Below are 72089 nucleotides of genomic sequence, written 5' to 3' on the forward strand. Positions count from 1 at the left end.
AGCAGTGTGAATAAGTTTCATAACATTTGGTTGAGGCAAACTTAAGTTAGAGAACGGAAACTAAACATTTTGCAATTTTTCCATTTATATAGGGGCATAACTCTAGAACGGTTAAAGTGACGCCATCAAAATTCAAACTTGATCTGTGTTTTGTAGTAATAAGCATTGTGTATAAGTTTCATAACATTTTGTTGAGGCAAACTTAAGTTAGAGAACGGAAACTAAACATTTTGCAATTTTTCCATTTATAAAGGGGCATAACTCTAGAACGGTTAAAGTGACTCATTCAAAATTCAAACTTGATCTGTGTTTTGTGGTAATAAGCATTGTGTATAACATTTGGTTGAGGCAAACTCAAGTTAGAGAAGGGAAACCAATTTTGGGACGTACGTACGTACGGACGGACAAGGGTAAAACTTAATGCCCCCACCGCTACGGCGGGGGCATAAAAATCATTAAAAGGGAGTAACATATTAAAAGCTGATAAGTTACAGGTATCAATCGAGCTTGGAAGCGGGTACATTCGCGCTGACGGGTTAATTTTACCTCCTCGAACCAATATCTAACCTCATAGTAAAGAAAAGAAAAGTAAGAAAGTATTAAAAGGGGGCAACATATAAAAAAGCTAATAAGGAACGAATTAGGAATAAGTAACGAATAAGGAATAAGGAATAAGTAACGAATAGGAAACGAATAAGGAATAAGGAATAAGTAACGAATAGGAAACGAATAAGGAATAAGTAACAAATAACGAATAAGGAATACGTAACGAATAGCTAACGAATAAGGAATAAGGAATAAGTAACGAATAGGTAACGAATAAGGAATAAGTAACGAATAAGGAATAAGTAACCAACTTGACGACCCTCTGTTAGTGGGTATGTGAAGTTTCAACATATGTTCTTGTAGATGTATTTTTGTATTTAAGGGGACAACCGTTTAACTATCAAAGAACGTAGAAGTCCGAGTGAAAAAGTGCATTTTTATACCTGCGATTTCGTTCTTGAGACGTTTCAACAAAATATTGAATCATGCCAGTTGTTGATTTAATATTGTAAATTTGACTGAATTATACCTTATACGGTTTAATGTTATTTAATTTGTGTTTCTTTTTGAAAGAGGTCAAGTTGTTCTTGTTGAAGTTGTTCATTAATAAAATCTTCGTTCATTCATAAAATTGTCGTAAAATCACTACGCACGTTATAGTAATGTAACCTTGTCTCACATTATTTGTTTTAAATTAAAAATTAAAAGGAGCACAGTTTATGCGTTTTGATTACACTTACCGTTTTTTTTAATACTTCCTTGAAATTACGGGCCCTGTTATTTATTATGGGTTTCCTTAATTGCTGATTGATACTGATAAACTCCACTCTGTAAACAAATGATCTCGAGACAGTGTCAAATGTCATAATGACCCTATACAGTGCGTGATCATCGTCTTTTCATTGGATGGTTTAAAATAGATCTTTTTAGCATTGACCGCGTGTACCACATAGCCAGAAATTAGTAGTACTTTTGCTAACTAATATTCATGATATGTAAATGAGAATTGTACCACGTGATAATAGTTTGAACTGGACTGGCTTGATATCATTAAAATCTTCAAAACACGGATATTATAAGTTGCCCGTCACAGAGTCCTTGTTTATAATCACTCTGATATTTCCGTAAAGTTGTCAGGCGGTCAAAATCAAAACAATGAACGCGAATTTAGTGAATTTTTCGTGTTTTCGTGAGTTTATTCTTCTTGAAATAGGGGCATTTTAACTTTACGTTGGAACCTAGAGTTCAACGACTACACATACAAGGTTTGGACTTGCTTATTCTTTGGACATTCAAGTTTCAAGTTTCATCCCGGCAACCTGTTTTTGTAATGACCTTGTTAGCCAATTTTCAACACGAAGTTTGCAAATTTGACGTTTCAGCCATTTTAGCCTGTATTTTATACTGCAATGTTAAAAGCCTCTCGCTTCGATTTTTAAAATAGCTCAGGAACCTTGACTTTTGCAACGACAGTCATTATGTTTCGTTTAAATGGTGTATATTGTTGTGTATATTTATTATCTGTCCCGGCAACCTGTCTATCACTTAAATTAAAGTTAAAACAGACATTTTTTTCAAAATTCCCTATCATATCCGATTTCTTTAGTATAATATTCAAATAAGCAAAGTGGCGTTGATTTCTGGATATGAGTATGATCGTTTTAACATGGCGGTCCGCAGGCCTTTCCCGACTGACACCCTGTGCCCTTTTTATGATTCCCTGTGCCCTTTTAAGACGCCCTGCCCGATTTTGTGAATATGTACACGAAAAAAATATTAATTCTGATTTTGAACTTTTCCCCAGGTAGACAATCATGATTAGCAAATCAAAATCGTTGTTTCTCGTGATAATTGGGCTGTATTGCAAACATGCTAAATTTTAAATTTGTTTGGAACATTAGAGTTGTATGTCGGAATTGTACAAATCGTGATCATGGCAGATGAATTTTCATCTGGAAGAAGGTTCTCACACAGCCTAAGAAGAAAAGCATGGCTGATTTACAAAATTCAAAGATGCAGTACTACCATAATACTTTTGTCTTATTTCTATCACAATGCCCAAGCGGGAAAGACGTTTGAAAGAAGAATAAGAAAAAGTTAAGAAACAAACAGGAGTTTGAAAGACTTCTTTTGTACTACATGAGTCTTTTAAAAATATTTGATTTACAATCCTATGCAGAAAATCGTCAAGCGTATTGACGATGACTTCATGAAACTTTTAACTGAAAATTAATTTCTTTGTTTTAAAATCTGTTGCATTATTTTTTTTTCATTAGTAAAGTAAGTTGTTAAGCCTTAGCCAGTTCCCAAGTTAATCGACAGTTAACGTGCATTTCGTGAAAATTTCAGAAGTCGGTCCCATCTTCAAATCTTTAATCGGTATGTATGAATGCATGATTCTTATTATAAAAAAAAACTATAGTTCGGTAGAACACTCAAGTCAGGAAAGTTGAAATCATCAACTGAATGGTTAAATTTAAACCAATTATGATATACTTAAAATTAAGATAGACGCAATACAGATAATGAAGCCAGGTGCATAGATTGTCTTGTTAATTATTGCCCAGTAATAAACACTCTACAAGAGGGTAATCTATTATGATTTTTTCGGGAGTTATACATTTCCACAAATTTTTTTAGCCTCCACCTCATGCTGGGTAAACCTGTCGTCCCCCTGGGAAATGTAAAACATTGTAAAAATGACTTTCTGCTGGATAAGTCTTTTATTGATATAGAATGTAGAAAGAGTTATAGAACGTGTCAAGAAATTTAAATTACTTAGTGGGAATATTCCTCTTTTATCAATATTGTCACCAATAGCTGATCAGATGGTTTTTGTGGCATCCTGCCTTGTCAATTTTCAGGAACCACATGTTAAACAATTTGTAAACATTTATATTTACATGTACGTGTATATATTATACTTACTACGCGGTCATTCATACATACAAAAATGTACTCTACAATAAAATTGTGTCCATGTACAAATATATATCTTTTTTCTGCCAAACTATTAAAGACTGGAATAAATTACCTGAACCAATAGCCTGCAGCACCACTACTGAGTGCTTCAAGGTGAAACTCACCAGAGAAATTCTCCTTGACACTTACAAATACTTACATGCATAATCTGTATCTTGTTTTGATCTTATACCAAAAATCAAAAATAAAAATTGAAAAATATTACTTACATATATAAAAATTGAAAAATTATTATGAAATAAGAAAAATAGATTTTTGATTATTAACAATACTGTACATGTTAAACCAGGCATGCGCCAGAAAGTAATCATCAACCAGTTGATGTTTTTTCTGTATATAAAGAAGAAGATACCTGTTTAGTTAAAAAAAATACTCCTGATATATTCAAACATAAACATGTACACAAAATGTACTATAGTCAGTTTGGTGGTGATCCCAATCGGCATGTGTACATGCACAAATGATATTCAAGAAATATATTACAGATTTACACTTTTATTTGTGTATATTTCTTAAGCTTGTCTGTGCTTTTTATTTTTATTGGCAATTAATTGTGTTAATTTAACTTTTCAATCATTCACATTTGGTCGAAAATGTATATAAAAAATGTTCCATTGATTTGAAATTTAGATTTGTATATTTTTGTACATGTATACATTTATGTTTAAATACATGTACAGAAATATATAAAATCACTCCATTTTCAAAACTATGGAACATATTTTGGTATACATGTATAACCGAGTGTCCATGATTGATTGATTGTAGTTTGCTTAACTCCCGGTTGCAAATATTTCATGGATATTCAGGACTACCATACTTGCTTAAATCCCAGTGGCAAATATTTCGTGGATATTAAAGACGATCGTATCTGCTTAACTCAAGTGACAAATATTTTATGGATATTCCGGACTACCATACTTGCTTAAATCCCAGTGGCAAATATTTCATGGATATTAAGGACGATCAAATTTTAAGGGAAATTTATACACTGTACATGTACATCGAGTGATTATCAAGAGGACACAGTATGATGTACATTTTGACATGTATAATGTGGAAAATCACGTACATGTATAATCTGATAATCAAAATTCAGAAGTAGAAAAACTGTATAAAGTATACAATTGTTATTTATTGTTTCTAAAGAATTGGATTGAGATTTCTTTGAACGCGCATCTCAAAAATTTCTGGTGCAATAACTTCATACCATGGTGTAGTGTTGTGACATTTCCCAACATAGATTTTATCAATTGCTCATCACGTCTGATTCTTTCTACGTTTGGACGTCAAACAGGTGACCACAATACAAAGTCACACCAGTTGCGTCCAGTTATAGCCATCTGAAATTGGATCTGAAAGTAGTAGATATAAAGAAGAAGATGTAGTATGAGTGCCAATGAGACAACTCTCAATCCAAGTCACAATGTGTAAAAAGTAAACAATTATAGATAAAAGTACGGCCTTCAACACGGAGCCTTGGCTCATACCGAACAGCAAGCTATTAAGGGCCCCAAAATAACTAGTGTAAAACAATTCAAAACAGGGAAACCAACGGTCTAATCTATAAAAAAAAAACGAGAAACGAGAAACACTTATGAACCACACCAACAAACGACAACCACAAGTAAACATACACTGAACGAATAAGTTTGATCTATGACACAATATAAATACAATATTAATAAAAAAAAGATGTAGAACAATGTCAAAAAGACAACTTTAACCTGGGACAAAATGGCGTTAAATAAAGTAACGTACACAGGTAAATTTAAATATAATAATTTTGTTGTAAGGAGTACGGAAACATTTTCTACAAAATAAATAAATTTGTTGTTCACAGTACGAGTACAGAAGTGAAAATGTATCGTCATGTTAAATACTTATCACAGGTGGTACATATTAAAAATAGTGAGACGAGATATAGCACAAAATAAGTAAACATTGAATAACAGAAATGCATTACAAATTGTGTCAACAGGTCAAATTAACACGAAAGTACGATTTGAGAGTACTCGCAGTTACTGAAAGCTACTTAAAAGCCAAAAACAATTGATAATAAAAAAATCATGCATCAGAGACTAAAATCAATTAAACACATCCCAGGGATTTAGTGTTTTAACGCCATGGACAGTCAAAGAAGACATGACTTGTGCAATGCCAAAATAAAAGTAGGCAGTAGGATAGTTAGGATTTAACCTTATAATAAATATGTATCATGTTATATATAATAGATAAAGCAATGAAATCTTTTGTCGATATGGCTTGTTTTCAGTTCGAGTGTAGTATTGTCACTTTCTTTGAGGAATGCCAAAACAAGAACTGTACAGACCACTTCTTTTTATTTCCTTTTTGTTAAGTTTCCCGAACAAGTCCTTATGTGTTACTTCTCTAAATATTTTGAGGAGAAAAGTTATGAACTGAGAAGAAAAAGCTTGTATATATTTTTACATAAATAAAAACAAATAAGAAACCCATCTGATCTGCTGTCATTAACAATATAAAAATAAGAAGATGTGGTATCATTGCCAACGAGACAACTCACCACCAGAGACCAAAATGACATAGAAATTAACAACTATAAATAATGTACGGCCTTCAACAATGAGCAAAACCCATATGTCATAGTAAGCTATATGTGGCCCAGAAATGACAAGAAACTAATTGCCACCTTTATATACAAAAACAGTAAACAAACAAAAAATAAGACAAACAGCAACCAATGACTAGGGCTATCACATGCAGAATGTGGCAGGGTTAAACATGTTTTCTGGTGCCAAATGCTCCCCCTAACATGGAACAGTGCTGTAACAGTACAACATCAGATCAAACTATACAAATCAGTTGAAAAACATATCCAGATGTATACAATATGTATCTTAATAAACACAAATACCTCGATAAGACAAGAAAGACCGTGTGATAAAAAACCTAAAAAATGAACATACATAGTATAGATCAACAATTTTAAACAAACAATATTTCCATATAACTTGCATAGTACACAAATCTATAGCATGTATATTGAGTACTATAATATGCAGCAGACTAAAACATTTAGCTGATAAAGTACGATAAACTTTTTTGTGGCTTTCATTGACCTAAAAAAATGCTTCGATTTTGTTGACAGAGAAATGATGCTTTATAAACTGTTAGTTAATAATATAGATGGTAAAATTTACAACTCTATAAAGAGCATTTACAACAGTTCCGAATCTTGTGTTAAACTGAATGGAAAGTTAACTGACTGGTTCCCCTGTACAACTGGTGTAAAACAAGGAGACAATTGATCCCCTACATTATTTTCAATTTTCATAAATGACCTAATAGATGAACTGAATGAATTGAATATTGGCATTGACATCTCGGACAGGAAATTATCGGCGTTACTTTATGCAGACGATATTGCTTTATTGGCTAAAAGCGAAGACGATCTACAATTGTTGTTAAATAAGCTCGGGGACTGGTGTAAACGCTGGAGGGTCTTAATCAACACCAATAAATCAAAATGTGTTCACTTCAAGAAGTCAAAATGTAAGCAGACTGATTACAATTTCATGATCGGAAGAAATCAACTCGAAGTTGTTGACCAATACAAATACTTAGGTGTTATATTCACATTTAACGGAAATTTTACCACAACCGCCGAAGCACTGTCAACAGGGGCTGGTAGAGCACTTGGAAAAATAATTTCTAACATTCACTCATTTAAAGAGATTGGAATAAAGTCATTTGGGGGAGCCGAAAGTTTCAAGCCATAGAAAACGCCCAGAACCGATCTATACGTTACTTTTTAGGAGTTCATCGTTTTGCCGCACTTCTTGGTATTTATGGGGATATCGGATGAATCCCGTGCCACTACAGACATTGGACTAATATTGTGCATCTCTGGAAAAGACTTGTTCAATTTGATGACAATCGCATTACAAAACAAGCTTTCAATCATGACTATAAAAGATGTAGAAATAATTGGTGTTCTGATTTCAAACACATACATAAGAATATTTTGAGCGCAAGGACGTTATAAGTATGACTTTGTTCGAATCCATCTTGAAGGAATACTATAACTGTTTATGGAAAAATTACATTGTGAAAACCCCAAAGTTGAGAACTTATGTAAAGCTAAAGGCAAATTTTGGAATAGAAACTTATGTTAACTTAAATTTGAACAAAACTGAACGATCTTTCCTAACACAACTGAGATGTGGAATTCTTCCTTTGAGGCTAGAGACGGGTAGATATAACGGCGAGCAACCAAATGAACGCTTATGTAAGTTTTGTAACAGCAACTCCACGGAGGATGAGTGTCACTTTATTCTCCACTGCTCCTTATATAAATGACTTGAGAGAAAGTACTTTTAATAATATCTGTTCTGGCAATGAATTACTAAATATGACCAACGATGAAAAGATTTTCTTTTTAATGACAAACTATCCTAGAAAGCTGGCTAAGTATACAGTGAAAGCGTTCCGGCATAGACGTGTAGTGTTATATACATGAAAAGCTTGATAAACAGTATATTGCAATTTCAATTTTGATCATGTAGTTGACAGTAATGAGTGTAGTTGACTGTAATATTAAAATGTAAAATTGTTACTATGTTCCGTTTCTTTATTATAAATATTAATTTATTATTCATTTAACTGGAAATTTACTAAGTCGATCTTTTAATTATTTCATTTTTATTTAATTTTCAATTCTTCATTATGAATTAATTATTTTGAATTTAGCTTAATCTTTTTTCATTATTTTGTTTGAAATCCGTGATAAAAGAAATACGTTTTATGATTTTGAAAGTGACTTATAGACCCAATGGGTCGGGTGTATTTTATTGTTTATGTAATATATTTGTATTTTGTTAAACTGTTATTACACATGTCACTATAATAAAAATTTACTTACTTACTTACTTACTTACTATAGAAATATGGCTTCCTGCACAACTCCAGCTCATTAGAAAAACGAATAATTGCAGGAGGGTGCCTGCTATCCTCATACAATACACTATCATTAGAATAGAATGTGGACATTCAATGAAAGAACATTTGCCTATTAGGTTATCAAGATGATGGTTATCAAGATGATATGTTACACCACTTTCAGATTATAATGATAGTCAGATGACGTATATAAGTGAATAAACACAACAGTACAGTCCGTATTGCAGCGAGATTAAAATCCCTATCATTTATTCCTCAACCAACAGATCTTGAGGTCATCCGAGTAGACAGTACTTCAGTACCTGATTTGCATATGGTATCGAACAATTATTACGCTTCTGAAATTCATTCTGTTTAATCGAACACTTTTTATTGTAGAGTTATCTCCCCTAACACTATTTTTCTTGTTTGCGCATCTCCTTTTCCAACCGTACGAGAAATCGACAAATTTATTTTTCCAAATTGCTCGTTAAATCTTCAGGATGCTTCAGTCAATTTTAACCGAAGCGATAATGGGACTCCATATGATAGTTATTTCCCATTTTGTATTTGACATAAGTGATATATAAAAATCACTCATGAAACGTAACTTAGGAAACCTGGGGTATCTTGATTTGAGGTTCATTGTCCACCAAAGGTCAAGGTCATGTTCTATATTTTACTCTTTGCTTGTGTGTGCATATGATCTCAAACAATAAAAGGAAGTTACAAAAGAAATGATGCAATATGTTTTGGTTATTGAGAGGAAGAAATGGTACATTCGGTTCAAAGCTCTATAATGACATCTGATAGGAGTAATTGCCCTTGACTTTATTTTTATTTCATATAGGGTACATAATAAAGTCATGGGGTCTTTTAGAAGGTTTGAGTGACATATGACTTTGAAAAATATCAAACCGAAAGTAACCAAGTGCAAACTTGAACTACATGTAGCCATCTTCTGCACTTTTTCAAGAGAAAAGTATTTAAAAACCATCTATATTTAGATTCAGCATACAGTCACCCTTTGTAAACCGGAAGTAGCTAACTATATCCATTATTTGAAAGAAAAGTATATAGAACCACATATTTTATACGCGAAATTTTGTTTTTGTTTTTCGACGCTAGCAATCAAATTATTTTTTCAAAATTTAACACTATAAGGTATAGGGAAAATCTGGATTCAGTCACCTGCTTGACCACAATATATTTTTTCATCAAATTGGGGATCAGAATATTTTTTTATGAAAAAACCATAACCCCCCCTCACCCCCCCCCCCCCCCCCACCCCCCCCCCCCCCCTTATGGCACCATATATGATCTGTCGCTAAGCATGCTTTTTTCAGCTCTTACCAGGCGACCATATTCATATTCAAATCCTCCTGTCCACCCCCATTCCCCCAAAAAAAATGGTTTTCCCCTTATTTACATAGAAAAATTGCAACATATGTTTTCATATGTTTAACATATGTTTTTCATACGTTTGAAAACATATGGAAACATATGTTTAGGCCCGATATGAAAACATATGTTTTTGAACATACGAAAAACATATGGAAAACATATGGAAAACATGTGTTTTTCATATGATTTTTACAAACATATGTTTTTCATATGATTTTCATTTGACCCTAAACATATGTTTTCATATGTTTTTATCTTGGTCCTAAATACATGTATATATTTTTTATATGTTTTTTTATTGTTCAAGTGCATTTATTTTCTAATAGATCCTAAACATGGTTATTATATGTATTATTTTTGCTTTAGGTTTTTTAGGATTACTTTTTGATTTTATAATATGTTTTTTGCATGTTTTTCTTTTAAAAGTAAATAAACCAAAATACCAAACACCACAGAAAGTCTTTAAACATGGCGAAATCAAAATCTCAAACAGACACAACAAACAAATAAAAAACAGCTGAATAGAGGCATTCCCTTGTGCAGAAAAAATAATTTACACAGTGCTCTATATTTTTTATATCAAGTAGTTATGTTATTTTATTAAGTTGTTGTCTCTTTGACATTCCCCATTTCTATTGTTTATATTCTATTTTCATATGTTTGTCTCTTTGACATTCCCCATTTCTATTGTTTATATTCTATTTTCATATGTTTGTCTCTTTGACATTCCCCATTTCTATTGTTTATATTCTATTTTCATATGTTTGTCTCTTTGACATTCCCCATTTCTATTGTTTATATTCTATTTTCATATGTTTGTCTCTTTGACATACCCCATTTCTATTGTTTATATTCTATTTTCATATGTTTGTCTCTTTGACATTCCCCATTTCTATTGTTTATATTCTATTTTCATATGTTTGTCTCTTTGACATACCCCATTTCTATTGTTTATATTCTATTTTCATATGTTTGTCTCTTTGACATACCCCATTTCTATTGTTTATATTCTATTTTCATATGTTTGTCTCTTTGACATTCCCCATTTCTATTGTTTATATTCTATTTTCATATGTTTGTCTCTTTGACATTCCCCATTTCTATTGTTTATATTCTATTTTCATATGTTTGTCTCTTTGACATTCCCCATTTCTATTGTTTATATTCTATTTTCATATGTTTGTCTCTTTGACATACCCCATTTCTATTGTTTATATTCTATTTTCATATGTTTGTCTCTTTGACATACCCCATTTCTATTGTTTATATTCTATTTTCATATGTTTGTCTCTTTGACATTCCCCATTTCTATTGTTTATATTCTATTTTCATATGTTTGTCTCTTTGACATTCCCCATTTCTATTGTTTATATTCTATTTTCATATGTTTGTCTCTTTGACATTCCCCATTTCTATTGTTTATATTCTATTTTCATATGTTTGTCTCTTTGACATTCCCCATTTCTATTGTTTATATTCTATTTTCATATGTTTGTCTCTTTGACATACCCCATTTCTATTGTTTATATTCTATTTTCATATGTTTGTCTCTTTGACATACCCCATTTCTATTGTTTATATTCTATTTTCATATGTTTGTCTCTTTGACATTCCCCATTTCTATTGTTTATATTCTATTTTCATATGTTTGTCTCTTTGACATTCCCCATTTCTATTGTTTATATTCTATTTTCATATGTTTGTCTCTTTGACATTCCCCATTTCTATTGTTTATATTCTATTTTCATATGTTTGTCTCTTTGACATTCCCCATTTCTATTGTTTATATTCTATTTTCATATGTTTGTCTCTTTGACATTCCCCATTTCTATTGTCTATATTCTATTTTCATATGTTTGTCTCTTTGACATTCCCCATTTCTATTGTCTATATTCTATTATCATATGTTTGTCTCTTTGACATTCCCCATTTATATTGTCTATATTCTATTTTCATATGTTAAGTAATTACTATTAGTATTGTGGGTAATCTACAATTGGGGAGGGTTGAGATCTCACTAAACATGTTTAACCCCGCCGCATTTTTGCGCCTGTCCCAAGTCAGAAGCCTCTGACCTTTGATAGTCTTGTATGATTTTAAATTTTAGTTAATTTATATGTTTTGGAGTTAAGTATGACGTCCATTTCCACTGAACTAGTACACATTTTTGTTAAGGGGCCTGCTGAAGTCCGACTCCGGGTGCGGGATTTTCTCGCTGTGTTGAAGACCCATTGGTGGACTTCGGCTGTTTTCTGCTTTTTGGTCGGGTTGATGTCTCTTTGACACATTCCCCATTTCCATTCTTAATTTTAATGATGTACAATGATGTATGTGATATTTCTATTGCTATATCACCATACACAGATATGTAATTGTCTACGTACACTGCTGGCTATTACTGGTGCATGTGTATGCAGCTGCTTTTTGGAAATAACATGTATGATTAAGAAAAACAACTAGATTGACTTTTGCGTTCAATATTATATTAATTTAAAATTAATGTTCTTTGATTCTTTGGTTCTGTTTCTTTACTTTTTAGTTCCTGGAAGTAAAAATAAAAGAACAGAGTTCCAATGTCCCCCGCGTTGCACATATTTTATATATCCAGGGGCAATAACTAAAAACAAAAACCTTTTTTTTTTTGTTGTTCTTGAAAACAATTTATAAATAAAAAGCGTGCTTGGGACAAAAAAGTTCTTTTTATTGTATACTATATATTTCAAACAGACCTTCAAGGGCATTACTTATAGTATACTATAAGTTTTATAAATAATTGTACCCTTGAGAGCGCTTACGAGGCCATTTTCCATAAATTTAATATTTCCAAGGGTCATAAATCTTTTAAAAAAGTCGATCGTCCACCATTATAGAACCTTGTCCGAGATATTGCTGATATTGACCTATAGAATAAGTTTTATAAAAATCTGGCAAGAATTGTACCCGTGAGAGCGCTAACGAGGCCATTTTCCATAAATTTAATATTTCCAAGGGGCATAACTCTTTTAAAAAAAGTCAATCGGCCACCATTATAGAATTTGTCCTAGATATTGCTGATATTAACCTATAGTATAAGTTTTATAAAAATCTGGCAAGAATTGTACCTGCAAGACAAATATAAACATCTGACAATCATTCCATAAACCTAATAGAATAGGTCAAGGTCAGGTGATTACTGTCAGATAGATGAGTACACCTTACAAACATTCTATACACCAAATGTAATTGACTGAATGCTTATAGTATCCAAGAAATAGACCAAAACACAAAAACATAACATTATTTAGAAACCGACATTAGGCAAAGAAAAATGGTCAACAAAATTCAATTTTCTGCAATCTCTCCTTGGAGTACTTTTTGTGGGAATAAGTGAAAACTGCATAGTCTAAAGAATAAGTTCAAGCAATGTTAATAAGAAAAAAACCAGTTATATTCAGTAACTGACTATTATCATTGGAACGAATTGACATAACGAAATTCACAATACATAAGGTTGATTTCTTTATACAAGACAGCAAGCTCCCTCTAAAAGTGAGTCAGCAGACGTCAAATACTTTTTAAAAACTGTTTACAAATCTAAACGACAAGATGTCGTTACATCGCATGGCGTGGCGTTTATATATCTCAGTTGATATTTATTACGCTCGTGCATGTTCACACTATATGGATTTCATTATTAGGTGTGTGTTCCTTACACAAAAACTGCTCCAACAGATTTATTAGAAAGAACGACTGAAATCGACACTTCATGGGTTTTACGGTCACCATCACAAATTGAATGTGTCTGTGTCTTTAATCGTTAGCGACATGTTTTTGCAGTTTAGATATTAAGATACAAGAATATTCTTTTAATGATTATGTCCTATTCTCGATTGTGACATTTTGACTAGCAGGGGACGCTAATCTGTCGACTCTCACGGTCTTGTTGTTTTTGTAGTACATGTTTTAATTGTTACCTTGTCGTTTTAATCGATTTTTGATATTTGAACATCGGGTAACTTGTATTGCCTAGATATAGGTTATCTCTCATAAAGTAGTAGTGCAAAACGTAAAACAAAGTTTTCAGGTTAATTGAAAATTGTATTGATTGATTTTTAAATAGAATTTTATAGTCTTTCAGAATCCCGATCTGGTTGATAGTGTATGGGAAAATCACCCAACCACAATATTAAGGATACAAAATATGCTTGAAACTCCAATCAAGCAGATCATGCATTTCTTTAACAATAACTTCTTCCTTTCATTGCTAAATGGCTATAAGAAATATCAGGAAATTTTTCAATTTAAAGGTAAGCTATGCTAATTCGGAAACATATTTCTTTTTTCTATATTTCTGATATTAAAGTTATTTTTTTTTACTGAAATTCAGTTAAAAAAAATCTATTAATGTTGAAAAAGATGGAATATCACTGATATGTATAAAATTAATATATACATATGTTAATCTGAATAGAAACTCTAGGTTTTACATTAAAATATGCAGATATGCATTGAACAAAGCACAAAAAGGCAAATTAATATATTCACACGTTATATATTACATTTCAGAGGCGGATAAAATGCTGCAAAACCTTGTATTTTTTCCCGTTACTGATTTGCATATTGATACTTGTTATTCATATATTGGAAGAATTAAAAAGTAAGTAGCTTAATGCAGGGAGAATTTTTTGGTTCCCGATTTACTGTATTTTGACATGCTAAACATATACATATATACGAAGTAAAAGAGTTAGACCATATGCAAATAACAATGATCGTTATTTGAAGATTAAAAAAATACACATATTGAATCTAGATATCCGTATCATATGCGTAAGCATCGTATGCTATGCAAAACTATTAGTTACATAGTGTGCTAGTGACCTAATACGATATATATGGGGTCAGTAAATTTCATATGGGGTGAGAGCGAAACCCCATATGGAATTTACTGACCCCATATATATCGTATTAGGTCACTAGCATACTGTGTAACAAATTTATCTTACCGACTACATGTATCTTAAGATGTGTCATTTAGACTAGTGGCCTATCAAAGTGATCAAGTCTTCAATATTAACAACCTACTTCCATTGGTCTATACAAAAACAAATGCAAACATTAATAACTTGTTAGCTTTTAATGTGTTTTCTGCATTTGTTTCAATCGTTCATCATCAATTTCTTCGTCTGTTGAAAACTTTCAGATTTTTCCTCAACACCGTGTTGTTTTTACAAAGGGGCGTAACACCACTACTAATCGTGTATTGAAATAAACCACGCCTATTAATCACATATGAAATATACACGGTCTCCAAGCGGTTACTTTTAACCAATCATATTCCTTGAAATGAAGAGTAGGTAAGATAACATCAAATATCAAATCATTAAAGCTTTCGGACGAAGACAAGCCAATAAGAAAGTTTATAGAATTTTGGTTGTACGTAAGGTAGAAAGCAGTACTCTGAAAAAAGATGTGAAATTTTAGAAGTTGAAATCAACCAACCATTTACTCTAAAATCCCATATCGGAAACAAAATCACATGAAACTAGATAACATAACATCCATGAAATGTATGTTCTATGGATCACTTCGACACGTAAACAGACAGAAAATGGCATACAAGATCAACATGGATAACATGGAAAATGTTATAGGATCAGCAATACATCAGATAGCACGTTTACAGAAGTGCTACAAGGAGGAAATCAATTTCCATTTAAATCTTTGTACAATTATATTTATCCTTGCTAGTTGCCTGTATTTATGTCATATTTGCATTCGGTGTGTTGTTTAAATCATATAATTATAATGCAATGTTATTTAAATAACAAAAACATACAAAAATCAACACGAATTGATACACCAGTATTAATGGAAATGATTTAACATGATTGGATCTTATATCTCAATTTTATTTGGTCCAAATGGGTTAAATGTGAATAAAGTATCAGACGTAAATCTCTGGATAATAATATCTGTCAAGCCATTCTAATTAGTGCGGAAATAGGAAAAAGTCCGTTATTAAAAAGAGTTTTATTTCACTTCATATTACACGGCTACAAATTTGCACATTCTTAGATAAATGATTATATTTGAATTTAAGATTGGTCGCCAAAAAGTCGTATGGTGCAGTTTTTTTAATTTTATCGTTTAGCTAGCAAATTTGACTAAAATGCAGATCATGAGGGGTATGCAGTATGACTTTTTTTCAAATGCTGCACTCAATCATATTTTTATTTTTATTTTATTCAAACATCAAACACAATGCTTTATTCATTAATCGAAAAAGATAATCATATAAGCCTTTTGATGACAAATTATGAAGGTACAAAGTACTGTAAACGGGAACATTTTGTGTTTCACTAGATTCCAACACCATACAATAAAGCAGTAATGTATAAATTGTATCGTAACTACTATAAATTAATATCACTGCAATTTCTCTTTTCATATACACAAGTTTTTATGGAATAAGATTCTTTTAAACGATTTTTTTTTAAAATTTCAAAATATCTACTATTAAATCATTAGCTTAAATAAAATCCGGAAAGTTGTGTCCGGCCCCTGATTGGGCAGAGTGCCTAGTTTTCCTCATAGAGTTAGGACTTGATTGCTTCGCATCACGGTGCGGAGCTATTAGTTTCAGCGGACATACACGCCATCTTGAAATAATTACTTATCACATATAGATTCTGATTGGTTGCTTTATGATGCGGCTGAGATACAGCAACAGCTATTGGCTCAAATGAGATAAAGAATTACAGACTTTTCTCGTCTCAGGATAAGACATCAAATGCCGGAAAATTAACTATGTGTATTTTAGTTCTTATCAACTGTCATTAATTCATGTTCGTTTTATTATGCATATATTGCACACTGAAATTCAATATTGAAATATCAATTATTAATACGTGTTTATTTGCTTTGTGAATCTGCAATATGCACGATTTGTTTTGCTAAACAATGTTCCTATACAATGTTTACAAAAATTCATTATCTGTATTTTATAACTTCTGCCAATCTAGGCACACCTCCAGAAAGGCAAACCTCCAGAGTCGTGTCTATTTGTAAAAGTTTTAATTTTCAACAAGTAAAGTGAACAAAATTTTAAAAGCATGGGTGTAAAACGCACACTTTTAAAGTAAATCCATTTTATATCAATCAATATTTAAAAATACCACATTTCCAATACTAAATCAACAACCACATGCACACATATTACCTTAGATTAGGATAGAGCGACGCAGTCCGCAGCTTTTTAGAAAGCTCAAACTTGTATTTATTGCATGTGTTGATGTTTTATTGTCTCTTTGATTTTTTTTGGATGTTCGTAATTCTTTCTGAGGTTGTGTTGATATAGTTCTTCTATTTATATAAGATGCAAAATAATTTTTTGAGTTGTATACTAGGTAGGAAAATGAGATCCGACAAAATCCCAAAAGATGATAAACCTGGGAAGTCCGTTGAAACTTGGCTTTAACATTTCAAAGAACCATACATTAAGTTTAATCCTTTGAAAAGTGTTATTTTCTCAAAGCAGAATTGGTTCAGATGTTTTATTTATCCCTACCAGTTAATCGCGGTATTTTGACACAGTTGATAGTTGTAAAGATGAAATAAATTAACTCGAAATTGATGATTATTCAATGATGGTATACAGAAGGAAAGTTTGGAAATTGTTTATTATAAAAGTTGAAACGAATGCTGCATAAGTCAACATACAAAATTTTACATTTCCAATGTCAATGTTCCAGTTCTCAATAGTAGCGTACCCTCTGCTTCATCTTATGGTGCTTACGTAATCTCAATTGATACCTTAAGCTCGTGCATGTTGACACAGTAACGACTTCATGAACAGGGGTGTGCTTCTGACACAAAATTGCTTAAAAATAGGCGACAGATACCAAAGGGATATTCAAACATAATAGTCGAAGACAATCTAACAACGACATGGCGAAAGTCGAAGAACGAGGTAAAGACAAAAAATTCTGCAAAACCCTACATAAAAAGATTGATCAACACGAACCTAACTTACAACTGGGGGTTATCTCATGTGATTAGCAGATTCTGATCCACATGTGGCACCTGTGTGTTTTGCTAGTGTAAATACGAATTCTGTTATATGTATAGAGTCATTAGGAAGAACCGGCGACTTAAATGGACACAAATCATATTTGTTTTCGTAAATTGTTTTGTTATAAATAAGGCCTTTAGTTTTCTTAATTGAATTGTTTCATATTTTTCATGTCGGGGCCTTTTATAGCCAAATATATGGCAAGGGTTTTTTTCATTGTTGAAGGCCGTACGGTTCTCTATAATTGCTTGCATCCACTTGAACTTTGGTGGATAGTTGTATCATGGGTAATCAAACCACATCTCCTTATTTTTATACAAAGTAAGTTTCAAGTCACCATCACAAATTGCGTTATCTCTAAGCTTTACCGTGTCTCAACTCACTAGCAACATCTTTTCGCAGTTTAATATATTTAAATAATAAGTAGATACTAAATGTACAATTTGTGTCCTATTCCTGTTTGTTAAATTTTGACTGATTGTGATTTGCATGGCGTGTGATGCATGCATAGCAAAAGACGCGTATGCTGGTGACGCATCCGAACTCTATTATCTTTGAAGTTCATGGGATTTCCATAGTTTTTGTAAACAAATGAATATCAAAGTGTAAAGCGATCTTTTTTTTTCGTATGCTTGCATATATTGAATAAAAAGCTACATTCAAGCAAGACAAGGGATTATAAACAAAAATAGATTCAGGTTAAAGGTAACTGTCTTTACTACCACTCTAAACCTTTACGAGGATTCAAACTTTATTCATTAATTTCAAAAACAAATTTACAGAACAAGCTTTTTACCATAAGCAGTTCAATATCAATGCTAACCATAGTTCAGATATCAAATCAATTTATACAGACCAGACTGTAGGGCAGAACAATCACGACAATTGGAAATCTTCGACAAACTACAATCATTTAAATTTCGCAAGCATATATTGTCGATCAGATATGAATTTTTTCTTGACTTTTGTTGAGGAATATATAGAGTTGCAAGCAGGACAAACTATTCCTTTCTGAACAGGTTTTATTTGTCGTTGTCCTAGAAGCGCCCCGATGTTACAGTTGTTTTATATTCCCATAATTATATATTGATATGCCTAAAGTGTATTCTGCAATTCAGAAATGTTTTGAAATGCCATGATGCTGGACAAAAGCACGCTACATGTTGTACAGAAATGAAAAGTAAAATTCGGCAATTTTTTTTGCATGTTTTGTACTTTATAATAGCTAAAGGGTTAGAGAAAGTTTCTTTATGTCATGGCCTTCATTTTCTTTTCAATATTTAAAATGGCGAGTTATGACTTACTTTCTATCCTTTTTGACTTCTATCAATGAGAATACGTAATAATAATTCAAACAGTGTCATAGTTTAATACTGTCCTATATTAAGCAAAAAACATCACTTTTGTGTTTTTACACCATTGACAGATACCCAGATAATCCTTTGAATAATTAAAGACAAAAAATAGCATGATCATCAATCATTTATAAGGCAAATCAGTATTCTAACTTACAAACCATATTATAAGATCAGTGTCAATTGAAACGTATGCTGACTTGCAAAATACAGGTATATTCTATTCTAGCTTTTCCTATTAAAAACAAACCAGCTGTTTTTTATTTTTTATTTATTAAGAAATTGGCTCACAGATCTATAGGTATATTAAAAATGTTTTTGACAAATCAATATTATTGGTCTTCATTCACCACAATAATTATTTAGAAATTTCGAATCCGCTTAAATTAAAAAGGACGAAATTTTAATTAAAAAACTGCGATAGTTTACATCCCATTTTACGACCAGTAGTTTTCGTGTCTATAGCAGTTATTGTTGTTATTCAGGTTTCAGAGAGGACATATGATGTGAAATTTCCTGATTAGGGTTCATATATCATAAACCAAAATGTCACATTAGATACCTTGTTTGAAACCTAGATTACACCACAATTACAGAAAACTACCACTGCCTTAATAAATTTTCTAGTACATGTAGTGCTTGGTATTTTTTGTACATCTATTTGCCAATGATTGATGAGTTTATTACTATTTCCTATAACTTTTTTGTTGGCGTCTTTGTTAGATTAAAGTGTTTGTTTGTTTGAATTTTGTAGTCAGTTTTGTTCTATGTCTGTGATGTATGTTTACCTAATTTTGGCTGCTGGATGCCAATTATGGTCACATTAACCTATTATGCTTACCCAATTTTGTCAATATAACGGAACTATAAATAACTGTCATACAACTAACTGGGAGGTTTAGCTAGCTATAAAACCAGGTGTACCAAGTCAGGAATATGGCAGTTGTTTTTCACTTGTTCCGTTGTTTGATAGCGTTTAACTTTGTCAGTTTTATAGACTTCCCCTTTTTGAATTCGCTTTAAAATTCGGTATTTCTGTTTTACTTGTTAATGCTGTATAAATATTCAATTCATGTTTCTGTAAATTGCTTGTACTTCTCTTAAGTGCATTTGTTTTGTTTTGGCCTATATATTTTTTTTTACTTTAGAAATAAGTTTACAATACAGTATTTACCACTTATTATTGGAATGTTGGTTTGTAAAAATTATTTTATGCATTTGGACCAATAGAATTATTTATAATTTTAGTCTTTTATTATATTTCTTTTGCATACAGAAAACATTTTGAATTAACAGTAAACATAAATGACTCGTAAAGGCAACACCTTTCAATCATTCATTTAGCCAAAAATTAAATATAAATTGTGAACATAACGTGATTTTAAATACAAAAGTCCTATTGAAGACAAATTATCATTAGTTAACCCTGTGAGCATCTGGCAGTCATTTACTGTTACGTAATTGCGTCACATTAGAGATTTCCAAAAAAGGACAAATGTACGTAACTCGGCGTACGTTACTAATGGGACCGGTGATTGCCAACCAATGAACTTTGTGAAATACGTCGTTGAAATTTTAACTAAGTATCTAAAAATTATTTAAATCATATATCGGAGTTTTCGTCAATATTAAATATTTTTTTTGGATGTTGTAAAATGATAGAAATCATGTAATATTATTTATCACTTGATTCTACAGATTCCCGCCCATATTTTCACTATCAATAGATCACGTAAATACATGTACATCTATCATACAACTGATTTAAGCAGCGACATATAATATATTAAATGTCTCTGAATTGAGTTATATTTGGTTTTGACCACGACAATAGCATGAATAGTTTGTTAACAAACTTTGCAGATGAACGTTCCATTTTTCTACATTTTACAGGCTTATTGTTTTGCATCACATTTTTATAAAGCATCATTTCACACTCTTCTTCTGCAAATTATAAAGAATAAGAAAATCAAGCTTAATGATTATCGCTTCCTTCCATTAATTTATTTACCAAGAGTGAGACTTATATATTTACGAGGAAAAACGTACGAATATAAGTATGTGTATATTTACAGAAACGTAATGGATTCTTAAATAAAAGAGGATGTGTTGAGATAAACCATTACATAAAATCCGTATTTTTTTAGCTCACCTGGCCCGAAGGGCCAAGTTAGCTTTTCTCATCACTTGGCGTCATTCGTCCGTCGTCGTTGTCGTCCGTCGTCGTCGTCATCCGTTGTCGTCGTCGTTAACTTTTTACATTTTGAACTTCTAGAGAACCTCTGAATGGAATGAAACCAAACATGGCATGAATGTTCCTTATGAGGTGCTGACCAAGTGTTGTTACTTTGTAGCCGATCCATCATCCAAGATGGCCGCCAGCGGGGGACTTCATTTAACATAGGACCCTATGGACAATACATACAAATGTCTTCTTTTAGAGAACCACTGAATGGAATAAAACCAAACATGGCATGCATGTTCCTTATGAGGTGAAATCAAAGTGTTTCCAAATATCCAAATATGAAATAGTCTCAGTGGCCCCTAAGCATGCGTCCCTGGGCTACATTTTACTGGTTTTACTTGAGGTGTTTATTTATAAAATGTGTTTAAATAAAATAAAATATAAGTATCGACTGGTAGAACCATAGTTTTTCATTATATATGTAGTTTGAATTATAGCATAAACAATTTGCAAGCAAAATATACATAATACATTGTTAGTGGATAGATATCGAATATTGATGATACACATACATGTATATTTAAAACATATGAAACAGTATATGTCCATGAGACATGCTATTCAATGGGAATGTATTTCTACGCAGTCTCTGTTGTAATAACTTTTTTTTCGTCACCTGTGAAATTTTAGAACTGTACCAGTTCATATCGCACATTACTATTCTTATAGAAGCATATCTATGAAGTCTCTATTGTAAATACCTAACCTAGGTCATTTTAAAATTTTTTGAATTATACAAGCGTTGTTCGGTTTTTAATTGTATAACTGTAAAGATTGTTTTAGTATAGAATAGATTGATATGATTCATTGTACATCATCATAATCATACTAATGAAGGACATCTGCTGAATATTTATAGATGCTTATATTTAATGTTTCCTTTTTTGAATATTGGTGTTGTTTGGTACACTTTTTGGAGTATACATAATTTATTTATTGTGTACTAGTATCGTTACTCGTAACGATACAGCGAGTAACGATCCAGCGCCCTCGTAAGAAAGATCGTTGACTAATATCTAGACGTTTTATATATATAGCTAACGCAAATTTGATGATCTAACATTGTTGGGCTAAATTTGAGACGTATAATAAAAAAAGCAGACGTGTCCACAGGACAGATTAGCATCAGACCTGTTCACTGGTCTGGTCAGGTTAAGCTCTCCTGTCCACAGGTCTTATCTGGTCTGCAGCAGTCATAAAAAGCAGACCTAGGCCTGATCTGATAAGGATAAAGTTAACTTGTAGGTCAGCTAAAATTTTCTTAAGTTATATTGAAGAGCAGTCCTTGAAAGCAGTCTACTACTCTAAGTTACCTTTTGTACAGGTTAGGACTACACCTATCTGTTTTTACTAGGGATGTCAACTCGGTGTAGATTTACTAATCGAGTACTCGTTGGATTTTCCGCGCGATACTCGAGTCCTCGCTCGGAAAAACATCTACAAAATGGAAACACAAAGATGAAAGAAGCAACTACTTACCACAATATTGTAATAATAATATAAATGTTATTACATTCAAACAAGTATGTTCAACCCGAAATTGTGTTGAGCTTAATAAACTTTGTAGATTTATTAAATCTATTTCTGTGAAAGTCTATCCTCCTGGTTAAAAATAACTACTAGTATATGTTTTTTATCTTTTGTCCAAATATATTTTAATATTATATAACAGTCATTTGTATTTCACATGTGCTATATTATTAATATTTGTATCAATGTAATATATTACCTTCATTGTGAAAATATATGTTTCAAATCATGTCTGGACATAAACATTATATATATTATAGTTAATATCATAAATGTCATCAGATTAATTTTAACCGAATGTATGAAATCTTCGCCATTATTCTCCAAAAAAAAAAGATTCTCACCTTTTTCTACACTGCAGTTTGTCTGTTGGTCCTTTTTCGTTTTGTTTGCCATTGCGTTGTAAGTTTGTCATTGACTTATGAGTTTGATAATCCATTTGGTATCTTCTGCCTTTCTTTTGCTTTGTGTTTGTCTGACAGTTGCAAAGAAGAGGCGATACTCATAAAAGGTCTTGACTTTGACTTCAATTTCAAGATGATTGATAATGGATCTCAAATCAAAAGACTATCAGACTATTATGTTTTGATCAGTATAAAACGCGATTCAAATATATAATGGGAAACACTCATATTAAATAAAACCAAAGCACAACGACTTTATACAATTTGACAAACACTTTTGATTCGATAATTGTTACTGTTAATGTGAAGTAGCGATTACAAGCAATATTCGAAATTAAAAATTTCTTTGATTTTGAATTTGACCGTTATTTCCTCCTAATGGATAAATGATCTGATATATCAATAGACTGTTAACCTCTTTGACTTACGGTTGATTAGTTACATCGATATATTACTTATATCAAACGCAAACAGCTAAAATACGCTAGAAGATGTCAGCGGATAACTTCTGTTGAAAAAAGAACATAACGGCTAGAGGATGTAACGAACAATTTATAAAGAAAGAGTCGATATCTTTTACTGTTTCAACGGAGTATAGTTAATAAGAAAATCAGAGTAAATGAAGATAAATCCCATAGTTAAAAGTATGTACGTAACTCGGCGTACGTTACTAATGGGACCGGTGATTGCCAACCAATGAACTTTGTGAAATACGTCGTTGAAATTTTAACTAAGTATCTAAAAATTATTTAAATCATATATCGGAGTTTTCGTCAATATTAAATATTTTTTTTGGATGTTGTAAAATGATAGAAATCATGTAATATTATTTATCACTTGATTCTACAGATTCCCGCCCATATTTTCACTATCAATAGATCACGTAAATACATGTACATCTATCATACAACTGATTTAAGCAGCGACATATAATATATTAAATGTCTCTGAATTGAGTTATATTTGGTTTTGACCACGACAATAGCATGAATAGTTTGTTAACAAACTTTGCAGATGAACGTTCCATTTTTCTACATTTTACAGGCTTATTGTTTTGCATCACATTTTTATAAAGCATCATTTCACACTCTTCTTCTGCAAATTATAAAGAATAAGAAAATCAAGCTTAATGATTATCGCTTCCTTCCATTAATTTATTTACCAAGAGTGAGACTTATATATTTACGAGGAAAAACGTACGAATATAAGTATGTGTATATTTACAGAAACGTAATGGATTCTTAAATAAAAGAGAATGTGTTGAGATAAACCATTACATAAAATCCGTATTTTTTTAGCTCACCTGGCCCGAAGGGCCAAGTTAGCTTTTCTCATCACTTGGCGTCCGTCGTCCGTCGTCGTTGTCGTCCGTCGTCGTCGTCATCCGTTGTCGTCGTCGTTAACTTTTTACATTTTGAACTTCTAGAGAACCTCTGAATGGAATGAAACCAAACATGGCATGAATGTTTCTTATGAGGTGCTGACCAAGTGTTGTTACTTTGTAGCCGATCCATCATCCAAGATGGCCGCCAGCGGGGGACTTCATTTAACATAGGACCCTATGGACAATACATACAAATGTCTTCTTTTAGAGAACCACTGAATGGAATAAAACCAAACATGGCATGCATGTTCCTTATGAGGTGAAATCAAAGTGTTTCCAAATATCCAAATATGAAATAGTCTCAGTGGCCCCTAAGCATGCGTCCCTGGGCTACATTTTACTGGTTTTACTTGAGGTGTTTATTTATAAAATGTGTTTAAATAAAATAAAATATAAGTATCGACTGGTAGAACCATAGTTTTTCATTATATATGTAGTTTGAATTATAGCATAAACAATTTGCAAGCAAAATATACATAATACATTGTTAGTGGATAGATATCGAATATTGATGATACACATACATGTATATTTAAAACATATGAAACAGTATATGTCCATGAGACATGCTATTCAATGGGAATGTATTTCTACGCAGTCTCTGCTGTAATAACTTTTTTTTCGTCACCTGTGAAATTTTAGAACTGTACCAGTTCATATCGCACATTACTATTCTTATAGAAGCATATCTATGAAGTCTCTATTGTAAATACCTAACCTAGGTCATTTTAAATTTTTTTGAATTATACAAGCGTTGTTCGGTTTTTAATTGTATAACTGTAAAGATTGTTATAGTATAGAATAGATTGATATGATTCATTGTACATCATCATAATCATACTAATGAAGGACATCTGCTAAATATTTATAGATGCTTATATTTAATGTTTCCTTTTTTGAATATTGGTGTTGTTTGGTACACTTTTTGGAGTATACATAACTTATTTATTGTGTACTAGTATCGTTACTCGTAACGATACAGCGAGTAACGATCCAGCGCCCTCGTAAGAAAGATCGTTGACTTATATCTAGACGTTTTATATATATAGCTAACGCAAATTTGATGATCTAACATTGTTGGGCTAAATTTGAGACGTATAATAAAAAAAGCAGACGTGTCCACAGGACAGATTAGCATCAGACCTGTTCACTGGTCTGGTCAGGTTAAGCTCTCCTGTCCACAGGTCTTATCTGGTCTGCAGCAGTCATAAAAAGCAGACCTAGGCCTGGTCTGATAAGGATAAAGTTAACTTGTAGGTCAGCTAAAATTGTCTTAAGTTATATTGAAGAGCAGTCCTTGAAAGCAGTCTACTGCTCTAAGTTACCTTTTGTACAGGTTAGGACTACACCTATCTGTTTTTACTAGGGATGTCAACTCGGTGTAGATTTACTAATCGAGTACTCGTTGGATTTTCCGCGCGATACTCGAGTCCTCGCTCGGAAAAACATCTACAAAATGGAAACACAAAGATTAAAGAAGCAAATACTTACCACAATATTGTAATAATAATATAAATGTTATTACATTCAAACAAGTATGTTCAACCCGAAATTGTGTTGAGCTTAATAAACTTTGTAGATTTATTAAATCTATTTCTGTGAAAGTCTATCCTCCTGGTTAAAAATAACTACTAGTATATGTTTTTTATCTTTTGTCCAAATATATTTTAATATTATATAACAGTCATTTGTATTTCACATGTGCTATATTATTAATATTTGTATCAATGTAATATATTACCTTCATTGTGAAAATATATGTTTCAAATCATGTCTGGACATAAACATTATATATATTATAGTTAATATCATAAATGTCATCAGATTAATTTTAACCGAATGTATGAAATCTTCGCCATTATTCTCCAAAAAAAAAAGATTCTCACCTTTTTCTACACTGCAGTTTGTCTGTTGGTCCTTTTTCGTTTTGTTTGCCATTGCGTTGTAAGTTTGTCATTGACTTATGAGTTTGATAATCCATTTGGTATCTTCTGCCTTTCTTTTGCTTTGTGTTTGTCTGACAGTTGCAAAGAAGAGGCGATACTCATAAAAGGTCTTGACTTTGACTTCAATTTCAAGATGATTGATAATGGATCTCAAATCAAAAGACTATCAGACTATTATGTTTTGATCAGTATAAAACGCGATTCAAATATATAATGGGAAACACTCATATTAAATAAAACCAAAGCACAACGACTTTATACAATTTGACAAACACTTTTGATTCGATAATTGTTACTGTTAATGTGAAGTAGCGATTACAAGCAATATTCGAAATTAAAAATTTCTTTGATTTTGAATTTGACCGTTATTTCCTCCTAATGGATAAATGATCTGATATATCAATAGACTGTTAACCTCTTTGACTTACGGTTGATTAGTTACATCGATATATTACTTATATCAAACGCAAACAGCTAAAATACGCTAGAAGATGTCAGCGGATAACTTCTGTTAAAAAAAGAACATAACGGCTAGAGGATGTAACGAACAATTTATAAAGAAAGAGTCGATATCTTTTACTGTTTCAACGGAGTATAGTTAATAAGAAAATCAGAGTAAATGAAGATAAATCCCATAGTTAAAAGTATCCATATACACTGGGTCAGCTACCATAGTTTGACCATTCTTCAATATCCTATGCAAAAAGTTCTATGGATGAAATACGATACATTCTAAGGATGGCATTATTTATGATAGTAAAATTGTTTTCCTATATTTACGTACGATTCAAATTTGTGGCCAGCCTCAAATCTGTGTTCAGCCCTTATATATGTGTCCCATGATGTCTTGACCCTCAAATCTGTTGGCCTTTTTCAAACCTCAAATATGCGACCTTTTCCCCAAATATGTGTCCTGTTACGTCATGGCACTTGAATCTGCGAACAATGTTTATTCAAATCAATGTCCTTCTTTTCATGAAGTAGACAGTCATGTGAAATGAAACGGACATTCAAATATAAAACATGAGTTAAACATGTTTTTAATCGGTCAACCCTCCTCTTTACCTGGATTAACAGCTATAAAATCAGTTTGAATGATTGATTGATTGATGTATAACGCCACTTTCAGCACTATTGACTATGTCGTGGCAGTCAGTTTTAATTAGTGGAGGAAGCCGGAGTATCCGGAGATAACTATCGACATTCGGCAGAAAAAACTGACGATCCTTGTCAATTAAGATTGGAGTCGAGCGCACCTGCCACGTGCTTCAGTGTTGACAGGCTAGTGATACAGTAGTTGAACTACTAAAACCACTCGTCAAGCGAGTCCCCAATAAATCAGTTTGAAAGGGCTTGACTAATCAGATCAACACAAAGTACAAAATTAACTAATAAAAGGATAAAAAGACAATATATAAAGTACTGATCAAAGATTATTCAAATCTGTGTTACCGTTTTACTTTCAAGGCTTCATTACTTATTTGACGCGTTTATGACTAATGTGTCTATATTAAAAGATACAAACAAATGTTTTTATATGTTGACTGTTTTCACTAGTTAACATGATTAATCTATTTCTTTGATTTTAAATCGATTTAAAAACAAATGACTTGATAAGAATTGCAAATTACTACTGGTAACTAAAATGATAAAGTATTGCTAGAAGATTCATTTTACATAGTTCAACATGCATACACTTTTCAAAAGCATAACTGCAGTCTAGTATCGATTCAATTTGAAAAAAAAGTCGAACTGATTTCTATGATAACACAAATCTTTCCTCGATGACGTTACGCTTATTCCGACGTCAACACATAGAACAGAGCACGACTTGTTAGAAACACTCCGATTTTAGAAGAGAAAGGACACAGATTTGCGACGTCTATGACATAATCATGATAATACAGAATAATACACAGATTCGAAGAAAGGATATCGATTTGAGGCTTACATAATTTTATATATATAAATATATATTTAGTTATTGATGATATGGATACAATTTACTGATATTTGGATTGGAATTGGAAAGAATCTTTTCTGTTTTTAATTTTTTGAATTATGATTTCAAAATGGTATTTCGAGGAAAAGTGAATCGGTCTATTCGCACTGTCGCCTTTAAAATTAGTTAAGAAAGATAAATTTTACATGCTGTACTTAAAACAATTAATCAGCTATTCGACACGTGATGCAAAGAATATTTAGATTGCTATAATCTACTACATTTTTTTTCAGATTTCCAAAACTATTTGTCAGAAAATTTTATGGATCGTGGAAATATCAATAATAATGACAACGGAGGCGAACTGACATTAATAACAGCTTATTTTAACATCGGGTCATTTAAAAAAGGTCCACAACTTATATATTCACAAAGCTCATATTATGATTGGATGAAAAGTTTTCAGTCTGTGAACAATAGTGTAATCCTTTATACGGACGCAATTAGTTTATCGGTGCAATTCAAACTATATCGAGCACATTTCCCAAAACACATGACTAAAGTATTCATAGTGAATCAAAGAAGCCTCTGGGCTTTTCAATTGAAATCAAGAATCGAAGAAATTTATAGCCAACCAGGGTACCCGATATATTATCCAAATGTGGGAGAGCCTGCTTATTCATGTGTAATGCATGCTAAGTATGAACTGATGGAACAAGTAATAAAAGAGAAGTTATTTAAGACCAAATATATTGCATGGATCGATATAGGCTATTTTAGAAGGACGAAACCCGGTTGTTTTAAAATGGAACCTCCTAAGGATATAAGAGATGATCATATTTTATTTTCACAAGTAGATTTTTTCAAATATCACCTCACTATGACGGAAATTATATATAAAAGTAGTTTATTCATAGCTGGTGGATTTTTCATTGGAAGACCGGATAATCTTCTGTTGTTCATTGAGGATTATAAGTTAGCCGTTGAAAGTTTGCTTGACATGAATGTAATGAACTCAGATCAGCAAGTATTGTTCATATTGTATTCATCAAAACTACCCTTTAATCCTAGAATACCAATTCAAACTTTTTTTAACCCAATAAGTTTGAAAAAAGGAAGAAAAGATCGATGGCATTTTCTTGGTAAACTCTGTCAGAGGTTTATCAAATGGAAAGGAAGTGGAGACACCTGTATCGCTTAATAAAATGAAATATATATTTATCTTTCCGTTTATTTAATATGTTTCTGACAGTAAGACATCCCATGCAATTGTCGTTACTTTCATGAACACAATAATAAGTTGCAAGGCATTATTGCATCCTGTGTGGAGTTCTTAATATCCACCGCTGGCAACTAGTACAAAGAGAACTTTTCATTCTATTACATAGTGTACTTCAAATCAAAAATAAGGCAGTGTATCTATTAAAATAACTGTTTAAGATAAAAGAAACAAAAGCAAAAAAGAAAACATTGAATTTGATACGAGACAAATACTGAGCTTAAGACAAAGGATAGAAACACACATTATTTTGGGTTTAGGTAGATCCAGTGGCTTGTGCTATCTTGGATATAAAAAGAAACAGAACATAATCAATTTAGATCTAACACAAAACATTAAAAGATTTGAGATAGCAATGTGATTCACTTGTGAGACTTGCCATTACAATGTAAAAACTATGTGAGTTATCTTAATATAAAAACAATTTTAAAAATACTGATTTTGTTTTCTGATTCATGTATTTGTTGATGTGTCTTATAAGGGAGATACTTTATAGATAAACTTACTTTTATAAAGGAATGTGTACTAAGTTTACAAATGAAAAAAAAAAAAAAACGAGTCCCAATTTTACTATTTATTTTCTGAAAGCTAAATTATTTTCTAATATTGTATCTTTAAATTATATGGTTTTCTTGCTATCACACAAAATGTTGAACAACGTGTAGATTGAAAAGTTCCGTGACACTTTCTTTCTATTATACTGTTGGAAAAAAAAGCATGATATTAACTTCATTTTGACAAATTACTTTATCGATTTTAATGTAGACCCTAAATCTGCCTTAAATTAATTTTCTTGTTATTCAAACCCCATCCCAAACGATCATATGAAACTAGTCAACAATGAGCAAAACCAATATGGTGTACATAATTCCCCAACCGATGTGTTCCTAAACAAATATAATCGTCTTGTTGTTTACTGAAAATTATGCACATTAATACAATCATACTAAATGAAAATAACACTTTAAAATTTTCGTGCGTCCGACACATGTTTCTAGATTTAACTTTATCGGAACGCTTACACATAAACAATATCAAAAATGTGTTATTATTTAACACAAGAGACACATTTACTAAAGTTTTATGAGAAACTAATCAATACAAAAATTCGAAGGAGATTTGTCTTTTTCAGTTATGGCCAGAACAAACTTACAGATGGGTGTAGTCCTAACCTGTACAACAAGTTAACTTGCTAACCAGTCAAAGTTAACACGAGATAGGTTTGAGGAGTGCTACAACCGGTCCTAGGACCACAATCAAGTTAAATCGAAAAACAGACTTAGTCCTTGGACTGCCGAAACAGTTAACTTTAGAGAGGTCTGCTACTGAAATTCGGCAATAAGTTAACTTCGATTTTGACAACTCCGATTGACCTGATCTGAAGTTAACTTTTGGCTTGTTTGCTCAACACTAAGTAAAACTGCTCTACATCGATTGATAAAACATTTATAAATGTTATTGTTTCTTGATATAAACATTACAGATTAAATACATTTGTAAATAAAGTACGCATAAAAACTTTTTAATACAAGTTTCTATTTGATCTGCCTTTTAACAAATCGAAAACGATATTGGTTACATCGCTAACGTACATTGTAAATTTTAAATTTGTCAAGTCGTGTTTTAGTTCTGATCTGTTTTAAAATGTAGCAGTCCGTGTACAGTTGTAAGCTTAAACACTTGGTTATCAGATAGCATCGATTAACAATGACCACAGAGCAGAGTACATAATTTGTATCAACTAATCATAATAAATGAAAGCAATATTGGTGTACAGTTACTAACATTTATAGTCGGCTTTAATTAAGTGTGCCCACAGTTCTACTGTTTCTTTTTCTGCATCAGTTTAGAGTGCCAGCATGTCCTCTTCTTATTCAAAATATTGAATTTTACCACAAATCAGCAGTTTTTATATTTCAGGCTGGTTTGTAATACAAAAACATTGGACCACATCAACCAAAACTGACCATATTTGCACTTTATTATGCAAATTATATAGGCGGTTATCATTAATCAGTAAACTAGTATATGTAAACTAAGATTCAATTTTACATTACAACTGACAGCAATATTGGAACACAATGACAACAAAATTTTGTCCACACCAATTTCGAACTAACACTTACAGAATAGCAGTTTTATGAAGCTGGGATATTGTTCATGTCATTACTCTGATGTCACTCCTGATGAAGGAGAATAGCTGCACAGTTGTTAACTGTCACAGACAGTTCCAAGAAGTTTTTGTTTTCCCGTATACATCGTACAACGTTCATTTTTCATATATACATATATAGATATTTCAGCTGATCTGTAACAATTCCATCTTCATGCCTTTTATATCATGTACTGTATTACGACGCTAGATTAAAACTGACAAGGAAAGGTAACACCCGGCCACCGAAAGCTTTATTTTGTGAAGCCTAGGTGGTCGAGTGGTCTAGCGCGTCGGATACAGTGCAGGCGATTTGGTGTCACGATATATCAGTAGCATGAGTTCGAATCCCGGCGAGGGAAGAACAAAATATTTGCGAAAGCAAATTTACAGATCAAACATTGTTGGGCTAATATATATACAAGTCTAAATTGAAAACAACGTTCAAACCTATGATTGCGTTGGATAAAAACCGCAATTTTTATACGTGTGCATGCAAAACAAATTTCTTGGTAGAGGGGTCTAAATACAGCACAAACAACATTTTCCAAAAGACCAAATGAGTGAAAAGTATATTTTAACAAAACACATTTGACTAGCAGGTCGAACAACTGATGTTCTTAAACCCTGCTGACTGCCATTGGCGATTTCCAAATAAACGGATCACAAGATGTAACAAAATAGATCTTATTATTAATTTATTACCAAAAAGAAAACAATAAACTTGCGGAAAAGATGGTATACCGCAAACATGAGGTGCAAAAATGTGAACACCATATCCGGATTTCGACAATTAATGTCTCTTCAGTGATGTTAGGAATCGAAACGGTATTTGGAAGGCCATATAATTTACCTCAATTTAGGATAGACTCTTGAATTTTGAAAGGGTCAAAATAGGATGAACGGATCATATAAACCCGAAGGCAAATATAATACAAGCCCAAACGAAAAAATATAAACAAGTCTAAATTGTAAACAACGTTCAAACCTATGATTGCGTTGGATAAAAACCGCAATTTTTATACGTGTGCATGCAAAACAAATTTCTTGGTAGAGGGGTCTAAATACAGCACAAACAACATTTTCCAAAAGACCAAATGAGTGAAAAGTATATTTTAAAAAAACACATTTGACTAGCAGGTCGAACAACTGATGTTCTTAAACCCTGCTGACTGCCATTGGCGATTTCCAAATAAACGGATCACAAGATGTAACAAAATAGATCTTATTATTAATTTATTACCAAAAAGAAAACAATAAACTTGCGGAAAAGATGGTATACCGCAAACATGAGGTGCAAAAATGTGAACACCATATCCGGATTTCGACAATTAATGTCTCTTCAGTGATGTTAGGAATCGAAACGGTATTTGGAAGGCCATATAATTTACCTCAATTTAGGATAGACTCTTGAATTTTGAAAGGGTCAAAATAGGATGAACGGATCATATAAACCCGAAGGCAAATATAATACAAGCCCAAACGAAAAAATATAAACAAGTCTAAATTGTAAACAACGTTCAAACCTATGATTGCGTTGGATAAAAACCGCAATTTTTATACGTGTGCACGCAAAACAAATTTCTTGGTAGAGGGGTCTAAATACAGCACAAACAACATTTTCCAAAAGACCAAATGAGTGAATATATGACATGAGTTAAATCAGTATCAGTAATCGGCTAATCTCTATATATGTGTTTATATCTCTAAATCTTTTTTAAAATTTTTGCTCTAAATCGGAATCAGAGTAATGACATGAACAATATCCCAGCTTCATAAAACTGCTATTCTGTAAGTATATATATATTTTCATATAAGTGCCTATAAATAGCAACACATAACATACGAATCTATTTGAGTGTGGATTAATCAGTACAAAGATTAATTCAATTACACAAATGAAATTTTAAATTGCCTTACAATGTAATTTTAACACACTATTGAGTATGTAAATATTAGAATGTTTAAAATATTTACAACGCGATAAAAAATAAACGCAATATTTCGCTAGACAAACTAGCTGCATCAAGCGTGCATCTATCCAGGTGAAATCGGATGTAGATAAGAAACTTTTGCAGCTCATTGTACATAAATTTAACTGTCTAATAAAGAAATTTGGATGAAGTTCAAGATTATTAACAAAATTGGTGGTTGAAGTTTGCAACGTCCATTGGCCAATATCACAGGATAAAAAGGACGATGCTTTGTTCTAAATTATTCTTTATCTTTCCTGTATCTTTTCTCGTCTTTTTCATTAAGACCATCAGGTTCGAAAGTGTGGAGCTGGTGGATCCAAAATTTTTCTCTTCTCCTTCTCGCCGTGGTGTCCCACTCGGTGTTGACTTCTATGATTTGGAAAGTAACTTTATCAAAAGGATGTTTCTTTGAGCGAAGATGTCTTGTGAGAGGACAGTTTTTGTTGGTTTTATACCATGAACGATGGTTATTAAGCCGAATATTAAATTTATCCATTGTTTCTCCCACATACTGAATGCCACAAGTGTTACATGTTAGTACATAAATTGAGTTCTCTGTTTTACAGTTGGAATTTAAGTAGATGGTATAACTTTGTTTTGTAAAGGAGCTGATGAAAGAACTGCTTGTATTGGCAGCTTTACAACATAAGAAATTCCTTCTGCCACATTGTTTGCAGCAACCGGGAGGTGGAGTAGGTTGCTTTGTTAATACAGCTGTCACTAATTTGTCACGGATGTTTTTATGTCTTCTGAAGGCCATGACTGGTGGTGAGGAAAATACTTTTTTTAAATTGGGGTCATTTTCTACAATTTTCCAATGCTTTTGAACAATAGATGACACATTTTTAAAATCAGGATGGTAAGTGAGTACAAGAGGTGTTCTGTTGACTTGTACTCCAGAAGTTCATGGCGACTAGTGTTGTTTGCCCTTTCGAAAGCTGTATCAATGATGTTGTTATTGTATCCTCGAACAACTGGATGTTTACGTAGTTGTCCAAGTCTAGCATTTTGCTTATTTTCGGTTGAGCATATTCTCTTGATTCGCAATGCCTGACTGAATGGGATACCCCGGGAGCAGTGTTTAGGATGGCAACTTTTAGGAGAAAGAAATTGATGTTTGTCCGTTTTTTTCGTATGAAGATCCGTTATTATGGTTCCGTTCTGGATGTAACTCGTAGTATCAAGGAAGTTTATTTTCTCCATAGATGTTTCGTGTGTAAATTTAATTGAGTTGTGGAAAGAGTTACAGTGTTGTAGAAATTTATTCAGATGGTCTTGTGAATCTGTCCATTTAAAATCAATATCGTCAATAAAACGAAACCATGATAATGGCTGGTATAGAGCACTGGCCAAGAGGCGTTTTTCAAGTTGGCCCATAAATATGTTGGTATATGACGGGGCCATTTTTGTGCCAATACTAGTGCCGTCTATCTGGAGATAGTGTTTGTCATTGAAAGAGAAGTTGTTGTTCTCCAGCACTAGTTTCAGAAGTGTAACAAGGCACTCAGTTGGAGGATTTTTGTCGCTACGAGTGTTCCATACCTCTTCACACGCTGCTATTACTTTGTCTTGCGGAATGTTGGTATATAAAGAAGACACTTCCATGGATGCGAGTATAGTATTGTCAGGTAGAGGATTAAGGCTTTCCATTTTCTTTAAATAATCTGTAGTATCCTGAATGTTAGAGGGTAGTTCTTTAACATGAGGTCTTAAGTGATGGTCTACAAATTCTGATATCTTTTCAGTTAGGTGACTATTCGCTGAAACAATAGGTCTACCTGGATTGCCAGTTTTGTGTATTTTAGGCAACATATAGAATCTTTTAGCCTTTGCTTCGTTCTCAAGAGGTCGAAGATAGTCAAAGGTGTCATTATCGATATGCTTTTGGTCGCACATCTCTTGAAGGATAGTGTTGATCTTTCGAATGGTAGTCTGTGTTGGATCTGTGGTTAATTGCTTGTAGAAATAGGAGTTTGACAGTTGACCATTCCCCTCTGCTATGTAATCTGTTTTATTCATGACAACCACAGCGCCCTCTTTGTCGGCAGGTTTTATTACAATATCCTTTTGTTCTTTTAACGCTTTCAAAGCGATGCTTTCTGACTTGGATAAATTATAATTTCTTTTGTTTGTTATACAGGACTTTATATCAGACCTCACGTAGTTAATAAATGACTCCAAGTTTTCGTTTTTACTTTTTGGTGGTTTCCATGAGCTTTTCATTCTAAAATTCATTTATAACCTTTACCACTTATACAAAAAACAATCATTCTAATTAAACATACATTTTATTACACCAACTTGCATTTATATTTTCAGGACTAGAATATACATTTTTACTTTGTGGCATTACTTTGGCTACAGAGTATTCTATAATATTTTGTTGATGCGCCAGGGTGACTACCGATTACCTATACACAATGGCTATCAGCTAACCTATGTTGACATAGTGTCATAAAAACCCCTGGTAGTTAAACACGGTTACACCACCACCTACCATGGCGAGTGACCGGGGAAAACACTCGTATTACCAATGCTCCAGTTATTATTGCCCCACCTGTTTGCAGGTGTAGGCCTCCCCTTTAAAAGATGAGGTGGAGGAGGTCCCAGAGTTACCCATCTGTAAACCCCACCGTTACCACTAAACACATTTTCCAAACCTGCAAATTGTAGAACTTGTGAGGCCCAGAGTAAGGGCCGAGTGAAATAATCCCCCAATCACTACCAGTCTCCCTGGACCGCCATATGAGAGCCCAAGTCAGCTACCAAATCTGACTTGGGTTCTCACCTCCACAAAATTTTCATTATTAAAGCATTGGAAAAGTTGATTTAGTTGTGCGTAGAAAAGACTCAACCCCCCCCCCCCCCCCCTTTGTATATCATTTAAGAATACCTGATTTCCAGTTTGTGATAAATGAGTTCCATCTGTTCTGTATAAAGACACTTCATTTGTCCTAATATTCTCATGTAAAATAGCTTTTCCCCCATTTTCTATTAGAAAGTTTTTGACCACTGAATTCACTCTTTTTCTCTTCTGTTCGATTATTGGACCCGCATTTAAGGGTGCAAAATGCCAGGATCTGCGCTGTAGCATTGAAGACCATATTATAATAACATTTTTGAATTTTTGAATAAAGCCTGGTAACGTAAGATAGAACATTTTGCATTTTCAATTAAACCCTTCCCTGTCAATTCTAAATCTGTCAAATCATTAGCTCCACAGTGAATAATAATAAAATTAGGAGACGGTAAAGATTTTCTTTTTGCATCCAGTAGGGAGTCCAAATCTTTAAACTGTAAACCAGGTTGCCCAATCCAGTATGCTGAGACTCCTTTGGACTCCAGTCCAAGGTTAGTCCTACCATATTATTTCTTTGCCTCTACATTGGCCCAATGAACAAGGAATACTTCCAACAATCCATAAAATCTTGGGACCTGTGAAAACTTGTAGCATGTTAGCCTTTTGTAACTAGAAAAATTGCAACCTAATATAGCGAGAATAAGCATGCGATTTCCATCTGCCTAATTTCATAATTACCTCCTCTGAGACCCCCTGCCTGGCCAGTTCAGTGGCTCCCCCAATTCTAAAACTATGTGACCTAAAATGACATTTACTGATATGAAGAAAATGTAAAGCCTTTTCCAGTATACTGCTGAATTGGTATCAAGTTAAAGGCATACCATTATAATGTATAAACAAATCTTCATTGTTACAGCTAGGTCGTACCTTTAAGAAGTCGTTAATGAGTCGTAGCGGACAGTAGTTTTTTCTGTTCCCAGGTATCAATAAAGTAACGGACTTTCCCTTTTGGTCAGTTTTTGACCACCTTACTCTTAGCTCCAGGACTTTTTTCTTAACTAAAATATCAGCAATTGTTAAGTTGGAGCCATTTATAACAGACTTAGTTTTTGAAGTAGTGATTTCCCCTACCCTTAGCAAACCAAAGAAGGCAACTGAAAAAACTGCTGAAAATAAAGCAGCTTCATATTTATTCTTACAGACTTTATCTAAACAACGTCTCATGTCTGATAACAATTGCACTGTAATTGGTGCCCTAACGTCATTACGTTTCCCTCCTTGAATTCCTTTTATTCCTTCTAATGCCTTGCCAATTATAAAGAATTTTGTAGTATCCTGTATGCCTTGTATTTTATGATTATATGAAAGTCCTGATATATAAGATGATATGGTACCCCCAGAAAGACCTTGTACTGAAAAAAAGCTATAAGATTTAGCAAATCATTGACTGGCACTGGCCAATGCTGTTTCAATTTGTAAGATGATCTAAAATTACAAAGTTTTGACAGAGCCAAATTGTATGATTTTTGTGTATTTTTGGACACACCTTGATTGACAATATAATCCGCCACCTGACTTAAATGTTCCAGATCTGTGTTGGAATTTTGGTTGGCCACTGGTCTGCTTCTGGAGCTAGGCTTCTGAATTTCCCCCACTGAGAACGAGAAAGACAATCAGCAATTGGGTTTTGTTTTGAAGGGATATAAATTGCCTTAACTGACGTATTGTTTTTTAAATTCATTAAAACCATTTGTCTTACTAAAGTCATAACTCTACTTGATTTGCTAGTTTTCATATTAATAATTTGAACAACCGCCTGAATATCAACATGAAAAATAACTTTTTTGTTAACAAAATATGATTCCCAGGACATAAGTGCTGCTACAACTGGAAACAACTCTAGCAATGTCATATCTCTGGTGATTCCAGTTTCAACCCAATGTTTTGGCCATATGCCTTGGGTCCACTGACCTGCAAAATAGATCCCATACCCACCTTTGGACTTCCCTGCACTATCCGTAAACAACTCTAATTTTTCGTTTGAAACCCATACATTGTCGGTTATTACAGTGACACCATTGTATTGTTTTAAAAAGTCTAACCAAACTTCTAAATCTGCTTTCATCTGCTTGTTTACTCGAATTTTGTAATTTGAATTTCTTATCCCCATTGTTGAATTTATGAGTCTGCGGCAGAAGGTGCGGCCTGGAGCAACCATCTTGCAAGCACAATTCAGGAGCCCAAGAAGAGATTGCATGTCTTTAAGAGTTATTTCAGAAGTGTCTAAGGTATCTCTGATTTTTTGTTAGAGTTTGACAAGTTTTTCATTTGGAAGCCGCATGATTAAATTTTGCGTATCAAATTCTATACCCAAAAAAGTTAGTAATATAGTAGGCAAAGTAGTCTTGTCAATAGCAAGAGGAATACCTATTTTATCGCATACCTCTTGGAATATCTTCAAAGTATTGCCAACTTTTGATGTTTGGCTCGACTCGACAAAAAGAAAATCATCTAAATAATGGAGGATATTATCATTTCCACTTTTTTGCTGTATTATCCAATGCAAAGCTTTTGCAAATTTCTCGGGGCAATTGGCAATAAGCGAAAAGCCGCCTTTACATCACACTGACTTAAACGGGCAAATGTTTTGTGTCTATTAATCAAACATGCTGCTTCGTCCACTGAACTGTACTGCACTGAACAATGATCTTTATCAATAAAATCATTTATTGAATTATTCTCAGGATAGGATAAATGTTGAATAAGTCTAAAATCTCCATCCTTTTTTTGGCACTAGCCCCATTGGTGATACCTGAAGTGTGGGAAAAGGAGGGTATCTGAAAGGACCAGCAATGCGACCAAGTTTAACTTCCTTCATTGATTTTTCTTTAAAAATGTTGGGTAGCTGTATTGCACTTTTTAAATTGAAACTCTACCTTGGTTCCCTCGAGCCAAAATATTTTAATGAAAAACCATATTTGAAACCAGATATAATTTCATGTGCTAAATTGTTATGTGGGTAAAATTCTAAATAATTTTCCAAGGCAAATACTTTAACAGGAGTATTTCCTAATGAATAAAAATTAATACTTTTTGTTACTTCTTCCTTGGGCCCGGTTATTACATTGGGCCTTTCTGTGTTTGCCACTGCATATTTCACTTACATGTTTAAACCTACAACGAGGGAAGTAGGGACAGTCATTACCATTATTATAGTATTTACATGACATATTTGCACTACCACTAGTTACCTGTGATTGCTGATGTGTTCTCGTGTAAGTGTTTGAAAGTGTAGCTGCATTTGAGTAATATGACCACGATTTTGTGTATTTGTTCTATAACCCTGTGATTGCACTGACACATTGTTTTGTACTGTGGGAGATGTGATGTGTAATTATGATGTTGTCATTGTATCCTCGAACAACTAGATGTTTTCTTTCTAAATTTTGGGATGGGCGTGACTTCTTCATTGTCCTCATCAGTATCTGAATCTGTTACTAGTATTATCAGGTAGAGGATTTTTCAAAAAAAAAAAAAAAAAAAAAAAATTGAACAATCCAAACATAGGGAAAAACAAAGGAATAAATTTCAAAGAGATAAAATTCACAGTATCTGAATGTGGAATATGTCCTCAGTGTCTGAATCTGTTATTGTCAGGTAGAGGATTTAAAAAAAAAAAAAAATTGAACAATAGAGATTATCAAAATTTTATATTTTCAATAATCTGGTTTAATTCAATCAAATATTTGTGTGGGTGTGCGGGTGTTGCAGCCTTTAGCTCATTGCCATATATGGCATGGCCATAGATGGCGCTCTCACGTGGAATTTGAATTTTGGAATTTCCGTATCAGGCACTTGTTAATTTGCTGTCGACAACAAAGCAGGTGCTGCAGAAAATAGCTTAATTATCTAAAAACTAAAAGATGCCAAACAAAAGAAATGCCAGGGGATCGCCATCAAGGGCCATTGGAAAGAAGAGGAAGACGACCAGCAGCAATTGATTTCACCCCGACACAAGAGGCTAGCATTCATGACACAGTGGGGGAACACGTGCCTTTTAAAATTAAGGAAAAGATTTAGGAGGGAAAGTTTATTGAGCTACATTATCTTTCGAGAACGCAAAAAGAAATGGGGGAAGTTGACGAGGGCGATTTGAAATTAAAAAGGGGGAACATTTGCATTGAAGAAAGATCGTCGGGTGTTTATTTGTCCATAAATGAATGGACTTCAGCATTCATGGTTTTAATGAGTGTTTACATTGAGAAATACAGTACTCGGGCACAGGAATTGTTAAAATATATGCGTGATATAAGATTAACGGCAACGAGGTCAGAAAACTGGGCCACCTATGACGAGCAATTTAGGCTAAAATAGAAAAGAATCCAAATTTATCTTGGGGAAACATACACTTTGAATATTGGCTATTACAGACATTGATACAGCTTTCGAAAGAGCAAACAACACTAGTCGCCATGAACTTCTGGAGTACAAGAATAAAAATAAAGAAGTCAACAGAACACCTCTTGTACTCACTTACCATCCTGATTTTAAAAATGTGTCATCCAGTTATTTGATTTAGAACATGTGTCATCCAACTCTTTCAATCATTCAATTAAATTAACACACGAAACATCTATGGAGAAAATAAACTTCCTTGATACTACGAGTTACATCCAGAACGGAACCATAATAACGGACCTTCATACGAAAAAAACGGACACACATCACTTTCTTTCTCCTAAAAGTTGCCATCCTAAACACTGCTCCCGAGGTATCCCATTCAGTCAGGCATTGCGAATCAAGATAATATGCTCAACCGAAAATAAGCAAAATGCTAGACTTGGACAACTACGTAAACATCTAGTTGTTCGAGGATACAATAACAACATCATTGATACAGCTTTCGAAAGAGCAAACAACACTAGTCGCTATGAACTTCTGGAGTACAAGGATAAAAATAAAGGAGTCAATAGAACACCACTTGTACTCACTTACCATCCTGATTTTAAAAATGTGTCATCCATTGTTCAAAAGCATTGGAAAATTGTAGAAAATGACCCCAATTTAAAAAAAAATATTTTCCTCACCACCAGTTATGGCCTTCAGAAGACCTAAAACATACTTGACAAATTAGTGACAGCTGTATTAACAAAGCAACCTACTCCACCTCCCGGTTGCTACAAACAATGTGGCAGAAGGAATTGCTTATGTTGTAAAGCTGCCAATACAAGCAGTTCTTTCATCAGCTCCTTGATCAAAGTTATACCATCTACTCAAATTCCAACTGTAAAACGGAGAACTCAATTTATGTACTAACATGTAACACTTGTGGCATTCAGTATGTGGGAGAAACAATGGATACTTTAATATTCGGCTTAATAACCATCGTTCATGGTATAAAACCAACAAAAACTGTCCTCTCACAAGACATCTTCGCTCAAAGAAACATCCTTTTGATAAAGTTACTTTCCAAATCATAGAAGTCAACACCGAGTGGGACACCACGGCGAGAAGGAGAAGAGAAAACTTTTGGATCCACCAGCTCCACACTTTAGAACCTGATGATCTTAATGAAAAAGACGAGAAAAGATACAAGAAAGATAAAGAATAATTTAGTATACAGCATCGTCCTTTTTATCCTGTGATATTGGCCAATGGACGTTGCAAACTTCAACCACCAATTTTGGTAATAATCTTGAACTTCATCCAAATTTCTTTATTAGACAGCTAAATTTATGTACAATGAGCTGCAAAAGATTCTTATCTACATCCGATTTCACCTGGATAGATGCACGCTTGATGCAGCTAGTTTGTCTAGCGAAATATTGCGTTTATTTTTTATCGCGTTGTAAATATTTTAAACATTCTAATATTTACATACTCAATAGTGTGTTAAAATTACATTGTTAGGCAATTTATATTTCCATATATATATATATATATATGTGACATGAGTTAAATCAGTACTTGTAGAGATTAGCCGATTACTGATACTGATTTAAGGCTAACCATACACCTCTGCAAGACTAAGCTTTTGTTTTCTTATATTTTAAACGGTAACAGATATAAAACATAATTTTATGTTTATTATATCAAAGATAGACAGATGCATGCATATACAAAATTTCAAGCTCTAAATCGCACTGAGTCTAATATTTGTGAAAAAATTCAACCATTTATGAAATAAATCAAGATTTATTTAAAGTCGGGTATACATATAACAATACTGACACAAAATAGTTCCCTGAATTGAGACAGGCTCGTGGAAACGTTTCAAGGAAAAACTAGTTTGTGAGATCTCAAACAATCCACAATTTTATTCTGGATCAGTAAATTAACATTAAACACACAAACTAAAAACACAAATTACCTATTTTTCCGATCTTTAAAGTGCCATATTCTTTTTTCATGTGTTTATGTTTTACAACACCCAACGTCTACGACGCTAGGTTAAGGCACATTGAAGGAAAATCCATTTATTTTTACCATAATTATATCTGCTAAAAAACGCTCTTTTTATCACCTATATCTTTTGTTATAGTGTATGCCAATGTTTTTATTTTCAAAAACCATTCATGTGAACCGCTTTATTACATTGTCAGGTCTTGCAGTAAAGTGAAAGTAGTCACGTGACCACAAATTTAAAAACAACATCAGCGATAACAAAAGTTAGAAGTGCAGGTTGAAGATAACCACATACAAATGTCAACCAAGGAATTCTAGACCCTGCTAGGTTCACTTTATATGAAAACTGCTGATACAAGTTGAATATTTACCTTTAAGTGAAATTTGATTCATTTTCATGAGTAAAATGGCAGAACATGGCACAAAAATATCATATGGCAAAATAAAAGGTACTTTATTTAAATCATTTGCACCACGTGACTTTGTCCCTTTTGATCAAATTACTTTCCTTAGCTTAAGATTGAAAATATAATTTATTATAGATTTGCGGATAATCCAGTCCTTTTCCGTGTTGTATCTTAAACTAATGTATCTTTAAAAACTTCCTTTGGCGGATATTTACAAAAATGCTGTGCAATTCTAAGGAAAAATGCTTAAAATTTGACTTTTTACGAAATGGGAAGGTTGAAATCATCATGTTTTTAAAAGAATTTGGCCGAAAACTTAAGAAAGCAGGTAAGTTAAAAGTTATTTAACTTTAAAATTCAACCTACAAGGTGTTTCCCTATATGCGAACAAATCATGAACAATATCTTCTGGCATGTGTATTTCTGTTTTGAATCTTGCTATTTTACGATTTTACGTCATTTTATTTGATCTTACATAGCAATTACACAATGGTTACGCTTCCGATTTTTAAACTAAAAAGGCCGAAAGATTTCAGAGTAGACAATGTCCATTTGTACACGGACAGAAGCCTAAAAACATGTACAATTCACCTATATGCGAACAAATTGTTCATTCGACATAGGTATTTGCATAATGGCATTTTTATTAAAAGGGCTTATACAATCCTATTGTAATGGCTGCCGTCATGATAAGGCAAAATGGCCGCTATGCAAATTAGCAAATTACCCCAAATTTTGCCATATGCCCTCCCGATGGCCCCAGAAAAACGATCGACAACTATTTGGATTTGTAACAGCACTTTTTATAAACTGCAACATCTGCAGTATCTATACATGTCTGAAATCAAGAAGTACTCATTGATCTTCAACCTGTACTTTTCGTATAAAAAGTAGTTGTTGAATTGTTTCGAGTTTCAGAGATAAAAAACAAAAGCACAAAAGACGAGGAAAAGCAAAGACGGAGTAAGACAGGTCAACAACCCGGAAACAGCGAAGTTGGGAGGCGTCAAACTTCAATTGTTAAAATATTTTTATAATTATTATAACCATCGATAAAACATTCGTTTTTTTTCTTGATAATGTGCAATTAATTCCTATAAAAATAAAAATAAAAATAAAATATTTTAAGATATGCTTTAGTTTTCCGTTTTCTTGGGGGATTCCATTTCATATACGAGGTCGTACAGGTTAAATGGCACCGATAAAAATTACCGAGAACTGTTTCTCAAGCATATTGAAGATAGAAGAAAGCATGTGATGCGACTTGCACCAGGAAAAAAAAAACTACCATCATCTCCTACCGAATTTTATTTTTATCGAACCTATCATGTATTCTTGTGGCAGTAATTTCCACCAGCATTTTATTACCAGCTTTTATTGAAAACATTCCAGAAATATTGGGAGGTATCCCTTGAACATCGAAAGAATATTTCCCGCTCATCTCGACAGAAGCACCATACAGTAACTTTCTTTAATTGTCATCAAGAGGATTATGCCCTTTTTGCACAAATGTCTATACTAACTTACATTTTTTTTCAATCAAAAAGCAATGGAGTACATCAGTTCAACAGATGCGGATCATTTACTATGACAAAGAAGGGGGGAAACAATATCACCAAAGCAATGTTTTACATTTAAATACGTATATCCGAACACCAATACAAGTTACAACAGCACTCAATTTGTTGGAAGAGATTTCTGTTTCCTTTTGAGCAACCGTTTACCAAATGCAGTCCAATGCAGTCGTCTAAAACCAGGCTATTTTGCAGTCGTTACTGTAAATTTACATAGCAGTTTCAGAGACCAAGGTCATGCTTTTTGGAATTCATAATTTTCAATTTGTTTCCAAGAGCAAAAATATCTAGATTGCTTATTTCCTTTACTGAAGCAGATTGCAAGTTGGCAAATACTAAATTCTCTGTACCACTTAAACAAAGGGGTGACTTTTAAAGTTTTAGGAACAATCAAATTTAACAAATTGTCTATTGTTATACAGTATGGATACACGGAGCTGAAATAATAATTAACAAAACACCATTTAAGTTTAATACATTTTTTTTAAACATGAAAATGCATACTTTATGATGAAGATAAAATACATTGTATATACATCTTCATGGATAAAAATACTTAGGTAAAGTATAACGGGTGCTTTGGTGTAAACATCAAAAAGACAGCAACCAAATATAACATACATCAATGAGGCAGCAACCTAACTACAAAAAACATTAATTAAAACTGCAACCAAACTACATAAAACATTAATGAGACAGCAACCCAACTATAAAATAAATCAACGAAACAGCAACCCAACAACATTATACATTTACGAAACAGCAACCCAGCTATAAAATACATCAATAAGACTGCAATTCAGTTATAAAATACATCAACGAGGCAGCAACCCAACTACTAAATTACATCAATAAGACAGAAACACAACTATAAAATACATTATTCCAACTATAAAATACACCAATGAGTCAGCTACCCAATAATACAGTATTAAGACAGTGGTCCAACTACAATATAAAACAACAAGACAGCAACCCAACTACAAAATATAACCAAATGACATCTAGAAGGCAATATAATGTAGTCTTATATAACAGTGTATACAATGGTTGTCTCATTGCCAATCACACCACATCTCCTTATTTTGAACAGTATTAATCATGTTAATTAAGTGATTGACTGTTTATTGGTGTTTTAACAACTACTAACAAGGTTTCTTACTTGGGTCCGGAACATCTAATTCTTCTCTTTTAAATCTAAACCCTTTTTTAATCTCTTTCAGTATATTACCAAGACGCACATACACAAATGTATAAGAAAATACAATAAAAAGAAGTGCAACAAAGCACCCTACTCTCTAATGACACCAAATATAATAAAAATACCATTATATGAATAGCAAGCTAAAAAGTACATCATGAAATTATTTAACGTGTTGTTTCAATTTTTTATACGTACATGTAGCTGTAAATAAACCACAAAATGAACATCTTTAATCTTGTTAAAGTTATAACAATTATGCCCCTTTCCTTTTTTGTTTTGTTTTCAATTTCTTTTCAAATATTAATGATTGATATTACTCTTAATGTAATATTTCCTGTTTGTTTGTTGCTGACTATTTGCAAGAAAATCACTTTAACATGAAAATAAAATACACATTTAAAAAGACAACTTGTTTATTGGTTTTTATAGATTGTTCTTTTATTGTACTGTTACACCAGGTAAGGCAATCTTAATTTCACTAAAAATATAAGATTGCAAAGGATCAGGAGGGCCAAAAAAATTTGAAAAAACAACATACGCTGGAAAATTGCAAGCTTTGCAATACTGTCCACATTGAGAACTTATCCCTCCATAAGTCTGCTGCGCCTACGGTTACTTAATTGACAGCACTTTAAACAGCAAAGGGACTGAAGGCTATACAGACTATGGTTAAAATAGTTCAACCAATGATGGAGAAAAATATAAAAATCAAATTTGAAAACCCAATCAGAGTTTATATATCCCCGTTGAAAACACCAGAGCAGAAAAGAAAGGAATTTGAAAGAAACTTGAAAGAAACTAAACAAAAATGGACGATGCTTTTACTGACGCTGCTGGAGAGGACATTCATGTATTTCTTGCCTCCGGAATATCCTTTAATCAATATACCAGTTTGAGTCCAAAAAAAAAACGCCAGTAAAAGAGTCCTGTCTCGGTTAGAAAAAGAAAAATCAGGTTACAAACCAAAGAAACATCATGGTACATTTGACAACTATAAATTCAACTAAGAATCATTCTTACAAGAAATTCAACAAAATCCCGCAGGTAGCTCAATTAATTGGTCACTGTTAGCTAGGAAGTATGAAGTTAAAACTAAGAAAGGAACAATCCCTTAAAATGCCGGTCAAGTTTTGAAAGAGTATGCTAAAACCAAGAATCTTAATTTCACTAAAAATATAAGATTGCAAAGGATCAGGAGGGCAAAAAAATAAAAAATACAAAAGAACATTAAAATTTCCCTACCAACAAAGAGACCAGCTAAGAAACTAAAGATAGATATCAAGAGAAAGGTTTCTTCAGGGGAATTGTATATTAGAGAATCAGTTGCCCCTAAATCAATTATTATAACTAAAATAAAAGATGCCGGTTCTCTTAATCAGGAGAAAGAACAAATATATGGTAGAAAAATTCCAATGCAACATATTAGAAAATCCACTTTACACCATCAAATTCAATCTGGAACTCTACGCTTCTTCACTGATGAGGAATACAACAACATATCTGACCAAGAGCTGAAAGCCCGATTCTTGAGAATCCAGGAGAGTCTACCTGAAAATAGAGAAAATTACATACGTTTCCTTAAATCTGTGGAACGTACAAGAAGTATTAAACTATGGCATGACCACAGTGATATCAGGGATTCAGAGAATACCGACTTTGATGTAAAATGGTACTTCTCACTTCATTCTTGTTTGCAGTTTTTATAATCAGGTATTTAGTTATACCATTAGATTAATGATATATGCGGCATATGCAGTTATAAATAAATGATAAGCAGCCGCATGGCGCAATTTTTGCTAGTAAAAAACATATTAAGTCTCTTATTGTGAAGCTTAATCGGAGTTGCCAGGTTATAAAAAGGGTCGCACTTTTCTTAGGCGTCTGCTAAACCTCAAACATTCATTGAAAGGAAGCCAATATTAATTTATATTGTCAGAAGATTTTCAAAAAGGTTGGTGGATTCAATTTATACATGCATTTAATTGAATAGTGAATTTTACAAACAACAAACCAATAATCAACATTCAAACAGATGCGTGCAATTTTGGTGGAGGTGCTTTCTTTAACAGTGATTCGTTTAATTTTAATTGGAAAATTGACTTGCCAGCAGTTGCAGATTATCATATCAACATTTACTCTTATTTTGGCCCTTTTTCATTGGCAACAGCTACGAGACAAAAATGTCATGGTATTTACTGATAATGTGACAGCAAGTTCTATAATAAACAGCTACGAGACAAACATGTCATGGTATTTACTGATAATATGACAGCACGTTCTATAATAAACAGCTACGAGACAAACATGTCATGGTATTTACTGATAATGTGACAGCACGTTCTATAATAAACAGCTACGAGACAAACATGTCATGGTATTTACTGATAATGTGACAGCACGTTCTATAATAAACAGCTACGAGACAAACATGTCATGGTATTTACTGATAATGTGACAGCACGTTCTATAATAAACAGCTACGAGACAAACATGTCATGGTATTTACTGATAATGTGACAGCACGTTCTATAATAAACAGCTACGAGACAAACATGTCATGGTATTTACTGATAATGTGACAGCACGTTCTATAATAAACAGCTACGAGACAAACATGTCATGGTATTTACTGATAATGTTACAGCACGTTCTATAATAAACAGCTACGAGACAAACATGTCATGGTATTTACTGATAATATGACAGCACGTTCTATAAGAAACAGCTACGAGACAAACATGTCATGGTATTTACTGATAATATGACAGAACGTTCTATAAGAAACAGCTACGAGACAAACATGTCATGGTATTTACTGATAATATGACAGCACGTTCTATAAGAAACAGCTACGAGACAAACATGTCATGGTATTGACTGATAATATGACAGCACGTTCTATAATAAACAGCTACGAGACAAACATGTCATGGTATTGACTGATAATGTGACAGCACGTTCTATAGTAAACAGCTACGAGACAAACATGTCATGGTATTGACTGATAATATGACAGCACGTTCTATAATAAACAGCTACGAGACAAACATGTCATGGTATTTACTGATAATATGACAGAACGTTCTATAATAAACAGCTACGAGACAAACATGTCATGGTATTTACTGATAATATGACAGCACGTTCTATAATAAACAGCTACGAGACAAACATGTCATGGTATTTACTGATAATATGACAGCACGTTCTATAAGAAACAGCTACGAGACAAACATGTCATGGTATTGACTGATAATATGACAGCACGTTCTATAATAAACAGCTACGAGACAAACATGTCATGGTATTGACTGATAATGTGACAGCACGTTCTATAGTAAACAGCTACGAGACAAACATGTCATGGTATTGACTGATAATATGACAGCACGTTCTATAATAAACAGCTACGAGACAAACATGTCATGGTATTTACTGATAATATGACAGAACGTTCTATAATAAACAGCTACGAGACAAACATGTCATGGTATTTACTGATAATATGACAGCACGTTCTATAATAAACAGCTACGAGACAAACATGTCATGGTATTTACTGATAATATGACAGCACGTTCTATAATAAACAAATGCACATGCAAATCATCATATGTTATGAATTTACTGAGACAGTGTTTTCGGTTACAAGCAACTTTTAATTTCACCGTTCAAGCAATTTTTCTTCCTAGAAAATTTAATGTATTAGCAGACTGTGTTTCAAGAGTGCTTGGAAAAGGACAATTATCTAAGTTGTGGAGTTTGAGCTTTATATACGAGTGTGGTTTTATACCGTTTACTTTGAAGGAGCTTTGTTCTCATATGTAGCCTGCCTTTGTATTTTATACGTGGGGAAGAGCTTCGTGCAAGACTGTATAGTAGTTTTAGAAATACAAATCCTGTGGTTGGTCAGAAGGGACAAAACGTACATACAGGACTAAATTGAATTGTTTTCATTATTAGACTTGGCTTTAGTGCCCTTTTCGGCAGATAATGTGTGTTTATATATAGCATATTTAGTGGATGTAAAATCTTTTAAATATTGTACAGTTGTGAGTTATTTGAATATTATTTAGCATTTACATAAAGCAAGTGGACAAGAGGAGCCAATCTCTGGCAATTGGCAGATTCAGAAAGTTTTAAATGGAGTTCGTCGTTCTATAGGTGATGCACAGAAAGGTGCAGAATTAATGACACCTCGATTACTTTTAATAATAAAAGCTAATTTAGATTTAACTTCACAAAATGATATTTGTATTTGGTATGCTTGCTTAATGGAATTTTATGGATTATTACGTCCATGCAATTTTTTGCATTCCGGAAGAAAATTTGTAGAACATAGAGATATCCAAATTTGTGATGTTCACTACCATAGGAATGGCTATGTTATTGAGATTCAGTGGATGAAAACAGTACAATTTCGTGAACGAAAGTTAAATATTGTGTTACCCTCCATAGTGGTGCATCCATTGTGTCCAGCTTCAGCAATAAAGGAATTATTGCATTTTCATTTTAAATGTGATGCAAAAGAAGACGCGCCTTTATTGTGCAATTTATCATATCAAATGTTTATTACACGCATTAATAGCATATTAACTAGCAATGATGTCAAACAACATATAACAGGTCACTCTTTTCGACGGGCCGGTGCCACTTGGTGTTTGCGCATTGGTATGTCAGACAGTATGATAAAGGATATTGGAATGTGGAAAAGTGATGCATATTTACGGTACACCGAAGTGGACCTCAGCAGAAAATTTGACATTGTGCAATCTTTTTGTGCTAGCCTTCCACCTTGCTAACTTGGCATCTCTCTCTTTTTTGGTTGGCCTGGGGATTGTCTACCCTTCATTATACTGATTGCATTATTAATTGAATGTTCTTCTTATTAAAATTTGGCCCATTACATAGCATTATGTTTATTTGCCATGTATATATATTTTGCCAAACTTGGAATCAAAATATTATTATACATATCATGTGAACTAGCACCTTACAAATCTGACTCAGCTGGTCTTTTTAGTACTGAGCAAGAATCATAGTTATATCACATTGACAGGTTATGGTCCTCAATATACATTTAACTTGAAACTGGACGCTATACAGTGATCATCATCAATTCTCTTTTAAATTCTGAGAAAATTTTAAACAAAATCTGGCCTGAATTTGTACACTGGATTCTATGTAAATAACCTCAAAGTACTGAATCAAAGGTCTTAAAGTTAGGTCATATATTTGTTAACCGATTAGAAAGAATGTAGTTTTTTGAAATCAGGCAAGAACATCAAACAAAAATTTGATAACCTTCAGACAAACATTCCACTTTATAGTAATTGTTGGAAATTAAAAAAAAATATGCCAACTAATCATTGCTGATAATCATTCAGAAACTGTCAGGGTAACTAAGCACATGCTTAGAAAAGTGCTATTAAAGGAGCATTTTTGCAAGTTAAAATTAGTCTTGAATATGACAAATGCCCTTTAAAACAAGTCTCATTTTATGCTAGCCAAGTGAAAGGTAATGAATAGTGAATTTCAAAACACTGTAAACTGTAAAATTCTGATTTGTTCAAAAGTATAGTTTTCTCAATTGAATCATGTCAGGGCCTTTTATAGCCGACTATACGGTATTTGTTTTTCTCATTGTTGAAAGCCGTCAGTGGCCTATAATTGCTTACATCCACTTCATTTGAACTTTGGTAGATTATGAAGTTGTCTCATCTACAATCATACCACATCTCCTTATTTTTATATATCAATAAATTTACCACTAAAATAACAATCTTGCCTTCTCTGTCATTGTCATATAGAAAATCTGTATTCCATGGATATTTTTTTATCTTGATGCTGAACAAAATGATTGTACAAGATCAAAACATTTTTTTTAATTCATACAGTACTTAAATAGTATACATCCACACGTTTTCCCCCTAAAAGAAATTGTTCACAATGGACACAAATTTCCTATATCTACTCACGTTTAATTGTTATAATTATCATAATTCATATTGAAATGTGTGTTAGCTTAATTGTTTTTTTTCAGGACATTTAATTCATCAACATGATAAAAAAAAACTCATAAAAGATACCACGGTGAACTCACTGCTTGTCTTTATATAAACATTAGTTCAACGTCAAACAGTATTAAGTTTTCAAACAATCAGTTTTAAACAGTTTGCCCCTTCAAAATCCAGAAACATTCAGTTTTTAAAAGTTTTTTTTTTAAATCAAGAAAAAAACTACAGGTTCTGTGAACAAAGCTAATCTTCTTTCAAAATGAAAGCCCCCAAAATTGCACAACAAGAATCGAGAACTCAGAAGTCTCTGATTTGATTATCATTTGAACCCAAAATGTATTTGGACCTTCAAAAAACAAATTTGGAGACCTATGCATGATGGCATTCGTAAAATTATTCCACTCAAATATTGAACAAATGCAGGTTGTAAAGATGAAGAGTAAATGACCTATGTAGAAACTCGACTGGAGGACTCGGAAGATATAGACAAACCAATCAAACATGAGGGCTACGAAATACAGGACTTTTTAGCAGGATGGAACTGCAAGACAGTTTGAAGGTGGTCAAAAACGCGGGGGAAATTACCCGTGTCTTTGTGGTGTTCATGCTGAACAACATAACAATCTTCCCCATTGCTTCAGCTCAAGATTCGGATCACAGATGCAGGTTGGCCATTTAATTAAATTCCCTACACAAATTGAAAAAGAATTGTCTAAACCCCTAGCAAAACCCGAAAAAAGATGAAATCATGACAGAGTTATACTGTAGGAAAATTGATTTTGACTGTTCACTTAAACCATACCTTCAAGCTATTTTGACATCTACACTGCATGGTATTTGTAGGCAACCAGCATTGATGACCAACAGTCCAAACCTCACATCTCAGTATCTAAACATTGGAAATTATGAAATTCTTGGCTGTGACCCCCTACATGATTTGACGGATGTAATCAAAAATGTAATTACGGAGTTACCTTTTCATATCGCCGATTCATCCGTCCAAAAGCAGTTTTCCAATTTTTCGAACAGCACAATTGGTGACAAAAACCAGATCAAAGGATCAGATGCTCGTCTGTTTTTAGTTAAATTGGCCCAGTGTACATCAGATTTGCATGGTAATGGAGAAGTAGAGGACAACATCATGCAGCTGATAAATTCACTTGTAAAAATAATAAATATTTCATACATTCCAAGTGAATCAAGAATACCCAAGATGATTTTGCGACTTTACAATCAGGCCTTAATATTTGGTATGGTGTGCAGAAATATTATTGGAAAACCTTAATAATCTAGAAAATGACCTAGATCTTTGACCTTGACACCATTTTCTTTTTTGTGGACCAAAGACCTCAAATCATTACACCCTGGGTCTCTCTTATGGTTTACCAGTTACAATTACATGTTCACCTATTTTAAATACAGAAGGGGAAATAACTCTCATATGGAGTTTCCGGACCGCTTTGGTCAAAATTCTCCTAAAGAACCTGAGGATATAACGAGCAAATTGGTGAAATAATTTTGTCGTTATCTTTTACGGTTGCGAAGGAGATGCGCACACAAGAAAAACAGTGTTCGGGAAGATAACTCTAACAAGACAAAGTGTTTGGTTAAACAGGGTAAGTTTCAGAAGCGGAATAACTGTTCGATATCGCATGCAAAAAGTCTAAGCGACATCTTGCGAAACAACTGTACACCGCATAAAAAAATGTGGCGGAAGAAGAAAAAAATAATAATTAAAAACCAATTGTTCAGAGAACAATTTCAGGTCTTTCCACCCGAAAAAACAATATATTTTGATATGAAAATATAAAAATCCGGTTTTGAATGTCATTTCCAGTGTCAAATGATAGCTTATTGTACGCTGATTCCTAAAATATATGGTTTCTATACATTTCTGTTTGAAATTAGGGAGATAATTTGTTACTTCCGGTTTGAAAAATGTCACTTTCGGTTTTATTTGATAGTTTACTTGACACAAATTCCAAAAATGTATGATTCTATATACTTTTACATTAAATAAGTACAAAAATAGTTACTTTCGGTTTACACATGGTCACTTCCGGTTGGCTTTTTCAAGGTTATATGGCTTGCAACTTAATGCACAAAGTCCTATAACTTTATCATGTATACATATGAAGTTAAAACAAAGGTCAAAATCTAGAACGTCAAATTTACCTATGACCTTGACCTCAATTTCAAGGTCATCAAGCAAGGACCTCATATCAAAAGACCTTAGGTCTCTACTATGTATTGTTAATAAGTTATATAACAATACATCTTACTTTTAATATCAAGGGGAGAAAACCCCTAGTGAATGTTACTGCTTCGCTTCAAATAGAAATTTCCTATAGCGACAGATCACAACTAACAATTAAGGCCAAGCCAAATAAATACCTCGTTCGTCGGATCCTTCGCGTGTTGTGAAAGGTCGACGAGACTAAAGTACTTTTTTTAAAACACCGCGTCCATTTCGGAGCAGAGCGCGTCCGTCTTTAAATTTATGTAGCACAAATTTTTATCAGTTATGCGTTTGAAAGTAACGCCTTACAGACACGGAAATTGACATAAAAAACAATCTAGATCTAACATTCACAACGTTATTATGGCCAAATATTATGATATATATTGTAAACGTTAGACATGAGTGGAATATTTGTAAATACAGTGGTAACGCAGGCAAAAGCCTTACTGCCAAACACAGCAGTAGAATGTGATTTGGACAATTCTTTTACCGTTTTGTTTGAAGTGCTCTGTGCAAAACCTCAAAGCACCAACGCCACCGAATTGAAAGATTCAAATTATGACAATACAACATACATAAGAATAAAAGAGAATCCCGAAGATGATTTTCTTGTTGATGGAACCAGAACCTCAAATCAGAAGACCCTAGGTCTCTGTCACTAAAGATTTATGAGTTTCTATTACATTTCTCTTATGTCAAATACATAAGGGGAAATAAATCTCATATGGAATGTTCAGATCTCTTCGATGAAAATTATTCTTGACAACCTGAGAATGTAACGAGTAATTTGGTAAAATAAATTTGTCGTAATCTTTTATGGTTGCGAAGGAGTAGTACGCACAATAAAAACAGTGTTCGTGGAGATAACTCTTACATGAGAAAGTGTTCTGTTAAGCGGTGTCAGTTTCAAAAGCGTATAAACTGTTTGATATCATATGCAAATATCTAAGCAACATCTTTTGAAATAACAGTTCAGCGCATGAAAAAAATAATCAGAACAAATCCCAATAATAATTAAAAAACAATTGTTCAGAGAACAATTGCAGGTCTTTTACCACTTCTCGCGATTTATTTTGTTATGAAAATATTAAAATTCAGTTTAAAATGTCATTTTCAGTGTCAAATGCTAGCTGATTGTTTGCTGATTCCAAAAATATATGGTTTCTATACAATTTTGTTTGAAATAAGGGAGGTAATTTGTCACTTCCGGTCTGAAAATGTAAATTCTGGTATTATTTTAATGGTTTATTTGACACTGCTTCCAAAAATATATTGTTCTATATACTTTTACATAAAATAAGTATAAAAAATAGCCACTTCCAGTTTACAAAAGGTCACTTCCGCTTTGCTTTTTCAACGTAATAACCTAATGCACAAAGTCATATGGCTTTATTGTGTAAAAATATGAATTTAAAGCAAAGGTTAAAATCTAGAACGTCAAATTTACCTATGACCTTGACCTCCCTTTCAATGTCATAAACTAATGACCTCAACTGTAAAGACCCTAGGACTTTAATATGTAAATGAGTTTTATCACTTTACGCATAATTCTAAAAATAAGAGGGGCAAACACTACCATTTAACGCTACGCGTCCTTTCAAACAAAATTTATGAGTAACGACATGTTGTAATTAACAATTTAGTAAAAATCTGTTGCCGATATCTTATACGGTTTGTGAAAAAAAGTGAAAATAAGCCAAAATCAAAATTTAGAATATGACCTTGACCTTTGACCTTGACCTTATTTTCTTTTTTTTTGGTCCAAGGACCTCAAATCAAAATACCCTAGGTCTCTATCACTCATGGTTTACCAATTACAAATGCATATCACTTATATCAATGCATAAGGGGAAATAACTCTCATATGGAATCTCTATACCGCTTCGGTCAAAATTAATCAAAACATCCTGATGATATAACGATGGTAAAATAAATTTGTTGTAATCTTTTACGGTTGCGAAGGAGTAGTACACACAAGAAAAACAGTGTTCGGGGAGATAACTCTTACAAAATAAAACATTCGTTTTAGTTGTGTCAGTTTCAAAAGCGTTTAAACTGTTCGATATCATATACCAAAAATCTAAGCGACATATTTTGAATTAACAATACAGCGGAAAAAATAAGGCGGAAGAAAAAAAAATAATCAGAACAAAACCAAAAGGTCTTTCCACGGAAAAGTGGAAAGACCTAATTGAAAACCAATTGTTAACCAATTGTTCAGAGAACAATTGAAGGTGTTTCCACATCAATTTGCTAAATGATTTATAAGAAGCTACTTCCGGTTTACTCAAGGTTTCTTTTGGGAATTAATCATATATTTCTTCATACTAATTCAATCAGTATATGGTTTCTATATACTTGTGTCTGAGATAATGGAGACAATTTGCTACATCCGGTTTAGAAAATGTCATTCCCGGTCTCATATGATAGTATTATTCCCACCGATTCTAAAAATCTATGGTTTCTATATACTTTCCCCAGAAATAAGGGAGATAATTGCCAACTTCGGGTTAAGAAAATGTGCCTTCCGGTCTCATATGATAGCTGTTTTTAAACTGATTCCAAAAATATATGGTTTCTATATACTCTTGTCTGTAATAAGGGAGATAATTAGCCACTTCCGGTTTTATGAAGGTCACTTCCGGGGTGAAATGATAGGTTCATAAATGCTTATTTCAAAAATATATGTTTTCTATGTACTTTTCAACGAAATAAATGCAAAATGGCTATTCCGGTTTACTCCGGGTCACTTCCGGTTGACATTTTTTGAAGGTCTTTCCACATTTATTTCTAAATGATTGATGAGAAGCTACGGTTTCAAAGTTACTATTTGCGTACAAGCATAGGTTTCATCATACTGATTCGATAAAGAAATGGTTTCTATACTTTTGTGTAAAATAAGGGAGATAATTGCCAACTTCCGGTTTAGAAAATGTCACTTCCGGTCTCATAGTATAGCTGAATTTACACGGATTCAAAAAATATATGGTTTCTTTATACTTTTGCCTGTAATAAAGGAGATAATTAGCCACTTCCGGTTATCAAAGGTCTGAAATGATAGTTTTATGTATGCCTATTAGAAAAATATATGGTTTCGTTATAAATATAAGCTTCGTTTTCATGAAATAAGTGCGAAAATGGCTACTTCCGGATTTCTCAAGGTCACTTCCGGTAGAAATTTTTCATATATGTTACCCAACATTTTGCAAAAGACCATATGCTTTTATCATATACCAAGTTGAAGAAATAATCAATTAACCTTAAATTAAAACATTTCAGGGGCAATAACTCCTATAAGATGTCATTGAATTGTTTCAGACCAAATGTATCAATCGTCATCACAACAAAACAGACATTTTGCACTAGTTCTTTAAGATATATCTTAAAAATTGTCAGAGGAGATCATAAAACAATGAAAAGTCAAAATTGAGAAAATGACCTTGACCTTTGACCTTGACCCAAAATACATTTTTTTTTGTACCAAGGACCTTAAATCCAATTCCGTATTTTTTTAAATTTTTTTTTGCATAAAATGTTTCCACACATGCTACTGAATATATATACCAAGTCTCGTGCAATTCTGCTACTAAGCTAACGAGAAAATTGAGGTTGAAGGTTTTCGAATTTGGCTACCATTTTGAAAATTCCGAAAAAAAAGTATAATAATAATAGTGGAGAATCGTTTGGGAGATTTTATAATAAGAAACGAAGTAAAAAAATAAGTCCCCGACACTTCGTATCAGGGGACTTGCATATAAGATCAACCTATCATGGCGGACATCTTTTGTAGATGCATCGACCCTTTTGCAGAAATGAATGTAAAAAAGAGCCTGATACGGTTACGGTGTGCTTGTTCATGTAAGAATTTCTCATATTAATACACCTTCAAAATTTAATGTTTGGCTATTTAATATTTTCTTAATTTCTGCAAATATTGGTCTGATTTTCTGTTTTGTATTTTGCCCTTTCATACTATTAAAACTGCTAGGTTTTCTTAAATATATTACGTTGTGCTCCGTGATATCTATCATTTGTTGTTTCGTTCTTTTGTTGGCCAATTGCCCCGTGCTGTCTAACATTTGTTGTTTTGTTTTATATGCATTGGTCTTTTGTTGGGCAATGTACGACAAATATATGTGCGCAAACCTCGCCCATGATTATAATTTTTGTAATTCATTGAACGATCCCAATATGTGTGGCTTCAAATTATATTTAAGCGGCGATCGATGTCTTTTAGAATAACTGCACTTTTCTGGTATCCCTGGTGCTTTCGACTGGCAAACAGTCCTAAACAAGCTTTGCCCAAGTTAGCACTCCGTGACAGGTGGGGAGCACGAATGTGCATTATGGTTGATGTTTATCAATAGCACCGCTTAAGTCGATGCTAAGGGCCTTCTTGATCTTGTTGTAGGGTATGAATGATTCGTTCATTGTTGAAGATCCTCCAGCAACTGTCAAGATGAAGAACAGGAGTAAAAGCCCTGTTCATTGATAATTTGTATTTTTTCAAGTATTGGTTGCGTTTCAGAAATCAGAAAATTTTAGTATCCCGTCATGATAGAAAGGGACAGGGACTGGACTGTAATATAAAAAAAATTGCGAAAAGCTTTTGTTGTAATTTGTGTACAAAAACCAGATATCATGTAAATAAATCATAATTTTATGTGTTTCAAAATTATTTGGAAAAGGGGGAGTGTACGTCCACCCTTCTAGGCTTCAAATCCGAGCTAGTGTGTGTGAATGCAAAACGCACCCAACATAATTTGAGGTGCTCTTGATAAATATTCAATTAACATAATTTCGGTCTTTAGTTTTACTTGTAATTCAATAAATTTGACTCCAGATACAAGGAAAATGTATAATATACAAATTGTTCCAATTTATTCGTGTTTTCTCAGTAAAATTTAACCACACGTACAACTTTTCTGCCTTCTTGGAAATGAATCGTCGGTCAAATTTAGGAACGGGGAATTCCGGTATATTCCGTTTTTGTGTTTTTTTTCGAAACGAACAAATAACCTGTTGCTCCGGATGACACGGTTATACACCGGATGCCAGAAACGAACCGGCCCAATGAAATAATCCACCGTGTTACTTACTCTCAAAAAGACAGCACAACTATAATTCTTTGGAAAACAATACAACTGAAAGCTACCAACAAAAAGATCGGGGCATCATACCGTCGGTTTTAATTTCCGATAAGAAAGTGAACATATTTAATAAAAAAAACTGAAGCTTTATGTTTAGAAATCATAGATTTGGAGAATGAATTAGAAACACGAATAAATAGATCAAACACCGACAATGAAGAGTTTTTGAATCATCAATATTTACACATAGTTTAGAAAAACATCTGGAAAAGAGTATGAATGAGGAGTTTCACTGACAAGCAACTTTTACTGTTTTCTTGTCCGAAAATTGGACCCCTTAACCAAAAATCGACATCCGAAATCTTGTCGTACCTCTATGTATGAAATGGAACAGTAATGCATAGAAATTTATTTTCACATTGTTTTAACCTATAATAAGATATCAAACAGACCTAGAAAAATCCAATTGCACGAGTTCGCTATCTATTTATATCTATGTTTATGTTTATATCAGGTTATATGACCTTCGGCTGTCTTATTAAGGTCACCTCGATGGTTAATTAGATGGCGTCTAGACTAAAATACACAAGAATGCTGTTATATACTACCGAGTTTATGCATCGTACATTGTTTATTTTCGACTTTTTAAAATTTGGATATACGTTTTAGTATCGGCGTTATAAGTCGAATATGAGAATTTCAGTCAAATCGGTGAACATAAATTTGACAGCTAATGCCCCTTTAAATATTTCCTGATTTTAGAATATGAAATGCCCCGTATCCGTGTAAAAGGTTTCTTTTTCGTTACTAAGTAATAAACTATCCGGAGCTGGAACAGGATTCTTGATTTTTATGTTTAGTCTAATGATTCGAAATCGGTATAATACCCTAGTCCAAAAAGAATTAAAGACCGAACCGCTTTTCCAATGGTCGATCAAAGTCATAAGTAGGAGCGGAATTTGCGCAATCAATAAAATAAAACATAAAACGTAACAATGGCTGTCACGGATCCATAAAAACCAGGGTTAGACCAGGTGTACCGGCAGATTAAGCGTCTACTGCCTCTCTAGAGACACCCGCCGTGATGGTCATGGTCGAATCCGCTGCAGCATCTTATATTTAAATCACCCGGACTCTCCGATGATTGTAGGAAAAACCAATAAAAAATTAAAATTTACGTTTAACGAAACGTTGAAGTCCCCTCGTGTACAACTGTACCCATATTCCATTGTAACTAGCTATTTGACCCTATTTTGAGCCGGGCCATAGCATTTTTTTTCTATTTTTTTTATATTGGCGGCCATTTTGAAAATGGTTGATGATCATAAAATTTTGATGATGGACACCATTCGCCACATCATAATCTACTAAGAAACCTAATTTAGCAAGCAGGGGGGTCTCGATATCTATAAACAATTTATTAAAGTATGAGATTAATCATTTTACAGACGAAGATGGAAGGATTGTTTTATTAAATTTCCAAATTAATGACACAATTTTTTCAATAGTTTGTTTATACGGACCAAACAAAACAGAAAAAAATCATTTTTTAAAAAGGTGGATCTCTTTATGAAAGAAAATGGAATTGGAATTCCAATAGTTGGGGGAGATTTTAATGAAACATTAAAAAATATCGACAGAATTAGTGCAAATAACAATCACCAAAACAATAAACCAGTATCAAGCTTGAAATCGTTATTAAAAGAAAATAATCTTATTGATATTTGGCGAGTTATGAATGAAAAGGTACAACAGTTTACTTGGAGGAGAAAAGATAACTCTCAGGCGAGTAAAATAGATTTGATATTGATTGGTAGCAATTTTAGATAGATACATGCAAAATTAAACCGGCAACGATTCAGTATACTGATCATCTGAGTGTGTGTTTAACATTTAAAACGGGGGTGTCGGAAAAAGGGCGTTGATTTTGGAAACTAAATAATTCTGTCTTAGAAAATAAAGATTATCAAAGTTTAATTAACAATTTGATAACTAACTTTTTAAATCAATACCAAAATAGAGAAACAGACTAGGATTTTTTGGGATATATTAAAACTTGAAATTAAAGACGCTACTTTAAAATATTGTTAATCAAAAGCTAAAACCAAAAGAGAAGTCACACGCACCTTAGAAAAAGAATTACAAGAAAAGATGGTTGAAAGAGACCAATTAGATTTGTGTAACTCTAGTTTGGATAATCGTATTAAAAATTTGGAATAGGAACTGAATAAGATATATGACGAGAAAGCCATTGGTGCACAAATCAGATCCAGAGAAAAATGGGTTGAATTTGGAGAAAAAAATAATGCGTATTTTTTGGGACTTGAAAAGACAAATTAAGAAATCGATAAATAAATTATTAGTTGAAAAAAACAATGTTTTAAAAGATCAAAGCAAGATATCACTTGAAATTAATAACTATTATGAAAAATTATTTTCATCACAAAATCCGAATGATACATTATCTCAAGAATGCATTAAAAATACAAAATTAGAAAAAAAATTAAATGACGAAGAAAAGCTATTGTGTGATGGTTCAGTTACGCTTGAAGAGTTTTCTGAAGCAATACAAAATATGAAATTGAATAATTGTCCTGGGCTTAACGGTCTAACCGTAGAATTTTACAAAATGTTTTGGGAGACTGAAACTTAAATATATATTTGTTAAAGTATATAATAAGGGTCATGAAGATAGTTTATTGATTTATTCGCAACGGTCTAGTGTTTTGTCGTTAATATTTAAAAAGGGGGACCCATTAAAATTAGAAAATTATAGAACAATTTCATTATTAAACGTAGATCTTAAAATTCTGTCCCATGTACTAGCTTAGCGACTGAAAAAAGTTCTACCAAAACTCATAAACACAGATCAATCTTGATACATAAAAAATAGATTTATTGAATTCAATTTAAGGCAAATACAAGATATTATAGATTATGCAGATATATATAATATAGAAGGGGCTATTGTTTTTGTCGATTTTCAAAAAGCCTTTGACACTCTTGAATGGAAATTTATGTTAGATACTTTATATCACTTTGGATTCAATGATTCATTCATAAATTGGGTTAAAACTTTGTATAATGATATTCAAACATGTATAATTATTAATAATGGGTGGATGATTTAGAAATGTTTAAGAATTCAAGAGGGATTAGACAAGGATGTCTTTATCTGCTCTACTTTTTGTCATAGCCGTTGAAATATTGGCACTGAGACTTCGAAATACAAGATATAAAAGGATTTCAGATAAAATTTGATAGGAAAACATATTGTATTAAAATAAGCCAATTAGCTGATGACACAACTTTATTTTTTAATGATAAAAATTATATCGAACTAGCATTGAATGAAATTGAAATCTTTGGATCTTATTCGGGATTAATTATAAATAAAAATAAAACAGAAGAAATATCGATAGGAAAACTAAAAAACAGTAAAGACAAAATAGCAAATATTAATTGGACAGATAAACCTGCAAAAGCTTAAGGAATTTATTTTGGACATGATAATGAAGAATGTGAGAAATTAAATTTTGAAAATAAAATGGATAAAATGGACAAATTGTTTTTTTATTTGGAAAAAGCGAAATCTCACTATGTTAGGGAACATTTTGATCATCAAATCTTTGATTATACCACTCTTCACCTTTTTAGCTAGCTCATGTGTATTTCCAGAAAATATAAAAAAGAAATAGAAAGAAAATGTTTTAAATTTATCTGGAATGACAAACCAGATAAAGTTAAAAGAAATACGATGATTGGTAGTTATGAAAACGGGGGTTTGAATATGATTGATATTGAAAGTCACTTTGAATCACTAAAAGCATCATGGATAGGTAGAATCTTAAATACAGATATTGTCAGATGGCAATTTATTCCTTTGAAATATTTACAAGGCCTAGGAAAAAATTGCCTAGTAGTTTATATGAATATGGGTTATAATAAAGTTGATCAATATCTACCTAATATTCCAAAATTTTATAAAAATGTAACAAAAAGCTGGATGAAAGTAGGAGGAGGACAGACAGATAAACCGAAAACCTTTTACGAAATTAGAAAACAAATTATTTGGGTAAATAAATACATTAAATTTGATAACAAAAGTCTATTTTTCAAAAATTGGATAAACGGTAATTTGATTTATATAAAGAAAATTTTAGATGAAAATATGGAAATTTCACAAGATGTAATTTTCAAAAAATAGAAAAATAAATCCAACTGGATTGCCGAGTTGACATCCTTAAAAATCGCAACTCCAAAAGATTGGTTACAATGTCTTAGATCAGAGAATTCCACGAGAAGTAGAGTCTATGTAAAAAGACAATGTTTGTCAATAAGTGGTAATTATATTGACATTTCTTTTTCGTCTAATAAGTTACTATATAACAGATTAGTAAAGAAAAAAGTTGTGAAACCGATTGGTATAAATGTATGGTTAAATGTATTACCATTACAAACAGAATTTTATTTGTACAACTTTATTTTTTACTATTTAGAAGAAAATAAATTGAAGATGTATCGATGGAAACTTTTACAAAGTATATTAACTACTAAAAAGTTATTGTTTAGATGGAAGGTAACAGACAATGATTTATGTAACGAATGCTTTACTGAAGAAGATTATCATCATTATTTTATATCATGTTCCTTTTTAAACAATTTTTGGAGAAAAATTCATAATTTATTGCAAAAAGTAAATATAGAAAAAGCTATCACATTAACAGATCTTGTTTTTGGCTATAAAATATCAGATAAATATTACTTTGGCTTTAACTATCTTATAACAATTATTGGATATTCAATTTATAAATCCTACTATGTATCTGATCAGAAAATGAAAGAACTTGATGTATTTTGTCTATTTATTAGAGAATTTACAAAACGAATGTGTTATATAAAGAAGTTAGAAGAAGTTAAGTTCTAGACTTAATTAATGTAAAAAAAAACATTTATTAGATTGATGTTTTATTTATTAATATAATAGAATTGAAAATTATACTTATTCTTCACAAGGAGCTTGGACTTGTTGAAGAAAATGTAACAAGCAACTGATGGAAATAAAGAAATTTTAAAAATAAAAGAAAGAAACCTAATTTCGTCTAAATCGGAGTATGTTTGTATTTTGGCAGCCAACTTGAATTCAAAATGGCAGCCATATAAATGTCTCAAGTCCAACAGAAGAGTACGAAGAAAAGCCAACATTGCCTAGACGTTGTAGAGGAACGTTCGATAATACTAGTACGTGAGACCAGCGTTGCTTTATCGTTAGACAAACGTTGTAAACGATCGTTTCGATCAGCGTCCATCTAATACATTCCGACGCATTTCAGCGTGCAAGAAACTACTATATAGCGCACATGAACGTGTGTATAACTTACATCTGGCGTTCGTCTAACGTGTGTCTATCTTATAAACAACACGTTGGCACACGTTAACAATTTTGAGCATGTCCAAAATTTTGCGACGCAACCGACGTTTAACAACGTATGCCAACGTGTGTCAACGTGTTAGTAACTTTTTTAGAACGTGTCCCTAACTTATGCAACGCATACCAGAGTGTTTGAAAATATTCTGATTCTCACACGTCAGCACATGTTTGCGCTATGCATTATAGTGTTACAGGGCCATTACAAAATTATGTTTTGGCTATCGGAAAAATATAATTTTCTTTGAATAAGATATTTCTATGTTTACGTTATATGTCGAAAAGACCCAATGGTCAAATGCGCGTCGCATTGTTAACGCGCATCCTCAAAGAAGCAGTATCCGGTTAAACCCACTAGCAGTAATTGTGACTGTGTCCCAATTTTTCTTTTTTTAAATGGCAGCCATATGAATCAGCATGCCTTCATGATCTCATGAAGAAACTCATGGGCAACATCTTTGCCTAGATTGGTTGAATTCTGCTCAAAGCCTCTCAAAAAGGAGATGAATATGTGAACAGTTAATTGGCAGACGATGGGCGCCAAGTGATGACAATAGCTCACTTGCTCTTGGGGTCCGCTGAGCTAAAATGCTTAAAATACAACAACATAAAAATGACGGAATATTTTTTCTTGTATACATTGAGGTTTACTTTCCGTTGCTTTACCATTTATGATATTATGAGTAACTCAGCGGGTGTTTCTAGAAAAAAAGGTGACGCTTACTTTATAATTCAAAGGGACATTTTACTAAACTTTTCTCAGATTTCAGTTAGTGTACTTGACTCTATACTTTTGTCCACAATTTTGATTTGTCTAAAAACAACGCTGTCGTTCAATTTTCTATTGAAACGGGGAGATTGGAGGGTAAGGAAGATTTTTAGCTCACCTTTACTAAAAGGAAATGTGAGCTTTATCATCACTTGGCGTCCGTCGTTTCGCTGTATTTATACACCATTTCAGTTAAGTTGCTTTAGTTATGCCATATTAGAAATAAAGTTTTTAAATTTAAACTTTTTAGATAAATAACAAAATAAAATGACTAGTCTTAATCAAAATAAAATGACTTAATTTAGTTGGATTGATCTATCAAAAGTTAATAAATGAACTTAATTAAAACAATTTAAAATAGTATAATTGATGAAAACTCCTTAATTAAGCTTCCTTAACATTATTATGTTTTATTTAATGCAACTTAATAAATTCTAGAAATAAACATATTTAAATTTACATCCATAAAATTAGTAAGAAATAATATTGGCATAAATAAATTAGTTAAATCTCTTATAAGTTTGTAAATTATCTAAATTAAAACTATTTAATGCAATATAGTCCATGATATTGTATTAATTAAGTTTTCTTAAGCATTGCTAACCAACTAACATAAGGCCCCTATACGCTTCCGTAATCTTATAAAGTTTGCAAGATATCTTAATAACTTCAAATAAATAAGATATCTTATAAAGAATACAAAATATCTTATATACTTTATAAGATATCTTATTTAATTAATAAGATATCTTATTTAGTTTATAAGATATCTTATAAAGTTTATAAGATATCTTATTAAGTTGATAAGATATCTTTAATAGAAAAAATATTTGGTTAATAAGATATCTTATTTAGTTAATAAGATATCTTATTTAATTTATAAGATATCTCAATTACTGAATAAGATATCTTATTTTGTTTTAAAGATATCTTTTCAACTTGATAAGATATCTTGAAAATCGAATAAATATAAAAACGGCTTGCCATAGACTGCACATGGTGGGTTTTAAATCAAATCGGACAGAGGAAAAACTCGAAACTTAACTATAAAACAAGTTAAAACACTGTTTCACTATCGGAATTTATAATAAATGTATCCTACATATGTCCTACTTGTTCAAAAGTTTTTATTTAAATCATAAAAATAGTATTGCTTCATTTTGTGCTTGACATAGACACGATAGATGATGTTTGTTTGTAGTTTTTGTAATAATCATATTATAGCTATATTGTCTTCAGAATTTTTTTTTTATCTACATGCGCAAAAACTTCCAATCTCCAGCTATTTCGCTACTTCATAGCGGTAAAATTCCACATCATTTTCAGAAACACAGATAATCGTATACTTTTATAAAAACAAAATAGAAAGTTGTTAGACTTTATAAAAATAAGGAGATGTCATAGAATTATTAATGAGACAACTATCCATCAAAGTTCAAATGACAAGTAGTAAGCAATTATAAGTTACCGTATGGCTTCAAACAATGAGAAAAATCCATATTCTATATCTATAGTCAGCTATAAAAGGCCAGACATCTGTTTTCTGTAAAGCTGTTTTCATGCTTGCTTCGAGATTTCAATGAGGGATCATAAACCTCAAAATCGAAAAATACTCTCAGCAGACGTCATGATTAGCTGGACTAGGTCCTCCAAGATACGTGCACGGAAAATATGTAAAATAAGATAGAATTTCACGCTGAAAAGTTGTGAATGGGATCTTAGTAACAGGCAATGCCAGAGTTTGACACACTTGCATAAATATTTATTTCATCCGATACTGTGTTAATCTAGAAATGGGATTAAATAAATCCGATTTCATATATTGTTCACAGTATAGTTTCGTTCTAACCACGTGTGTACCTAGCTGCATATTCAAACGTTTCTAACTTTTAATAAGCTTAGAGAGGCCCTCATCTCTGCAACACTGCTCCTCAATGCATCATACCCTTTTATCTTTGATACTGGTGCCTAAACTGCACTATTGGGGCTGTGCTATCTCAGATACAAGAGGGAGAGGAGATGTGGATTACATATGCCAGCTTCAACCTGACACCAGAATAGCAGCGATATCTGATCACTAGAAAGGAGCTTCTGGCTATATGGCGTGCTTCATCCGACAGTTCAGACACTACTTGCTGGGTGAGCATTGCACTGTTCATATCGATTACAGTAGCTTTCCGGTGAAGCTGCCGCAAAGCAGCTCGTGAGATGGCTTGAGGAGTTGCGCAAATACCATATGGAGGGGAAGGCACCACAGAGGATTTGAGTATATTTATGCATTTGTCTTTTGTCGAGTATACCGCCCGAATCCCAATGCCAAGAATTTTGATTTGAATTTAGTAGTCCTACCTTGTGTCCTTATTGTGCAAACGCACCGCCAAAAAGTTCACAATTATTGTGGATGATGTGGATCCATTAGCGTCTATTACGAGAAAGTCGGACAGAATTGCAATAACACAGGTATTAGTTGTGGGGGCTGCACAAAGTGAAATAGACCCACACGCATCTAGGGGGACCGTCGCCGTCTCAGGTAAGGATGTGGTAATAATCCATGACAACCCCGCCTTCTCAGTCAGATTGGTACAGGTAGGGCTTGGGTGGTGCTAGGAACGTACTCTGTTGATCAGATTTGCAAGGGGAAAGGCAGAGATGTAGATTTCAAATGGCTGTTGATCTGGTTAGATGACATCAATTGCCAGCCAGTAGAGTATGAACAGGAAAATGAAAGGGCGGCGATTAACGAATTCTTCTGTAGATTTGGGTATCCCTATGGAATATTTACACACCAAGGTTGCATTTTTGAAAGTTTAGTATTTCATTCTGTATGTGACTTACTTCACATACACAAAACATGAACTACCCCATACCGACCCTCTGCGAATGGCCAAGTAGAAAGGTTGAAATGTACCCTACTCGCCTCGGTTATGAGTTTAGTAGGGACAAACCAAAAGACATGGTACCATCATATGTCACATTTAGCCGTCGCAGTTAGGGCTTCAATTAGCAGATCACTAGGTTTTACAGTCAACAGGCTTATTTCGGGCAGGTCAATCTTCCTGCAGAATTGATGGGGTCCCCCAGACAAAAAAAGGTACGTTAGTAGCTTAGAGGAAGCTATCAGATCAGCTTTTGAAATTTTACTTGGTAATTTTAAAAGATCCCAACTGAGGTCAAAAAATGACTTATGACCTTAGAATAGTAGCCCACCAGTACAATGAGGGGTATGTTGTATACAAGTTTGACACCGCACCAGTAGCCGGCAAGTATAAGAATCTCAGTCCTATTAGGAGGGGACGAGTACGGTCAATTCTAATCGTCTCAAATTGTTAAAGATAGGGAACTGCCAACATGGATAATCATTACTGTAGGTGAGCTTCTGGAGGGACGGAAAGACCCGATCCAAGTACCAGAGGTCATTAACTCAACTCCCAACAGTTTGACAGACACCGAAAACCTCCCCTAGGGAAAGTTTGGAATGAGGGAGTAGGCATATTGGCTGAGAGCTCTGAGGCATTGTTCTGCATTTACCAAGGGCCTTACACGTGAAATTTTATGATATCCTGTGACAGGTGCAGCGAATGGTTTCATGACCAATGTGTTTGGATATCTCCTAGGAAGACAGAGGAATGGGTAAGCCAAGAGTATGTATATCCTGACTGTAATGTAGTAGCTATAGCAGACAACGGTGTCCCCGTCCCATCTCGGGAAATTCGAACTGGGTCGCAGGGTTCAGCCCGAAAAAAGGGGACCAAATAAAAAACAATGTATATAGTGAGTGAAGGCATTATTTAAGTGATATTTTGATTAAGAGTTTTTAAATGTTTTATATTAAAACGTATGTATTGGAGGTTTAAAGATAAGTTTGACAGTGTTTTGCAGGGATGTCCAGTAATGTATGTTCCAGTCGGACAGCGAAGGAAGGAGACAACCCTAAAAAGAGCTGGGCAGAGTAGAAAGAAGGCAGTCCTAACAGGAACTGAGCAGAGGAGAGATGAGTACCCCCCAAGGGGCCAACATGACAGGTAAAAAATACGCAATTAATTTTAGGTAAGCGGCAATGGAAGCATTTTCCTCAATTCCTCTGCCCATATCGTGAACTTGGATGTGTATGATGGCTCATATGTGGTAAAATTTTCGGGGTACGAAGTGGGATACATTTTTCTACAATTTAGCTCACTCCGAAAACTCTTTTGTGATGCGGCTTCTCGCGGTAAAAAATCCCTTTTTCACACAATAATTTCTTTACAAATTTAGTTCTTTGTATACATTTAATACCTCCATAGTTTTTACACCTTTATTCTATGGTCCTCTGCTCTCCGAATCAGCACAAATGGTTCAGCTTAGTCACATGTTAAAAATTGAAACATGTCCAATATCACTGCATAGAGATTTTTTGTTAACGCGCGACCTTTCAGTTACTCACTTCCAGGCGCATTAGGGATATGGACCCTACTTTGGGTTTCACTCTTTTTTATTCGGGATACTACCTCTTGACCCAGAAGAAAGGGGTGATGTTGACAAGGAGCCAGAGTTGATTCCCATTCAAGGAGATCAGGAAGAAACACCCAGTCCTTCCAGAGAGACCCAGGGTCTTCTATTGAAGAAACAGCCAGTCCACCCAGAGAGGTCTAGGAGTTTCTCCAGGTTACTAAGGAGGGGGAGCCATTATCCGTTGGAGCCGTTGCCGGTTCTCCAGTCTGGGCCCTTATTTCAGGAGCTATAGCCAGGATGGGTTAGCTTGGGATCTCATTATAGGATCAAAGGGGCCGATGACCTATTTACTTGGGCACTCCAATGGACACTTCACCAAACAGGAGTGCTCACGGCGCGCATCCACAAGAAAGGGGTAAACATACAAAGAAACTACTCACGAACAGAGAGAAAAGAGGGGGAAGCAAATGACAATCTAAGAGAAAAGGCTGTCCATTTAGGGGTGCAACTAAGTCAAAAAATGGCAACAGAGAGGCGACAGGATACTCCAGTCGAGAGACAAAGTCAGCCACAGAAAGTTAGGGACACGCAAATCAGGCAGGTCTCAGCAGGGAATCCAAAGGCCCAGCAAGGCCGGATTTGGAAGATGGGAACCATCCCCAAACTGCGAGAGTGCCAATCTCATCATGTGGATGAAGTTTGTAAAGACCTGGGATAGTACCAGAAGGTTTCTCTTACTCCAATCCGGGTAGCGGCCCTTCAGGTCCAGCAAATCTTTTGGATGTTAATTGGAGGGTGGTGACCTACACAAATGGCATCGAGAAAGCAGATCCACATCACATTAGCAGTTTGGAACAAGAGGCCATGGAGCATGTTTGTGCAGAGGGGGGTCTGCCAGTCCCCTCAAAATTCACTGTCACCAGTGAACTCGCCTAGAGCCATGATCCATTGTATGGTGCAAGTTGCCATTATGGGGGATTTAGGGAGTATGACCCAAGCCTTCAAAGATATTTTTTTCAGAGAACAATGGCAGCTACAATGTCATTGACGTTAGAAATACCAGTTGGCAGAGCAATCTTCATTCTTGGCCCCTCTAGGTAATGCATTTGATGTCCATTTTCATCTTGACCGGGGTTGGAGGCTTTGGCGAAAATTATATTGATTTTTGATCATGATTCAATATTACTTATTGAAATCATCTTAACAATTTAATGTCAGAAGATTGCACGAACAATCAGTGATACAAAAAAGAATATCCCCTAAAGGATACTTTTTATTAAAATGTTTAACCAAAAAGATTATATTTTTTTACGAAAATGAATAATTTGCAGATTTGAAACAGACAACAAAAAATATTTTCCTGTGAAACTATACGTACTCAACTGGTATTCATGAAAATTTCCCCGGGGAAATAGAAAGTAAAATGTTACTATTTTACTTGTAAATCTTTTCAATATTTTGCACCAGATATTTTATAGGTTCCCAGGAAAATATTTCATATATGGTTTCCCCAGAAATAAATTGACGACAAATTTAATCAGCTGCGGATGACTGGAAGAATGGACCGGCGACGGTCCATAGAAAGGAGCAAAACCAACCCACTC

General features: G+C 33.2%; 1 protein-coding gene across 2 annotated transcripts; it reads left to right on the forward strand.

Moving 5' to 3' along the window:
* The first annotated feature begins 13975 nt into the window (after positions 1–13975).
* Positions 13976–31511, forward strand: LOC127737454 (uncharacterized). Of its 2 annotated transcripts, XR_007999507.1 has the most exons (4): positions 13976–14138; positions 14398–14488; positions 29005–30389; positions 31123–31511. XR_007999507.1 is itself a non-coding variant. In XM_052248159.1 (3 exons), exons 1-3 carry the CDS (start codon positions 14100–14102, stop codon positions 29910–29912), a joined length of 1038 nt encoding a protein of 345 aa, XP_052104119.1. In that variant the 5' UTR covers positions 13976–14099; the 3' UTR covers positions 29913–31511. The 2 variants fall into 2 exon arrangements, 1 of the variants encoding a protein (XP_052104119.1); XM_052248159.1 differs by having other exon boundaries at positions 29005–31511.
* Positions 31512–72089: the final 40578 nt, after the last annotated feature.

Source organism: Mytilus californianus, unplaced genomic scaffold (assembly GCF_021869535.1).
Source record: "Mytilus californianus isolate M0D057914Y unplaced genomic scaffold, xbMytCali1.0.p SCAF_4, whole genome shotgun sequence".
Taxonomy (NCBI): Eukaryota; Metazoa; Mollusca; class Bivalvia; order Mytilida; family Mytilidae; genus Mytilus; species Mytilus californianus.

Excerpts from the sequence above, each read along its gene's own strand:
- LOC127737454 (XM_052248159.1), top strand. The coding sequence starts at position 14,100 with ATGGCTATAAGAAATATCAGGAAATTTTTCAATTTAAAG. Across the intron at positions 14,139-14,397 it reads GGAAATTTTTCAATTTAAAG|AGGCGGATAAAATGCTGCAA; the intron begins GTAAGCTATGCT and ends ATTACATTTCAG. Across the intron at positions 14,489-29,004 it reads TATATTGGAAGAATTAAAAA|ATTTCCAAAACTATTTGTCA; the intron begins GTAAGTAGCTTA and ends ATTTTTTTTCAG.